The 72,089-nt window shown below is 37.1% G+C and overlaps 4 protein-coding genes and 1 long non-coding RNA gene across 32 annotated transcripts; 1 reads left to right on the top strand and 4 right to left on the bottom strand.

Moving 5' to 3' along the window:
• Positions 1 to 254: 254 nt before the first annotated feature.
• On the bottom strand, positions 255 to 4,394 carry LOC114303391 (uncharacterized). Of its 2 annotated transcripts, XR_014343418.1 has the most exons (4): positions 4,184 to 4,390; positions 4,041 to 4,074; positions 3,137 to 3,218; positions 801 to 1,383 (listed from the first exon to the last, which is right to left on the bottom strand). It is a non-coding gene; the product is annotated as an uncharacterized LOC114303391 (long non-coding RNA). The 2 variants fall into 2 exon arrangements; XR_014343419.1 differs by lacking the exon at positions 4,041 to 4,074 and having other exon boundaries at positions 255 to 1,383; positions 4,184 to 4,394.
• A 22,963-nt stretch (positions 4,395 to 27,357) lies between these two features.
• On the top strand, positions 27,358 to 43,946 carry LOC114258153 (ARM REPEAT PROTEIN INTERACTING WITH ABF2). 27 transcript variants are annotated; one of them, XR_014342809.1, is made up of 10 exons: positions 27,360 to 27,519; positions 28,182 to 28,215; positions 28,680 to 28,792; positions 29,344 to 29,561; positions 30,003 to 30,042; positions 33,260 to 33,293; positions 33,916 to 34,023; positions 34,741 to 34,781; positions 34,889 to 35,012; positions 35,097 to 39,648. XR_014342809.1 is itself a non-coding variant. In XM_082892688.1 (9 exons), exons 4-9 carry the CDS (start codon positions 29,556 to 29,558, stop codon positions 39,293 to 39,295), a joined length of 411 nt encoding a protein of 136 aa, XP_082748814.1. In that variant the 5' UTR covers positions 27,360 to 27,519; positions 28,182 to 28,215; positions 28,680 to 28,792; positions 29,344 to 29,555; the 3' UTR covers positions 39,296 to 40,423. The 27 variants fall into 27 exon arrangements, 22 of the variants coding, with proteins under 22 accessions (XP_082748815.1, XP_082748814.1, XP_082748817.1 ...); XR_014342807.1 differs by lacking the exon at positions 33,260 to 33,293; XM_082892688.1 differs by lacking the exons at positions 30,003 to 30,042; positions 33,260 to 33,293 and having other exon boundaries at positions 33,916 to 34,009; positions 35,103 to 35,236; positions 39,284 to 40,423.
• A 5,533-nt stretch (positions 43,947 to 49,479) lies between these two features.
• Positions 49,480 to 50,838, bottom strand: LOC114258990 (putative F-box protein At1g32420). Its single transcript, XM_028198990.2, has one exon. The coding sequence runs from the start codon at positions 50,728 to 50,730 to the stop codon at positions 49,531 to 49,533; it is 1,200 nt and encodes a 399-aa protein (XP_028054791.2). The 5' UTR covers positions 50,731 to 50,838; the 3' UTR covers positions 49,480 to 49,530.
• Positions 50,839 to 59,591: 8,753 nt separating this feature from the next.
• On the bottom strand, positions 59,592 to 59,993 carry LOC114258956 (serine/arginine-rich splicing factor SC35-like). The gene has a single exon (XM_028198958.2). The coding sequence runs from the start codon at positions 59,991 to 59,993 to the stop codon at positions 59,592 to 59,594; it is 402 nt and encodes a 133-aa protein (XP_028054759.2).
• A 42-nt stretch (positions 59,994 to 60,035) lies between these two features.
• LOC145800810 (uncharacterized) lies at positions 60,036 to 61,208 on the bottom strand. The gene is made up of 2 exons (XM_082890553.1): positions 60,868 to 61,208; positions 60,036 to 60,690 (listed from the first exon to the last, which is right to left on the bottom strand). The coding sequence occupies exons 1-2, from the start codon at positions 61,206 to 61,208 to the stop codon at positions 60,036 to 60,038; spliced, it is 996 nt and encodes a 331-aa protein (XP_082746679.1).
• Positions 61,209 to 72,089: the final 10,881 nt, after the last annotated feature.

The raw sequence follows: 72,089 nt of genomic DNA, 5'->3' as shown, positions 1-72,089 counted from the left end.
AAATTATTGAGTTAAAAGGTAATTTATCCCATTTGTTACTAAAAATTTGAAGTCAAAATATGAATGAAGGTCTGGTTAGTTTTGAAAAGATTTTTTATTAAAAAAGTTTGAAAATATTTTTGATTGTATATTTTGAAAATAAATATTTCCCAATTAACTATTTAGAGTGCGGCAAGTAACACAATCATAAACATTTCATTTTTATTAAAAAAAAATTATGACTCTAAAGTATAAACTTCATATCAATGCTAACATTAAAAATAAAAGCACCCTTGCTATGCAAGTTAATAAAAAATTGTAAAGACAAAACAAAACATACAAACCAAGGTATTGTACATTTGTTAACACTCTATAATTCAAAAAAAATTACACCAAACAATGCACACCAGCCAGTATTTTGCAATTCAAAAAAAAAATAATCCAAGTACCTACTAATCTGTGTATTTTTTCCCAATGCAAGAGTCTAGGCTACTCCTACACTCTTCTAACTCATTAAGAGTATTGTTCAATGGAAACCCAAAAAAGGAATGTGAGACATGTATTTCATAGAAAAGAAAAGTTACATGACTGACCAAATATTTAAAAAAAATGTTATAATTTTACCTTATTTATTTTTATGCCTACACATCATGACTAAACAATGGATAAGAATTTTTTAAGATTGTAAACCGACAAATAATTAAATTCAAATTTATAAAATGAGTATAAAAAAAAATCAAAAAGACGGGAAAAAAAAAACGAAAGACTTATTTTTAATAAACCTTTTAGAAGATTTTTTTCAATTTTTTGTTTTGTTTGTTTTTATTTTTATTTTTTAGATCTAATAGATTGACTTGAAAAGTAAATTTTTTCTACGCATTTTTTTTATTTTAAAAATAATAAAAGGAAAAACTCTATTTTTTTTTTTGCTAGTCCCAAACTCACCAAGAATGGATCTACATTTTGCCTCACACCTTTTGAATAACTACATTTAGAGAGTTCTAAAAGCTAGGCAAACTAATTTCATGAGTAGCAATTGTTGTTGGAGTACACATATTAGGTAAAGTTGTGAGATAAAATTTAAAAGTAAAATTATTTTATATATACTTTTGTTAAGTGAAATGCAGTGTTAGAGTTACTCTAAAAAGTAAAAAACTTTGTTGATTTACAAACCAAATCAGAACTAAACCACATCACATTCAAGCAATTTCTTCCAAAAAGAGAAACAGAGATGTAATGTGAGATGTATATAAAGCAAGTAAAAGGAAGTGAGGCAGTGCTTACCATCAAGATGTGGTTGAAGAGGAGGAAGAGCTGCGGAAGCATAGATGCTGTAGAGAGAGAAGATAAACAAAACAGAGCATAGAGAGAGAAACAGAGCCATTTGCTGATGCTGTAGTGTAGCTGTGTATTGAAATGAGGAAAGAGAAGAGAGTGAGCTATATCTATATATTAGTGGATGTCCATTCCTAATGTTAAGATCAAAACATAATTGTAATTTATACGTATCATGTTAAAATTTGTAAAATTTATGTCATTTTTTGATAAAGATACTAAAAAAAATATATATTGAAATTTTGTATAGTTTGTGTCATTTTTCCCACTTTCTAATTCTAGTGGTAATAGAAGGCTCCTCAAAAGGGCATAAAAATTCTATCAGTTAATTCTTTCACTTGTTAACTAAGACAATTTCTTGCCACGCAAGACAAATTCAAAAACCTTTTTTCCATATTAAGTGCCTATTTAAAAAACTTTGGTCTGAATTGGGCCTAGGCTTTTGTAAGCTATTTAAGTGCCTATTTTTGAATAGCTGAAACAAACATTGAGGGTTTATAGTGAAACCACATTCTTCTTCACTTATAAGGTACCGTTATGCATAATCATCCAATTAAAAGAATAAAGTAGGTTTAAACTGCTTCAAGCATAAAGTAAGTTTATGTCATCACTCATTACTCCAAGATGACTAACTAATAACATAGATAGTCTACTGAATTAATGTAGTTCCAAAACCAAATATTTGAAGAAAAATCAAAACGACCAATTGGCTTAAAACTAACTTTTGTTACTCTAGACCTCTTTACTGTTTTTTTTTTTTTTTTTACAAATTCTTTCTAGACCTCATTGAGCCAATCTCAGTATTGTTTAACTGGCAAAGCTGAAAGCATAATTTGTTTTATTTTTTATCAGAACTTACAATCCTCACTCTGAAAGTAAAATAAAAAATGAAAGGAAAAAAAAAAAGGAAATAATAAGCTTAGCTCCTGTAAAAAATAACAGACGGTTTTCACCCAATGAAACAAAAATATGTTGAGTTAAGAGTCACAGAAGTAAAGGGAAGAAGAAAAAAAAATTGACTCTAACCCATCCAATCAAAAATTTAATTTATTATAACCACATTTTTTTGTCACATCTATTTTAAAATGAATATACAATTGTGCCTATAGTGTCTAAGTTTTAAAATTAAAATTTTAATTGATTATAAGCACTGGTAGAGTTATAGGATGTAAAAAAAGTAATAGGCAAAGTTATTGTATTGAATCAATATAATCTGAATTTCTCTTCCACCCCCAAAATCACCTATCAAGAAGAAAAATTCCAATAAAAAGAAACTCAATAAATAAACTTCTAAAATTGTGAAGAAAAAAAAAGGCTCACTTGTTAAATGGGCCGTTGTGCCATTGCTCTCCATTTCTTGAAACATTCACTAATAGACCCACACAACACTTCCATTCATTATCTAACTTGAAATTTTCAAGCCTAATCAAAACAAACTAAAACATCTTGTTTTTGAAAAACAATAAAATCAAACATAAAGGCATTCTATACAATGCTAATTTTTAAAATTACAATAAAAATTATCACAATGATTATCATCAAAATAGTATGAAATTCAAAAATTAAAATAGAAGACCCATATTATTAGCATAAAAAAATCAAGTATTCGCTTTTCTTGGTTCTTGTTTCTCTACCGTCTCTGAACAAAAAACATAAACTGCATCTAGCTAATAATCCAGAAGATAGCCAACATATAAAATGAAGCCTAGCTAGTAAAAATTTAAGATTCTTAATTTTCACAACATATAAAATGAAGCCAAGTTAAACAATAGAATAGGAACAAATTATTGACAAATCCATCAATGGAAGGCAGACCAATTACCTAATCAACCATTGTAGCAAACAAAGCCATAACAACTTTTTATGAGCTTGTCAAACACACCTTCAAGCCAAGGCATATGTACCTGAAGCAAAAGGAAGAATATATTTTTGAACAAATATAACCCATTTTGGTAAAATCAAAATCAAATGGGTTAATATATTTGAACAAATAAACCCAAATATATTATCTCAAATATATTATCTGGAATTAATATATACAATGGGTTTATCAAATATAGAATGGAATCAAAATGGGTTTATCAAAATGGGTTTGAACAAAATGGAATTAATTCCATTCTATATATAAACCCATTTTGATAATATATAGAATGATAAACCCATTTTGATTTGTTCAAATATATTATCTGGAATTTGGGTTTCACGAATCTGAACTGGGTTAATTTTGAACAAATATAACCCATTTTGGGTTTGAACAAATATAACCCAGTTTGATTTGTTATCGAACATTTTGATTTTGATTTTGGAATTTGATAGTAAATGGGTTATTTGATTTTGGGTTTATTAACCCATTTTAGTGCCTACGAATTTGATATTAAAAATTTTGGAGAACCTCATGAGGAATGAACAAATATAGTCAAGATTTTGAAGAACCTCACCGATTTGCTATGTATGTTGCCGATCTGCTGGTATGTCGCCGATTTGCTGGTTTGTCGCTGATCTGCTAAACATTTGAACTAAACAGACACAAATTTAAAATCTCCATTGCCATGAAAAATTATTTCCATTTTCCCCAAAATATAATTACTTAAAAAATTACAATCCGCCAAACATGTTTTCGTTTCTTTTAGACCGAAATTCAATTAACTAACTGACGCATAGATAATTATACATAAGCAAAAGCATATAAACAAAGTGAGCCGAGAGAGAGAGAGAGAGATTAGAACCTTGAATCATATCCTTTGATTCGTTAATATTATTCTACACAAATAATCACACAAAAAATCAAAATTCAAGAAAAATACAAAAAGAGATGAAGATAAAAAGTAGGTATTCGGGATTAAATATGAATATAAAGAAGAATAAGAACCTCGGCATCGAGGGGGTTTTTGGTGTAGGAGGCTTCGGCGGCCTTGCGAGCGTGTTCGAAGAAGAGGATGCGATCCATTGTTGTCGTCGACGAATACAAAGGTTAGATTTGTCTCTCCCACAGACGCTGCACCGCCAAGGCCTTTCTTTTGTTGAAGAGAATACCAAGAATAGGGCTTTCTGCGAAGGAGAGTGAAATAGCTATCTGCTATTTGAAGAGAGAGAGAGAGAAGAAGAAGAAACCCCATTGTAAACTCACCGTAGGATTGAATCACCATTGTAAATCCACCATTGAAATATAATTTGTTTGTTGGACATTTTTTAGCTGTTGGATTGTTATATAGATATATATATACCCTCTTCAATATTGTTATAAAATTCATCATTAAATCTCATTATTTGAAATCCTCATCAATCCAAACCAACTCTTAGTTCAATTAAAATTTCTTACTTTCTTCAAAAATTTCCTTTCTAATTGAATGAAAATGTTGTTTCTTTTATTCTTGTGTTCTTCAAAAACCAATATTTCCAAAAGTTAACAATCTTTTTTTTTTTCTTCACAAAACCATGATTCATTCCAAACAAAGAGTGAAATTGAACTGTAGTGTATATATACCTCTTTCAAGAATTTAGCATAATTGCTAAGAAGCAGAGCACCTCCAGGGTATGCATCAATCATCTTCTGATAATACTCCTCCGTGACGTTATTCCCATGATTTGAATCCCAATACCCAGAACTCCCATCCCCATCACTACCGCCCGATCCTCCTCCTTCTCCTCCTCCTCCTCCTCCTCTTCCTCCTCTACTACCACCACCATCACCGGTCAAACTTCCACCTCCGCCGTATCCAACACCACCACCCACAACAACACCCCCCAATTTCCAATCCCTTACCCTAACAACATCACACTCATCATCAACCACAATCTCATCCACTCTAGAGCCCAAAAACAACACTCGATCCAACGAATCCGATCTCGAATCAAAACCCACCTCTCTCTCCTCCTCATCTTCCTCCACCGCAATCGCCGGCAATAACGGCCTTCGTTTGGAGACCGAAAGCTCTCTAAGATCGGTCTCCGACATCGTTCTGGTCATCTTCTTTCTCGATTTGTCGATCGGAGAAACTGAGACCATCGAGACAGATCGAGGTTTCGGGATTTGAAGAGAAATGTCCGTCTCTGGCGATGTTGATGACTCTTTCGAATGTGGAAGCCATTCGTTTAGATTCTTCCTTTAGAATAAGCCAATTTTTCTAATAGACTCTTCCTTTAGATTCTTCCTTTTGCAGTGGCTCCTTTCGTTCGTTGTTAATATTGAAGGGGGTTGGGTCTACAGCAAGGGAATGGGTTCTGATGGAGAGAGAGAGAGAGAGAAGGAGGGTTGTGTGTTCAAAATTTGAAAATTGAAACAGAGAGAGATTTTGAGTAGAGAGGAGCTGAGGTGAGAGACATTTTGAACCATTAGATCTTGATTGTAATTTATCTCAGCCCTTGGATTGAGTAAGACATTTTCAGCCCTTGGATTGAAGCAATCTAAAGGTCCAAATTTTGACACATATATATTTTCAGTCTTTGAATTCAAACTAACCCTTCCATTGTTATATAGATATAGAGTAAGGAAGAGAGAGAGAGAGAGAGAGAGAGAGAGAGAGAGCTGACCTCTACAGATAGATCTGTGAAGACGAAGAGAGACTCGTTCGTCGTCGGTCGTCATGTGTGACTCGATCATCGTCAGTCGTCATGAGAAACTGCACTCGTCGAGTCGTCGGGTTATAGAAGCCGCGCTCAACCTCGATCCTCACCAGGGTTGTAGAGCTACGCTCGTCGTCTCGCCGCTGATGGAGAGCTGCGTTCGTCGGGGAGCTTGTCGATAGAGAGGCACAACAGATAAGAGAAAGAAGAAATGAGAGAGGGAGAGTCTTCAAGTTTTTTGTGAAAATGAATTTGAAATTTGAAATGAATAAGAAAGAGAAAGAAAGGGGCGAGTTTGCTTCAGTTTTCCACAATGGCAGCCATGTCATTAGTGCTAATTTAGTGATGAAGTTTTAGAGGTCGGAAGCATTTTTGTTCCACAATCTCTAACAAAAAAATTTCTTCTCTGACACACACACGCCCGCGCGCGGACACACACACACACACACACACACACATATATATATATATATATGTATATACATGTTATAAATATATGTAATTTAACAATCGAGAAGATGAATAGAAACCATATTGTGAATTTTGAGTATCTATACTATTATTTAGTGAAGACCTAAATTAGTTTAGTGAAGCTAAGATTTTAAGTTTCATTAAAAACATACTGTGTGGGTGATTTTTCGACCACACTGCCCGCTTAGTAACCAGCTGGAGAGCACTGGCAGAATAGATGGCACCTGACTGACCTGCAACAGAAATATAAGAATCCCGCGGTGGTTTCGACCACCCGGGGGCACTCCGATGATCAAGTTAGTATATCTCTCAAAGATAAATCAAGTACTAAACTCACAAGCTTGAGTATCAAAAGCATACCTTAGACCCACGGGGGTGCCTCTCTTTTATAGCCAATACAATCCTAGTCCAAATAGGAGCCTGGCCCTAATGGACTTAGGATTATTGCTAATCTGGGACTCCCAGTGGGATTAGGATAAACTCTCTAAGAGTCTTATCTTTACCCAAACTGAAGTCTTCTCCCAATCTAGGACTCTTGTCCATATCCAAGTTGAGTTCCCTCTTTATTTTAGGACTCTTGTCCCTTATCCACTTATCTCGGATTCCGATATCTTCGGAGATAACCTCGGCCTTGCCGAGATCACCTCGGCGTCACGACCAGGACACGTGGCACCCCGGCTGACACGTCGGCGTCACCTTGCCACGTGTTGGTACTCAGAAAATATATCCCCACAACTGCCCCCTAGGTTCTATTACCTCGGCATTCTGAGGTGATGGAACCTACACTGTTTCGTTCATCTGTGCCCCTTTGTCCGAGATCAAACTCGCCGACCTCAAAGTTCCTTGGACTTCGCTGTCACTGATGTCAAGAATCAAGTTTCATGCTTTCCAAGCCGCTTGAAATCGCACCTCCTAGCCGAGGTTCTGGTTCCATTAATTCGAAAATTCCAAGAGTTTTTGCAACTGCTCCACTCACACTCTCTGGTGAGTTCTCAATTTCCAGTCATTTATTTGACTCCGGTGATTTTCATATCGGCGTTCATTTCATTTTGTAGGTTCATAAACTCTTACTTTCTTATTAAGCTCAATCTTTCATAACTCTTCTGATTTACTTTGAATCTGTTTATTTGCCATCAGTTGCCTTCTATTTTCGTCTGTTTTCAAGTTTTGAATTGTTTGAATGTCTGGCACTGTCCTTGTCATATCCGCTTTCTGTGGCTAGCATCATGCCTGGGTCATTACTTTCTTGTTCTTCACATACTTACTTAGTGTCTGTGCACTTGACTTTATTCTTGAACTTTGTCGTCTTCTTGACTATTTTTCTCTTTTTTCATTTAATCCTCTGGCTTCTTCTCTTTCTAGCTCTTTTGCTTAAATCTGTCATTTGTTCCAAGCTTTCAAGCTTCTGCAACTGTCTTCGTTTCTCTCCTCCGGTGAAGCTTTACGTCATTCTGTCATTGTCGTCAGACTTCGGCAATTCTCATTCCGGCTTCCCTCTTTCTGGTAAGCCACTGTTCCTCCTGGTTTTATTTCTTGTTGCTTTCCAAGAAGCTCTGCTTCATTGTTTAATCACCATTGGTTGTTTTACCCGTTATTTCCAAATCATCTTCTTGAATACACACTGTTCACACATCTGTTGATTTCTACCACTGTTCTTGGCTTGACACACTTGTGTAATCTTTTTGTCTTGATTTCTTGATAGCTTCATCACCATTCTTGACTATGAATTACATTCTTGTTTCTGTTTTCTGTGTCTTTTTCCAGATTCTTGCTTTCAAACTTTGCCTTCAAACTCCGAGGTGCCAATTGCCAAGAAGAGCTTTGATCAAACTCTTCAGGAGGTTGATGCTGAGCTCGTGGCTGAGAAGGCTGCTGAGAAGTTCTTTTCAACTGTCTTCTGGGGGTGAGACATAACCTACCGCTGATGCCGAGTAGTTTGCTTCCTTCTTGAAATTGATGCCGAGGTAGCGGTAGAGAAGCTCCTCCAACTGACTGCCGAGGCTGAACCATTGTCGTCCGTTGAAGCAGATTAGTCCGACGTTCTTGCTTTCAGTCCCTAGTTCTTTAAGGTCTTTATTTTTGTACTTTCCAACCTTCTCAGCTCTTAACAAGCTAGTTGGTCATCTCGGTTGATCATATCTTGGAAACGTCTTTCAGTGTTATCTCGGCTATATACCAAACTTGTAAATTGCTACAAATTTCAACAAGTGGTAGACTTCATAATCTTCGGTTAACTTATTTCGTAATTTGCTCAAAAATTTCAACAAGTGTTAACATTCCTTGCTCCTTAATTATCATTCCTTCCCCCTACACCTTCTCCCTGCCCCCTAATGTGAACGCAAGTTGTACTTAGGATCACATTAGGGTGGGCTTCTTGCTGTAGTCACAGACCTGATGTGTTCTTCTTTCGCCGATGTATTAAAACTTCTGGTATTTGATTCACCCCCTTTAGACCCTCTTTCTCTTGGCCTTTGCAAACTATCATCGCTGTTTCTTGATGCATTTATTCCTTTCACAATTCTGGTCACCACTTTTGGCGTGCACTTAGTGGTTCTAATCAAAACGACGTTTGACTCTGACGAATCTTTTGCCGACATTTAACTTTGTGCACTCTTTAGCTTGTAAATTCTCTCAGAATTTCAACAAGTATTAAACATCATTTCGGTTTAACTTCGAACAAGTATCATCTCAGTTTAACTTCAGTTAAACATCACCTCAGTTTAACTTCGGTTAAACATCATCTCGGCTTAACTTCGGTTAAGCATGATCTCAGTTTTTGAAGTTTTTCCTTTTTTTGTCGCTTGTACTCTTATACTTTTTTGTTCTTTAGATAATGTAAGCTCTGTATATGGCCGATGTGCCTCATTGTTCTTGAAATTCAATTTTCCTTCTCTGAATGGAGCGCTCTTCGTCGCCCTCCTGGACGAGGATTTTCTTCAGTGTCTCTTCACTTTTTTTGGCTGGCTCCTTGCCGACATCATCTAGGACCTCCATGTCCTCGTCTTCAATCTCTGCCTTCCCTGGTTCCTGAATGTTTGCAGGTAGTTTTCATTGCTGCCATGGAGCAATTCTTTGCCTGCAGTTGGTCTCCTCTGACTTCTTCAATCCCATGTTCTGTGGGGAACCGCAATAGTTGATGCAACGTTGAGGGAACTGCCCACATTGCATGCAACCATGGCCTTCCAAAGATGATGTTGTAAGGTGAAGGCGTGTCAATCACGATGAATTATGTTTTGATCTTCTTCTAACTGCTCTTGCATGATTCTATACTTAGAATATTGTGCATGCCTTTCATACTTTGCCTCCTTTGTGCAATCTTCTCGGGGTTACATACCTCGGGTATAATAGCTATAAAACTTTTACTTCGGCAAGATACTGACCTGTAAACTTTTCATTCTAATAAGTGTAGAACATATACTACTTAATGTTAACTTTGTAAACTTTTTCTCAAGTTTCAACAAGTGTTTAAACGGTGATCTCGGTCTAGCCTACTTGTAAATTGCTACAAATTTCAATAAGGATTAACATATACTGTAACAGGGATCAACAAGGATTAGCATAACAAGTGTTTAAACAATAATCTATTTGTAAATTGCTACGAATTTCAACAAGTGTTTAAATATACTTAGCTCTTTCCTCAACCTGTAAATTGCTGCAAATTTCAACAGATGATTACATGTCGGCTTAACATTATCTTGTAAATTGCTACAAATTTCAACAAGTGTTAAGCATCTTCTCCGGTTTAACCAACCTGTAGATTGCTACAAGTGTTTAGCAATAACCTCGGCTTTACTTCGACTTGTAAATTGCTACAAATTTCAACAAGTGAAGAGAACCAGTAATCTCCGCTTAACTTCAACTTGTAAATTGCTACAAATTTCAACAAGTGAAGATAAGGAATCAGCTTAATTCCAACTTGTAAATTGCTACAAATTTCAACAAGTGAATTAAGGAATAATCTCGGCTTAACTTCGGTTAAGCATTATCTCGGTTTAACTTCGGTTAAACATCATCTTCGGCTTAACTTCGGTTAAGCATTATCTCGGCTTAACTTCGGTTAAGCATCGTCTCGGTTTAACTTCGGTTAAACATCACCTGGGCTTAACTTCGGTTAAGCATCATCTCGGCTTAACTTCGGTTAAGCATCATCTCGGCTTAACTTCGGTTAAGAATCGTCTTGGTTTAACTTCGGTTAAACATTATCTGGGCTTAACTTCGGTTAAGCATCGTCTCGGCTTAACTTCGGTTAAGCATCATCTTGGTTTAACCAACTTGTAAATTGCTGCAAATTTCAACAAGTGGTAAACACATTCTTCTTCTCTCTGCCCCCCCCAGTGTGAACTTAAAATCCACTTGGGTTCTCATCATACATGTAGCTTCGACCTTGTCGCCGAGGTTTAATTCAAGCCGAGGTTGTCGGCCTTGGTTTCTCTATTGATCTTACTTGGCTCCAACCTGAGTTTGATTTTCGGCCTCGCATCGGCGAGCCGTTTCTCTTTTCTTGTTCCGATGCCTTTGTTCCTGGCATGTCTTCTTCGGCCCTAGCATACTTCTCAATTCTGGCCAACTTTAGTCTGATCTTGTGTGTTTCCTTTTTATCTTCTGGGATCTGAGATCTGCTCATTGTGCTCTTCTCTTCTCGGACTCAGGTCCTGAGATCTTATCTTCTGGAATCTTGGATCTACTCACTCAGGTTGAGCTCTTTTTTTTTCTCGGACCTACTCATCTAGGCCGAGATCATGTCTTCTGGGATCTGGGATCCGGGATTTGCTCACTCAGGTTGAGCTCTTCTATACTTTAATGTTATCTCCTTAGGAGCGTTCATGCCCCCTGTCTTTGCATCCCTTCTGGAAGGGTATTCGTTCCTCCGAAGGTATCTATCCTTCCATACCCGGAGGTCGTCTTCGTTGCTTCGATCTTTCTTCTTCGGTGCGTCACCTTCCTGGCCGGCTTCTTTCACTCCGTGACTCTGGTCACGAGTGTCTGTGTTGCTATTGTCCCCTTCAACGTCGAGATCAATAGGTCTTCCACTCCCAGCAGGAGCGTAGTCTCTGATCTGGTCATTCTGTTCGTCATTGGCCATCTATTCTTCTTTCTTTCCCACAGACGGCGCCAAATTGTGTGGGTGATTTTTCAACCACACTGTCCGCTTAGTAACCAGCTGGAGAGCACTGTCAGAATAGATGGCACCTGACTGACCTGCAACAGAAATATAAGAATCCCGCGGTGGTTTCGACCACCCGGGGGCACTCCGACGATCAAGTCAGTATATCTCTCAAAGATAAATCAAGTACTAAACTCACAAGCTTGAGTATCAAAAGCATACCTTAGACCCACGGGGGTGCCTCTCTTTTATAGCCAATACAATCCTAGTCCTAATAGGAGCTTGGCCCTAATGGACTTAGGATTATTGCTAATCTGGGACTCCCAGTGGGATTAGGATAAACTCTCTAAGAGTCTTATCTTTACCCAAACTGAAGTCTTCTCCCAATCTAGGACTCTTGTCCATATCCAAGTTGAGTTCCCTCTTTATTTTAGGACTCTTGTCCCTTATCCACTTATCTCGGATTCCGATATCTTCGGAGATAACCTCGGCCTTGCCGAGATCACCTCGGCGTCACGACCAGGACACGTGGCACCTCGGCTGACACGTCGGCGTCACCTTGCCACGTGTTGGTACTCAGAAAATATATCCCCACACATACTTATCACTTAAACAACATATATATTATGATGTTAAAATTTTTATTATTTAATTTTATTGTTAATTATTTAAATTACACACGTATCATGTATGTCATCCGCTAGTATAAATTAATTTTCTCATAGCAGTTTCTTCCTACTGATATTATCAAACTGTTGAAAAGGCATTTTCGAAAGGAAAAAAGAAACAAGACAAAAGTAGGGATCTGCAGTGTTTACTTTATATAATATATTAGAAGTGTTGGCTGTAGTGTGTACGAATGAAACAATTAGATTAGCAGTTACAAGTTGAATTGTTCAAATAAATCGGCCTAATTCACTTGAAAATTGTTCAGATTTTTTTTATTTTATCTGATACATGTTTCCTCACAATGGTATACCGCTAATATTCGTCCCAGTAGGCTAAATTTTATCTATTTAGTATGTACTAATTAGTATATTAATTGGTACATCTCGTTTCAATCAACCAAGCATGTTTTGTACATTCCGAATCATTTTCAAAGATTTTTATATAAATTTTACACATTTTAATATATATTTTATATATTTATATCAAGATTAATGACAGTCATATAAAAAGAAACTAGGGTTTTCTTTAGTGCTTGTTTGGGATAATTTATAAAAGACAAAAAGTTAAAAAGTTACAAAAAAAGTTAAAAAGTTATCATTATTCACCAAAAAAATATCCCAAAAAAAAAAAAAATACACAAGCCAAATTATGGAAAGAAGTGATGGTACAAATGTGTGAACATGAACATGCTTCAGAATATATATACAGGATGAGGCTTCCTTCCGGTCCTTCATTGGACTGGAGGGTACTGTTGCGGCCCATCACGGGTCCCGTTTCGATAATCCGAACTGTTAATGTGTACAACTCGTCGAGTACTATATGCTTGTAAAAAATCAAGTTGATTGAATATTGATAGTTATGTGATCAAATCAGATTTTTTTCAGTTTTTTATACAAACCTGATTTGATCACATAGCTATCGCTATCCGATCAATGTGATTTTTTATAGGCATATAGTACTCAACAAGTTCTACACATTGCGGTTCGGATTATCAAAACTAGACCCGTGGTGAGCCCCCACAGGCCCAATAGTATCCTCCAATTCGATAAAGGACTGGAGGGAAGCCTCATTCTATATATATATATATATATATATTTAATCTCAAGCATGTCTGCCCCCACCACACAATTCAAAGCAATCTGTACTGGTTCACTGTCACTACGCATAGGGTATAGGGGTAATATGGTAATTTTGCTATTTTATATAATATTTTAATACACATTTTTTCGTAAAAAGTTATCCTAAACAATCATCTTCTTTTCCTCTACTTTTTTATCCAAAAAGTCAAAAAGTACACCTATATAGTTCATCTCAAACAATCCCTTACAAATATAGAATGCACTATGAGAAATTAAAATTTTAGAGACAAAATATTTTTGTCCCCAAAAATGATATTATTTTATTTTTAGCGAGAAAATTAGACATTTAGTGATGAATTACAAACCTTTTGGATGCTTTTGGAACCAAAAGTTGTCTAAAAAAATAAACCTTTTATGGACCAAGTTATTTTGCGCCTAAAATTGTGTTTATTAGAGACATTTCCAAAATTTTGTCCTTAAAAACTCATTTTTTGACTTTTTCGGGACGATCGTTTAGTAACTGAGATATATAGTCCATGGATTATTTGGTTGAAAATAATGTGTATCCTATGTTTATTTTATCATGAGATTAGATGTCTGAAAATGTTTATTCTATTGAATTTAATGTTTGATTGGAAAATTATGAAAAATGATAAATAAGACTATTTTACCCTTTTCAATCACTACAAGAAAATGCACTTTTGGTGACTAAATTTTTAGTCGCCAAAAGTAAGGTTTTTAGTCGCTGAAATACTTTCCCGACTATTTTGGTCGCTGGCTTTGTCGCGGGTAGATTGTCGGCAAAGGAATTGGCGACTAAAAAAAATTTTAGTCGCCAAAAGTCCTACGAAATGGCGACTAATGTTTTAGTAGGCAAAAATAAAAGGTATTCGCGACCAAATAGGTTTAGTCGCTGATAAGGTAAATTGGCGACTAATATATTCAGCTACTAATATATTAGTCGCCCAAATGATACTATTTTAAGTTGACTCACATCTTCAGCTACTAAATTTTTTGTCGTCAAAACTTCAAATATCTACGGCGACCAAATTGTTAGTCGCCAATAGTGTTGTTTTAGCTACTAAATGTTTAGTCGCGGAAAGTTCAATTCTTGTTTAGCTACCACCAATAGCTTTCCAATCACCAGAAAGGAACCTCTGATCTTCTTATCATTTCTCCAAACTACCCAATTTCTTCTCATTTTTTTGAAAGGCCACAATGCATATATTAGAAAAACTGCAGTTATAAAAAATGAATCAATTTTGTTACAAATGAATCAATTTTCGATTGTCCCTCTTAAGTAATTTAGGAAATAAGAGGAAGGTGTCACTTAAAAGGTGTACTAAATAAATGAATAAACAAAAGAACCAACCCTTCAATACAGATTTTCAAGCATTCCTCTGTTACTTCCATCAAAGATAACCTTGGTTATATAAAATATTATGATCCCACTGAAGAGATAGTGTCACATGCCTGTTAATTACTAAAATATTATATTTTTTCCAACTCACAAGAATCCTAGTTTAGCAATCATCTCCAGAAGCACAGAGAATTATCCTTTTATAATATTGTAGAAAAACCATAAGAAAAATAAATATTTGGACACTTCAAACCATTTGGCATTTTGGACTATTGCAACTTCCCATAGTTGTAACAGAGAAATATACCACCTTGGCATTATTATAAATGGTCAAAAATAAACAGCTTGCAAATGATCCTTTTCACTTTAGAACCATTAATTATAGCATTCGATTTCTAGCTGCCAATTGTCTTTATTATTCAAGATTTGGTCCTCACGTTCCCTACATTGGTGTGTCTACCTTCTTTGATGTTCAAATTTACATTGGTATAAGGATTTTGGATTAAATCTTTGAAGCTTTTAATCCATTAGTTTTTCATTCATCATAATTGATCAAAATGAGTTATGTCAAAAGCCTCTCGCTATACTACTACTACATGGGCAACACTTATGGCTCAATAAATCATTTAGAATCTGATAGATATGGACTCCATAAAGACAAGAAGCTTTGATATTTCACTCTCATGTGTTCTAGGAATGAAAGTTGTAAAGCATGTAGATAACCAAGCAACAACGAATTAACACTATCACTTACTTCATGATCTGGAAAGGCCAAAATAAATATGACAAACAGTTGTGTTCCCATTGTTTATGTCACGACCCAAACTCGCCCCTGTAGGTTTAGCATTGTAACCGGCCAGTAATCCGTGGATTACCGAAGGCCTCTGAACAGATTAGCAAATAAAAAGTGGCTGCGGAAGCAATTATACAAAATAGACAAGGTCCAATGAGTTGTGATAACATACATGGGACAGAACATTTCAAAACTTATATATATACATAAGCATGCCAGTCAAGGACACCAATATTTACAAAATATTTACAGAAGTGAACTTCCCAAGACCTGACTTTACAAAGTAGTCACAGAGACTAACATAAGCACAAAAACAGCCATGGAAATAGACTTCAATCGGGACCTCCTCGGGAGGCACAACGGTTGGTTGACAAAAACAGAAACGAAGGCCGTCAACTCTGGCCCTGGTCACATGCCGACTCACCTACATATATAATATAAACTGTGAGCGAAAGCCCAGTGAACAATAATAGAGTAAAGGGGTTTCAATGAATGAGTCCGAAAAGATTCAGAAATCATAATTCAGTTTCATATCAAAATCATAATTTGTCCAGATCATATACAGATAGAAATCATAAGTCATACGCAAGCATACGTGATACATCCATTAGCATTAACAGAACAGAACAGAAATATGCTGAGCCCCCATGACGGGGCCTCCGGTACAGGTAACAGAGTGCTAACAAATTAAGTTCCATAAAGGAACCTCCGACACCGGGTAACAGCCAAAGATATCACATGATGCTAAGGATGTCACAAATACATATCAGAAATTGGACAATCATTCATTAAACAGAACATATCATTTCAAAAAACAGATCTCATTTTATCACACATAAAATAAATACAGTTGAACATAACTTTACTAAATTATTACTCACAGTTGGCCTTGAGATAGACAGACGGAGCATATTGGTTAACAGTGTATGGCGCGTGACCTACAGAACACATAACAGATACACACTTGAAACATACTTTCGAATTGAACACAACCTGTTTCGTTTGCTCTTAGTGTGTTTCTAACCTTCAATCCTCATTATGGAGTCTTAAACATGGCCTAGGAATGCCTAGGATGGAATGAGGATGCAAGAATGCATTGGAAAACATTTCATAAAATTTGCTGAAATAAGGTCCACGCTCGAGCGTGGCTTTTCCTACTCGAGCGGACATATAGATGTCGAAGCTCCGCTCGAGCGTGGACTTCCCCACTCGAGCGGACTGTAAAATTTGACAAAAGTGTTGGATGCAAGATTTTTACGCTCGACGAGCGCTCGACCTACGCTCGAGCGTGAGACTTAGAGTCTCGCTCGAGTGTGGGTTCCCCAGCTCGAGCGAACTGCAAAATACACAAACTTCTGGGTATACGCATTTCACGCTCGAGCGTAACTCTCGCCGCTTGAGCAGAATGCATGTACTCAGGGTTCACGCTCGAGCGTGAAAGTCCCCGCTCGAGCGTGTGTCAAATTTCTAGAAAATCCAAATTGACCTCCAAACATGAAATTCAACATTCAACCATCCAAAACTCATTTTTCTGGGCCAAAACTTTGGAAAACACTTGGTAACCCATAAAACAACATGTAAAGCATCATTTCAAGAAATCATGGCCCAAGAGCAAACCAATTATGCACAAACTCAACTTAAACTTTATAGATGATCCAAAACATGACATGCATGTGCATTTTTGAGCTAACGCTCTCCAAAACATGATCAAATGCTAACAACCAACATGAAACTCATTGTGTTTCCAAAATGAGAATGAAATCAACACATGTATGAGGAAATTCTTGAAACTCATCCTTCAAAATGCTATGAAACATGCATGCATGCATGAATTAATACTCAATTCAACATTTTAACCCAATTCCTAGCTTTAGACAGTAATTAACCACGAACCTTGAAAGAAACAATTCAAATTCAAGTTCAAGGGGATGAAATCTCTACCTTAGGTCTTGAATTCTAGGTGTAGGAGCTCAAATATGCAATTCTTCTTTAATTTCTTCTAAGTCTCCAAGCTAAATCTCTTGTTGAACTCAAATTCTCCTACTCTCCCTCTCCCTCTCGAATTGGTCTAAGAAAGAATGAAGGAATGATGCAAAAAGATATAAAATCTATTAATGGCCTAAAGTGCCCACTAGTGGCAAAGATGCAATTAATTCAAGTTGATGTAATTTAACTTTATTTAATCATACCAAATCAAATTTAAATTAAATCTACCATAAAATCACATAAATTCTAATTAACATATAACACTAATCAATTTTGGAATCAAGCGCTGATAAGGCTTTCAATTCGCAGTTCAAAGTCAAAACATGAACAGATCGTTCTACACCGAACAGATAGGACACAAAAATCAAACAACACACATGCAAATTAATTCCAAATTCCTCCTAATCTACTGTTAGGCATAATTAAGTGCGAATTAACATTAATCAGAGGTCGGGGTTATTCCAGTTTAGACCTATCATCAATTAGTGTTGGTCCCCACAAATTGGGGTTTAGGGCATGTCAAAAGAAGCACTAAATATGCTAATAGATGTACAATTAAAGACAGACATTGAATCCCTTTTTTCAATATACTCTTTAATGCTTGTCTGAGATTTTCTTTCCTTAGTTGAGAAATCTTGAATCTCTTAAATTCTCTCTATCGCTTTTCTATCGCTGCATGCTAGATGTTATCATAATTAAGAAATCTTGAATCTCTTAAATTCTCTCTTTAAAGTAGAGCAACAAAGCTTTTAGGCCAAGCCACATTACACTATAGAGTCGTGAAACAACAAAAGCAAAATCACAGCAAAATAGGAAACACATATCAAACCAGATTAATATTTGCTTATCCTTTTAAGAGTCAAATTGTTTCCAAATACTGTTCTTGGATAAATTTCTGTTTAGGTTGTTTTGTTTCAACACAATTAATTTCTCAAACCTATAAAATTAATTGGTATTTTGATGGATCAACTGTACGCATGTCAATGAATCAAAATGTTTGAGTTTACGATCAACCTAAAATTTGCCTACATTACTAAAAAATAAAAAAATAAATAGGATAGTAATTTATCTAACTAAGAGGAAAAATCAAAACTTGCATCCAACTTCAAATAGAAACCAAGAAATTTATAGGCACATTCAAACTAAAGTAACAAATTTAGCAATAGAAACACAAAAAGAACTTGCAAACTTATTGAATTTTCCAATTGATCGCCTCAAGAGTAATTGAAAATTCATTGGAAAGAACTTGAATCAAGAGTATGAATTTTTGTCCAATAAGGTGTTAAAATTATAATTATTTTCTATGAAATAGAAATGTTAGATACGAAAAAAATATTTACAAAGAATAATAAAAGCCCCAAATAGCAAACAAAAATATTAGATACAAAAAAAAAAAAAAAAACAGGCTAGGGTTTTTACAATTGAAAAAATTAAGGAGATGGGCAAAGAATGAGAAACAGAGACCGAGAGAAAATCAACACACAATTAAACAATTAGCATATTTAGTGCAAGTGTGAGAAATGGGGAAATAGAGGAAGGAAGAGAGAGACAGAGAGAAAGAGAGAGGGGTCAAGATGGACAGAGAGAGAGCGAGAGTGAGAGCGACCGAGAGGAAGAGAGCCCAAGAGCAACAGAGAGAGAAAAATACCTGTGATTATGTGGCGGTGGTGATTTGCAGGTGGCGGTAAGTGGGGGTGAGGTTTGGTAGTGTTTAAGACAAAAGTGTATATCGTATGTGTGTGTGAGAGACAGAACAGAGTGTAAATATATCGGGCACCAAAAATAATTTGTTTCCCTCTAAAACAAATTTTGAAATTGTCCTTTAGCGACTAAATAAATTTTTGTCTCCAAATAACAATAAATAACGACTAAATATTTTGCAGCCAAAGATTGAGTAATAGCGACTAATGTATTTTTAGTCGCTGAAAGTATTTTATAAATCCCTTGAAAATATTTGAAATGTCTCCCTCCAAAAATTTTAGTTCTTTGGCGACTAAAATTCTTTTTTGTCGCTGAAAATAAACTTTTGGCGACCAAAAGGTAAAAAAAAAAAAATTGTTTTCCATTCAGCGACAAAATGATTTTAGTAGCCAAAACTTAGAATACGACGACTAAATTTTTTTTTTTTTGTAGCCAATTCTAACATTTTTAGCAACTAAATTTTTTTTTAGTTGCCAATTTTAGTCGCCGAATGTGCATTTTGTTGTAGTGATTGTTTACTTAGTGATAGCAATACTAAATTTGTCTTTAAAATTTTAATTATTTTTGGGTAGATTAAATAAAAATTATTTTATTTTATAAAAATTAAATAAATTTATTTTTTAATTAACTAAATTAAATAAATAAAACATCAATAAAAAATTATGTTATTTTTAAAATAAAATTTTAAATAAATTTATTTTAAAAAATATTTAATATTAAATAATAAAATTAGATAAAAAATCTATAAAAATAAATAATGAAATGAAATAAAATATCAACAAAAACTTAAAATAAAACATTAACAAAAAAATCTATAAAAATTTATTTAAAAAATTAAGTAAATAAACATCAATAAAGCTTAAATAAATTTATTTTATATTATTTTTTGATGGAGATTTTTATATTTTATTTTATTTTACTAAATACAATACATAATGAAATCAAATATTTGAAGGGTAAATGTGTCATTTTACAACTTTCTCTCATGGGATTTCAATCCCACCATTTCTATCCCACATCCCCGAGTAATTCTATTTCCACACACTATTTATACTCTGTGAACATGTAAGGTCCTAGTGTCCTACATCGGGAATAGAAAGGGAGTTCCTAAACTATAAAAGTAAAAACCTAGACTCTTATATAGTATCATGGCCTTTTTCCGAGTGGTGAAATCCTTAACAGAACTCCCCAATTAAGTTTACTTAGACTTGAGTAGTTTTGAGATGGGCGACCAACTGGGAAGAACAAATCCATGCGAGTGTGGCCTAAATGGGACAATATCGATGACATGTGAAAGGTTGGGGTGTTACAAATGGCATCAGAGCCGACTCTCCGGAGTACCGAGTGTGGGCCCCTGGCGTCTCTCGGTGCATGTGGGCGAGCTTGTGAGCTGGCAGGCTACTATGCGGGGACGTACAGCCTTAAGGGAGGTGGATTGTAAGGTTCTTGAGTCCCACATCGAGAATGGAGGGGAAGTTCTTGGACTAAAAAAGTAAAAACTTAGACCCTTATATAATATAAAGGCCTTTTCCTGGGTGGTGAAATCCCTAGCAGAACTCCCAAGTTAAGCGTGCTTAGGCTGGAGTAGTTGTAAGATGGGTGACCCACTAGGAATAACAAATTCGTGCGGGCGTGGCCCAAAGCGGGCAATATCGATGACATGTGAAGGGTTGGGGTGTTACAAATGGTATCAGAGTCGACTCTCCGGAGTACCGAGTGTGGGCCCTTGGCATCTCTATATGCATGTGGGCAGGCTTGTGAGTTGGCAGACTATTGCACAGGGACGTGTAACCTTAGGAGGGGTGGATTGTAAGGTCCTGGTGTTCCACATCGAGAATGGATGTGGAATTCCTGGGTTATAAAAGTAAAAACCTAGACCCTTATATAGCATCGAGGCATTTTCTCGAGTAGTGAAATCCCTAGCAGAACTCCCTAGTTAAGTGTGCTTAGGCTGGAGTAGTTCTGGGATGGGTAACCCATTAGGAAGAACAAATTCATAAGGTCCTAGTGTCTCACATCGGGAATGGAGGGGGAGTTCCTGGGCTATAAAAGTAAAAACCTAGACCCTTGTATAGCATTAAAGCCTTTTCCTGGGTGGTGAAATCCCTAGCAGAACTCCTAAGTTAAGCGTGCTTAGGTTGAAGTAGTTTTGGGATGGGTGGTCTACTGGGAAGAACAAATCCGTATGGGCGTGGCCCAAAGCGGACAATATTGATGACATGTGAAGGGTTGGGGTGTTATAGAACATCTTGCTTAGTGCACACACTTAATGAATTTGTTGATCTTTATTTTACTCATTCTACACAAAATGTTCCAACTATGCCCATAACATATAATGTGTACAAAAATTCCAACACATTATGTACACACACCAGATAAAACATAAACTCTCACCACACCCCTAAACCTAAGTCAAAACCTAAACTGTGCCTTACACACATGACATTTTTTCGACACACTCCAACAATTTTTCAACCATATTTAATAAGGTATGCAAAAAAAAATTTAAATCAATAATTTTTGTATTATTTTACTATTATTCTTTAAAAACTAATACTCTGTTTAGTTTTAAGTTTTCAAAAATATTTTTGTTAATTTTAAAATCTTTTATTTTTTAGCGAACTTCTTGCATATTTAATCAACCTTTTTGTTTTTAGAATCACTTAATTTAGATACATTTAAAAAGTAAATTATTTGCCAAAAATCTTCTAAAAAAATAATAAATATTAAAAAAAATATGTACTGAATTTTTATATTTTTGTATGCTTTTTAAGTGTATCTAAATTAAGTGAATCCAAAATAATAATAATAATAATAATAATAATTAGAATATTAAAAATATTCACTAAAACAAAAGAATACGGATTGAAATTTTCAAAAATTATTTTTCAAAACTCAAAACCAAACTGAGTGTAAGTTATTGTTATACTATTTTCATTACTCATTCTATATTAATTGGTAATGAGATGAAAATAATTTGGTACTAGTTATCCAAATACATTAAACAAATTCGACAATTAACAATTGAATCAAACAATAGTTTTTGATTTTGTAATTCTAAACCAAATATAAATTTTTGACATATAACTATTTTTTAAATTGGTTTTCGAATATATGAAACGTTTTCAAAAGTTAATTTTTGAATGTGTGCAACATTTTCAGAATTGATTTTTAGAATGATAATTGTGACAATGAAAAAAAAAATACTCCCGAACCAAAAAACTCACCTATTCGTTGCCTAATTTTTAATTAACAATCATTTTTTTTTCTTCTACATCTAAACATTCATTGTTTTGTAAATCCTCCATCATGCAAATCAATAATAATGGTGGGGTGTAATGGAACAATGTTATAAGCAATGGATAAGGAGTGAAAATTTGAGCAACATCGGTCAAATCTACGAGAAAGAATGAAGAATAGTAAAGTGAACAATGACCAATGGAGGGAGTGAGAAAGAAACAAAAAATTAAAGAGTAAGTCTGATGTACATATTTTTTGAAAAGAAAATGTGTACTAAGAATTTCCATATAAAAGATGTGTACTAAGAAAATTTAGTTTTAAGGATTGATGTGTGTATTGATATACATATTAGTCATTTTGTTTAGTGGTAAAATTAATTCATTAAGTGTGCGCATAGAGAGTAAATGATATATGGAAATATAATTATCCTACATCCCCTTAGGACATAATAGTCCAATATATATGGCATTCATAGTCCAGTGGGACTTCTAATCTGACCTACAAATTCTCAACCAAACAATAGATTATATGGTAGATTGGACATGTAGTCCAATCCCCCCTCCAATCCTTCAAAACAAACGCCTCCTAAATATTTTCTACAATAAAATTTATATTGTGGGTGTTGATTTCTGACCACACAACCAAACAGGGAACTTAGCTGGAGAGCATGCGACAGAATAGATTAAGCTAACCACTTGCCAACATGAAGACAAGAATACCACGGTGGTTCGTCCATCGGGGGCACTCCAACGATCAAGTCAGTCACTTATCTCACAAGATATCATCAACTCAAATCAAGAGCTCACAACATAAATTACATCACAAATAAAAGCATACCTTAGACCATGGGGATGCCTCACTTTTATAGTGGTCAGTGTCTAACTTCTTGTAGAAGTTTTACTTCATGGGACTCTATCCTTTACAAAAATAACATCTATCACAACTCACACTATTCAGATTAAAATGAACTTCCTCAAGAGTCCATCTTTATCCAAATAGGTAGTTTGATATCATTTAGGACTTTAGTCCTCTATCCAAATATCTCAGATTCCGGTATTACCGCACCATATCTCTGCATCATGGTCAGCCCACGTGGCACCTCAGCTAACAACCTCGGCCATGTGAATTACCCAAAATATGTCCCCACAACTATCCCCTAGGCTCTATTACCTCGACAACTTGAGGTGATGGAACCTACATTGTTGAATCTTCCAACATGTTGGCTAAACAACATACTAGATATACTTTTTCGACCAAAATCATGACTCGCCGACGTAAAGAAACAAGGACTCAAATGTCCACTCATCAAAAAATCAAGAATTAGGAACCAAGAACCATCATGTTTTATCTCATTCAAGTCCAACATCTGGACAGAGATCGCACTACTAGTAGAGATCATGACTTGCTAGTTCAAGAACATCAAAATCCCAGTATCAACTCATCAGGAACCAAGAACAAATAAGTTCTGTCTCATCCAAATTCAACATCTCAACCACGATCAACATCTCCACTAAAATCAGAGAAAAAAATACCGTTCAAAACAGAGAATAAAATACAACTCAATTGTGGGGACATATTTTTGGGTAATCCACGTGACCGAGGTTGTTAGCCGAGGTACCACGTGGGCGAACCATGGAACCGAGATATGGTGCGGTAATACCAGAATCCGAGATATATGGATAGAGGACTAGAGTTTTAGATGACATCAAACTACCTATTTGGATAGAGATGAGACTCTTGAGGAAGTTCATCTTAATCTGAATAGTGTAAGTTGTGATAGATGTTATCATTGTAAAAGATAGAGTACCATGAAGTAAGACTTCTAGGGGAAGTTGGACACTGAACATTATAAAAGTGAGGCACCCCCGTGTGTCTAAGGTATGCTTTTATTTGTGATATGATTTATGTTGTAAGCTCTTGATTTGAGATGATGATATATTGTTAGATAAGTGACTGACTTGATCGTCGGAGTGTCTCCGGGTGGACGAACTCCCGTTGTATTCTCATCTTCTTGTTGGCAAGTAGTTGTCTTAATCTATTCTTCCGCGTGCTCTCCAACTCAGTTCCTTGTTTGGTTGCGTGGTTGGAAATCAACATCCACATGTACTTTTAGAAATAAAAAAATATTTAATTTTTAAAACTCTTGTATGTTATAATGATGAATTGGGTTTGAATTTCTAATTATTCTTGGGTAGAAGAAAATCATTTGATTCTTCTACTAAAAAATTGTCTGAGATGATGGCTTAAAGACCGCCCTCAGATAGCATATTTGTTGGGTTGGCTTTTTGGTTAAAATAGTCACAAAAAGATAAAATAGATTAAAAAATAATAAGATAAAATGTCACATTCAAATTATAATCATTTGATTTTTTCTCTCACAAAAGTCAAAAGAGTAAAAAAAAATTCATTCCAAACAAGACTTTTTAATTCCAAGTTTAAAAAGCCAAAAATTAAAAAGTCAACTCACACCCCAAACGAAGCCAATTGAAGGACACAATTTTCTTTGATATTTTATAATCGAAAAAATAATGATAAATTTGTGATGCATTGGAGTTGACACATTACAGCTACTCTCGGATTTCTTAGGCAACATAAGGATTAAATTTCTGCTAATTTCAAATCTAAACTTGATCTTGTTGTCCGGCTTCTTGAAATTCACCATAAGTTTTGTTTCAATGAGTAGAACCATTTATTTTGTAAAATTTTTCATATATCATCTATTGAAAAAATTAAACCAATCTAATAATTAATAGACTTTTTCTATTTTTTTTATGACAAATAGTATACACGAAAGTCTTACCAAACCTGCTTATTGAAAGAAGAACCAAATGTTCCCCCCCTCCTTTTTTTTTTATTACAGGAAAATCCCCCCCTTCTACCGCAGGTCCAGGGCAGCATTCCTTGCAGAGATCACCAAGGTGTCCTGTTGAACTTGCCCTGACCACTCAAGACAAGCTCCGCTTAAGTCAGGACTCTTACAGAGATCACCAAGGTGTCCTGTTGAACTTGCCCCGACCACTCAAGACAAGCTCCGCTTAAGTCAGGACTCGAGCAGCGGGGGAGCATTGGGCCCACACCAAGTGCTGTGATAGCAACAACTTGAGGCTAACTTCCTAACCAACTGCTCTACGCCCAGGAGATTGGCCCAAGAAATTTTGAATTTGGGACCTAAGGTCTTAACCCCCGAGCCTTTACCAAATTACCAAACACCGTTGGGTTAATGTTCCCCTTTTTGTTCCTGCTTATAAACAGAATTGTGAGCTTGAGAGGGTTTTGATTTTTACCTACCCAATATTTTATTATTATTATTTTTTTTGGGGACTGTTTTTGAAAATTAGTTAGGGTACGACATTGGATCCTTGTCCTAGATTTTAAGCTCCGTTTGGGATCTTTAAAAGTCACATTTAAGCCTCGTTTGACAAGTGATGATTTTAATTAAAAAGTTATTAAAAAAATTAAAAATCAATAATTTATACCAAAAAATCAAAAATTCTGTTTTCTCTTTACTTTTTATATATCTTTTAATAAAAAATCAAAAAATCACTACAAACATACTAATTTTTTTATATTATATTTTAACTAAAAAAATTAAAAAATTACCAAAAAAATATATTCCTAAACAGGCCTTATTGGCCTTTTTAATGTAACTTCCCGTAGTAGAAAAAAGTCCTTTATGAAAAAAGACTTTTCAGATATGACTTTTAAGAGGAGAACTTTAATAAAAATGGATATGTGGTGGTTATTTATTTAAAAGTCCTACAAAATTAAGAACTATTTTTAATGGGTTTTTTAATTGATAAATTTTATTTAGAGGTGTTCTAATCTAATCTAATAAAAATTATAACATAATAAGTCTTATATATTTATACTTTTATTTCATAAGGTTCTTTTTTCCTAATTTATATTGTTTGTTAAACTATTATACCCTTATATCTATTATTGATATGTATTATATAGAAAAAGGATATACATATTTCTTTTTTGCCACTACCTCTATTTTGGTAGTTATTATTATTCACGTTTTTTGTTTTGATCAGTTTCATTCATATTTGTAATATTGTTTCATTGTGTTAGGATTTGAAACCCTCTATTTGGTAGGGTTTAAAAACTTTAGTTTACACATGACAGTGAAATAATATTATATTCCTCTATTGTTACGGTGAAGCTTTGTGTTCCTCGTCACTTTGTGTTTAAAGTTTTGTGTTGGTCCATTACTATGTTTCTCTGTTGTTGTAAGTTGAAACTTTGTTTATGTTCAGTGAATTTTGTTATAAACATATTTTTCAAAGGTGAGTTTTGTTCGATTTGGATTGGTGGAATGGTAAAATTGCATATATTGTTAATGATAGTGATAATGATAAAGATGAAGATGAAGATGAAGATGATGATGTGGGTGATATATATATATATATATATATATATATTTTTATAGTGATAGAGTTTTTTTTTTTTGGATTTCTAATTCTATTGCTGTCGTTGTTTTTATTTTTTTGTCAATTAGTGTGAATGTTCACATTTCACATTACACATTATTTGAAAGTCTAAGAAATATGTATTAGAATATAGATATAGATATAATTATATATTTTGCAATATGTGAATGTTCACATATCATTGGTTATTTGTTAATATACTTGTTCTTTGAACAATCATTTTTTGTTATCATTAAATAATTGAAATAGTCATTTTTTTTCCTTCAAATTTCACTACAACAAAAAGAGTCTATGGAGACGAAAATTTATGACGAAAATAAATTTTGTCAACAAAAGACTTACCTTTTAGTGAAGAAAATAATATTTCTTCTCCAAATGTGTCATTTTTAGAGAGAAAAATAAAATTTTATCACCAATCTACATACAGAATAAAAAATTAGATTTTTCGCCATTATTTTTATTTTTTTTATCACCAAAATTTTTTCCCCCTATTAAAAAATTTGAAAGAAATTAAACCGCCAAGTTAGTGACAAAAAAAAATCCGTCCCCATTAAAAATATTGAAAGAAATTAAACCGCCAAGTTAGTGACAAAAAAAATTCCGTCACCAAATATTTCAATTTATAAAACTACCTAGTTTTGTGTTTTGGAGACAAATTCTATTTACTCACCAAATCCATTCTCTTGACCCAAATAATCCATTGCTCTCATTTCACACGCAGAGGCAGACTGTATACCTTCGTCAAAGCTCTTCGTTTCTCTCTCTCGCACCATTGTCCAACTCGCAGCACGGTCCACGAATTCCAGGTTAGTTGTAGTCTCTGTTCTCTTTCTCTACCCCTCTCTCTATTCGGGTCTCTCGTTTCTCATTCTCTACCCTTACTCTGTCTTCAGACGTGTTTGGGTCAAGATGAGATTAAAGCCATTCCATTCATTACTTCTAACATTTCTATAACTCTCTACTTTGAAGGGTTCCATGAACAATTTGAATGATTTTAATTTGGGAAAAAAAATATGGAAACTATAATGACTAACATGTTCTATATTTTGATTATGATATTCATATTATAACCAATATAATCATTGAATTGAATGGATTGTTGTTGATTCTACACATTGTAAAGTCTCATGATATTCTAATTGTGTTTGCTAGGTGTTTGATAAAATGCCACAATGGCTAGTTTTTTTTCTTTATTGTTTTGTTTTGTTTTTTCGTTCCTTTTTTTTTGTTGTTGTTGGAGAAACTGGTTCAATCTTAGATCTCTCCCATGGAGTTTGTGGCTTGTGGTAGTAAATTACTTCAACCCAAATTTTGGTATGTCAGTGTTGTGTTAATTAAATCCTTTTAATGAATATGACTTTCCATATAGGTTGTATATGTTACTGAATTTATTTTAATTTTCTTAATAATGAATCTTTTTCAACTACTATATAGTTATAAATAATGATTAATTTATTGTTGCTGACAGCCTTCAAGACAATGTTTTCAACTCTGGGGAAATGGTATGTATTAACTGTAGTTTTTTCAACATTTTATTTGTTCATATCCATATTAGTAACTTGGGATTGGTGTTTGGCTTTTTATGTGGTCCTTATGTCAATTAGAATTTTGGATTGACCTGTTCTATGTTAAAGGTCATGCCTCTACAGAAGTGTATTGTCAATCTGTCATAATATTCTGTAAATGTGAGTGTGAGTGTGTGTGTATTTTTTTTTCTTTTTCAGGAGCAGGGGAGCCGAACTTTCTTATTCTGGGGTGCAGACAGTCTCTTCATTTTTTTGCTTCTTTTTCCCTAGCATGACAACGAGTAATGATATCATAAGATTTAGTGTAATTTTGATGAATACATTGATTGCTTTTGTATAATAGATTTAGAGTTCAGAAACCAAAAAAATTTATTAGATCTTAATGATTGTCACGTTATTAGTCAATTCATGCTGATATGTGGTTAGGTTTTGTTACACAGTTCTGTTGGAATTTTATGCACCCTGGTGCTGTCATTGCAAAAACTTGGCTCCAATCTTGGATGAAGTTGTTGTTTCGCTTGAAAGTGATGCTGATGTTGTCATTGCAAAGATTGTAAGACCTATAACCCAAACTAGCTAAAGACTACTTGAAGAGATTTGTTGCTTTGTCAGTATAGACGGTTATTTTCTGCAAATATTGTGCACGTGAATTATGTTTTAATATTACTCTTAAAGTACCTTTCCTTTAATGTTATTTTTGCCTTGCAAATTGAAATCGTTTTCTTCCGTCATTTCTAGGTTGCTGGTTCATGTACTGTTCATCTATGGCTACTAAAACTGAAGAGTAAAATTGTTTTCCTTTAGGCTTTTACAACAATATATAGTAAAAATTATTTTTTATTAATCTTAGCTTGATATTTTGGCTCATCTATGTTGGTTTATTTCTCATCCATTAATCTACATTTTGCTTTCTGATTATTGATATGATTTTCTTATTTGTATCTTCGGTTATGATTTTTTCTGCACCAATACCATGAGATTTCTTTACCGCATTGAAATCATTGGTTTGATTACAACTTACTGGTTTCATCTGCGTTGATGTTGATCCTTTTATTTGTTACAAATTTTATTCCTAAATTGCTCCCACCATTTTGTACTTTGTAGGATGCCACTGCAAATGATGTACCAATTGATATTTTCGACGTGAAAGGTTATCCAACATTGTACTTCAAGTCAGCAGGTGGAAATCTGTTGCAGTACAATGGGGAACGTACCAAAGAAGATACAATTGACTTTATTTAGAAGAATCGGGATAAACTTGCCCAGCAGGAAGCTGGAAAAGATGAGCAGCAGGAACCTGGAAAAGATGAGCTGTAATGAAGGTATTTTTGTAAACATTACAATTTTGTTTATCATTTAAGGCAGTAGTGTCAGATTGTAATCAACAAAATGTAACATGCACTGGCCTGGTGTGAATTGGGGCAGCTGTGTGGACTGGTTATTTGGGCAAATTTCTGGCCACTCCTTGGCCACTATTGTGAAGAAATTGATGTTTACTTGTGCTATCTACTGTATCTGGCAGGAGAGAAACTATAGGATTTTCTCATTTTCCCCATTTTCCTTTTGTCTGCAGCGCTATGCTGGTACTTACTTAGGGATGTTATAGGTTGAGTGATTGTGAGCCACCTCAGTTAGGAGTATTGATTGAGATTCTTGAGAGTTGAGAGTGTTCTGTTTATGAGGGAATTTGAGCCCATATATGAGTGTTGAGAGATGTGAGACCTCCATATTCATGTATTCTTGCTTATTATCTTGCTTTGCAGGTTGTCAAGCTGGTCTCATGTAGGGAGGAGGGTTGAAATGGTGAGTCCCTATAACTAGGCTCAGTTCTGTGGGTTGAGTGATGGTGAGCCACATAGTTTATCTAACTCTTCTTCTGCAGGTTGTCAAGCTGGTCCTAATTGTAAGGGAGTTTTTTTGTTGAGGGTTAAGTGTTTGGATAGCTCTCATAAATTGTTTAGAGTGTTTTGTGTTGCCTATTGAGGGTTGAGTGAATGAGGACTAATTTTGTGGGCAGTTTTTACCCAACTTTGTTTTATAAAATGTAAATTTGTCATTGGGGTTTGCTGGAACTTGAACGAACAGTATATTGAATCTGTTGAACCTCCCCATAAGTCGAATATGTGATGGTTGAACAGATTTCTTTTAGGCCTGTGAACATCTGTTTCTGGTTGTTTGCAGCTGATTTTGTTGTTTCGAATATGCTGTGATGGATTTCCTTCTGTTATGCTGACTGTGTCCGCAGTTGTTGTTCTGCTGGTATGCTGGCTGGTTTATTTCTCTGCTGGCTGCAGCCCATGCTGTGTCACACCCCAAACCCGCCTCTAAGAGTTTGGGCATGGCCAACCTGATAACAGATTCAAAATTCAACAATCGATAGTATAATTATCTTATGCAATACGGGACCTGAACGGAAGCAATTATCAGTTTAAAATAACATTCATTGAGCTAGTGTTTACATGCCAAGATCACAAAACATTTCATTGCATAAACCTATACATAATGAAGCATATACATAAGTTACATAATGAAGCATATACATAAGTAACAACTATATATATATATACAGTCTCAACCCCGCATCTGGGGTATAACTAAAACATCGATAATGAAGGTTATACATGACTAACAACATTTGACAAAAGGCTAGTGGCCAATGTTATGAGCTATGAAAAGAACTCCACAAAAATGAATAAGCTTCATCTAACTGCTTGGACACAGCGGGGTTGACAAAAGAAAAACTGCTAGGCTGGACTAGGATTGACCTCTGAGTTGATTACCTACAGAGATATACATAACACGGAGTGAGCAAGGCTCAATGAATAATAGTATGCAGGGGATTCAAATGAATGAACATGAATCACGCCGCATATAAGCGCATAGATCAGATGTTTGGTCTTATTTTGTAAATATTTCCAAAACGGCCTTGGGCCCAATATTTACACAACATGGTCTCAGGCCTAATATCATGCAGAATGGCCTCCGGCCCAACATATTGTACAGAACCGCCTCAGGCCCACATCTCAACAGCTTTTCACATATTGGAGGGTAGGTAGAGCATCGACATGTACACTATCTCCCTTGGCCTTAGGCCATGAATCATAGTCACTTCAAATCATATTTGGGTCGGCGAGACATCGGCATGTCATCGTCTCCCTCAGCCTTAGAGTTGTCCACATTCAGTGGCTTATAACTGAACGGCCTCAGGCCCATCACTAGCAAAGCAGAACGACCTCAGGTCCATAAGGATATTGTTGCTCAACAACACATAGGTTTCCCAGTTGTTCACTATAAGGAGACATAGCTTACTTATGCATAACAAAACGCTAATGATAACTATTAGCAGTAAACGAAACGCATCACTACACTACTATTACTCACAGTACTGTGGCGGAGCGATAGTCCTTTCCTGTATGTGATCTACACACATGCAATTTATAAATTAGTCCATTTTCCTTTTTAATCAATATACGATTCGTTCGACATTCATTTAATTATAAGCATTTTAAAAGCTTCAGATACACATTTTAGCAATCCCAAAGGGTCAAACAGGAGAAAAGAAGCACACAGTATTTTTCTACATGGGCCGCACGTGCGGAAGCCCCTTGTTGCACGTGCAGGAAGATGGGCCGCACGTGCGTCCCACACGTGCATATATTTCAGAATTCCAACTTTGCACTCCCCTATTTTCTGCACGTGCGGTTGTGAGCCCTGTACGTGCGGTGGTGCTTCCCGTACGTGCGATGATGACCCCCGCACGTGCGGTCGCAGCCCCTGTTTTGGGCAGTCCGAATCAAGGCACAAATTCAACAAGGCAAACATATCACAAAGGAGAAAAATGGGGAAATCACCTCAATACTATAACATAATATTACCATAACATGAATCATAAATGATAATACCATAATGAACATGAATTACAAGTTTATTTAGATCATAATCTTTTCTAGATTCACATACACAATTCAATTCCCCCATGGTTGTGGTTAGATTTGATATATGAACAATACATGTGTATAATCATACGAGTTCCAATATGAAAAATCAAAGAATAGGATATATTCCCCCATATAGCTCAAATTAATTTCAAAACAACCAAATGATAAGCACATCTTTCCAATTAGTCAAATTTCACACACAAGACCTCAATTACAAACCCTAACTTGCATGAATATCAAGGAAATTCTTACTCAAGTCCAAGAGAGAGGTTATTCAAGGTGGGTTATACATACCTTGAGCTCAAATCTCAACAATCCTTCACAATTTCCCAATTTTCTTCCTTGTTGAAGCTTCCTCCCTCTTGCTCTCCCTCTCTGACCCTCTCCTTCTCTCAGGAGATATTTTTGTTTTGTGATATAGCAAGTGACCAACATAAGAGTTTTAAACGTATATTTAAGGGTTAGTCATAAATTAATCAATTTAATCATTCCGACTCAAATTTTTACGAAAACTCATATTATGATTTAAAAATCATGCTTATTACAATTATAAAGTCAATTTCGAGTTATCAAGCTTTTAAGGCTTCCAATTACTAATTCAAACATCGCAATTGTAACAGATTTTTCTCCTAATTAATAGATATAAATCCATAATCATATAATTCAGGCAATTAAACTTAATTTCGCATGGAATTTTACATTAAACATATAAGTGCACCTAATAAGAGACCGAAAGCATACCAGAAAGCATATAAAAGGGTCGGGTTATTACATGTTGATTGCAGTGTTCTTTCACCTCTGTAGCAGCTTTGCTGCTGTGATTCCTTTTTGCAACACTTTATTAGTTTTTCTGCAACATCTGCAGGAGTCATATGGATATCCTCCAACAACACATTAATTCTGACAAACAAATTATGTGATTTGATATTAAAATAGTTTTTCTTCTACCCGCTTGCTTATGATTTGTTACAGCTATAACTTTTGTGTAATCTTCATGTTAAATATAATTAAGTTTAGGTGAATGTTTTTCTTTGAACACTTATTAGTTATGCTGCGTTTTTCTTTGAATGTTTTGGCCTCAGGTTTTGTGGATCTTGTAACGAGTTTGATCTTAAGGTGACTCTTCTCATAGGCCTTAGACAAGAATTGATACACATTGATATATATATATACACACACACGCATGTACACAATCACACACGTGGATGAGGTTAAGGGTGAACGAAAACCCATAATGGTCTTAAGAGGTTGAGAGTGAACCTACTGAAAACCCGGATATGTTATATTTGTTGTATGGGTGAATTTCGATAGTTTTTGTTTTCAAATGGCAGTTATGATGGTAAATTGACAAAAGGAAAATGGTAAATTGATTGCAGTTATGATGAACATCTATAACTATGTTTGTGTTTATGAGCTATTCTCATGAAGTCTGAAGTAGTTAGTCTCAATTGTTCTCATTGATATGTGTTATAATATATGTCTTTGTTGTGGGATTCACACTTGCAATTAATCTCAACCATAACATTGCTCTTTTACAGGAAAAGTTTTTTGGTTGTGTAATATTTGCTCTCTCTCTCTCTCTTTGGTCCTGAAAGTTGTGGATAGAATTGTACTCATAATTTGCCTTCTCAAAATTTTACTCATAATTTTGTGCCGCTCTTTTAACTAAGATTTAATTGTCTGTTTTCCTTTTATCTTTATATTGTTTCCGTTTTTAAGAAAGTAAGATTATTTGCAGGTGCATATTGTGCAGAGAGGAGCTGTCCAGCCTTTGATTGAGATGCTTCAATCCCCAAATGTACAGCTTAGAGAAATGTCGGCCTTTGCACTGGGTAGGTTGGCACAGGTTAGTGCTTATTTTTTTCTTTCTCTTATTACTAAAAAATTACAATTAGTTGATACGGTTGACCTGTAAATTTGCTGCCATTGTACCCACAGATGTTGTCTTCCAGCTAACTAATGATTGTTAGGTGTGTATGATGAGTCAAAGTTAATGCATCCATTGAATTTCTAAACTTTTCAAAACTTTGGTTGTGTAGGTCATAACTAAGGAGATGGAAGTTATTTTTCAATGATAGGGAATACTGAACAAAAAAAAAAGATGGGGAATATTTTTTGTTATAATTGCTTTGAATTCTTTTTGTGAAAAGAACAAAAGCAAAAACAAACTTTGTATTTCTGGTTAGTAGATTCTTGTGAAATTAAAATGACACCATATTTTGGTTCAAATGATGTTGAGTGGTTCCATGCTATGGATACCTCCTTGCGGTGGCATGGTGACAAGAAGAGAGAAAAAAGCAGGCATCTATGTAGGTGCATGGTTTTAAAATTTGATGTCTAGTCATGTTAAGTGGGCCAAAGTTGTTCTCAGATAGGTGCCTATATTGAACAACAAGATGGCCAAACTACTGAAGGTTCCTAGAGTGTGGTTTATATATGTGCCTTCCCATTATTATCATATTCCAAAATTTCCTTCTTGTTTTTGTCAGTTCCTCTTACATGATACGCTGTCTTCATATTTGTAATTTCTATAATTATAAACTTTATTGAGTACATTGTGTAGCCAAGACACTGAAAAGATTAGAGGAGAAGATTCAGGGACGGGTGAGCATTTTTTTGTACGTAGATGTTAAATTATATGATTATGGTTTAGTTCTAGTGCTTTTTTATGCACATTCTTGAATCTAAATCCCTTAATTTCTCCCTTGTAGGTTTTAAGCCATTTGTTATATCTGATGCGTATAGCAAAGAAGACTATTCAAAGACGAATTGCTTTGGCTCTTGCCAACCTTTGTTCTGCAGAGGATCAGAGAACAATATTCATTGATAACAATGGTATGCCATTTTCTAGGCTGACATTTGACATAATTGAAATTGTTGTCCCTATTGATTTCAATTGCTTATATCACTTGTGTGGAGGATTAGAGTTACTACTTGGTTTTCTTGGTTCCACGAACCTAAAGCAGCAACTTGATGGTTCTATAGCCTTGTACAAGTTGGCTAACAAAGCCACAACTCTTTCTCCCATTGATATGGCTCCTCCATCTCTGACACCACAGGTGTGTGTCCTTTTTATTGTTAGTTTATTTGGCCCATGTGTTCTGTTAGATTTGGAATTATTTCAAACAATTAGCAGGACTAGTATTTGGTAGATTTCATGAAAATATCAGTTGGCTTTTAATTTAAGAAATTTTGAATCTATTGTTTATTTTAATTGTGTACGTGCATCTTGCAAGAGTTAGGATCCTAGAGTAGAGTAGTGAGGCTATTAGCTTTTTACTAGACAATTGTTGAAATATTAATTGTGCTGTACTCAAGACCTCTGTCTTAAAGGGGTTTGGGCTTGTTGATTTGACCAAATTTCCAGCTTCTACAGTAATTACTGCTAATCGGGATTTAACTTTTATCATATTTCCCTCAATGTGTACCTTTTAGAGTTATATGCCAGTTATATTCTATTAAGGTTAATGCTAATATCTAACTTTTTATCGTAAATTAAACAATAGATGACTATTCTATGTCTATGCAGCATTTGGTTAATACAAGTCAAAACAAGTTTTTTTTTGTTGTTTTTGTTTCATTTTTGAGTTCTGATGACCATGATCTGAATCAAGATATACCGAACTTGCATGCCGTGGTTCAAAGCCTCCATCCAAATATAACTCTATGAAAATTTGTAATTTACTAATATATTTATAACAGTGAGATGGGGAAGTATCCTAACTTGAAATTAATGATGTTGTAAACATCTAAAATAAACTATCTATCTACGTCTTTGTTGTTATTGATATTTTTGCACTTCCTTGAGAAATTGACTTCACACTCGGCAATGAGAAATTATCGTGATAACAACACGAGAGAAACCAATGTAAGTTTTAAAAATTTACAGAACTAGTACGGAACTCTTGGTTTGCAAACTAAGTAGAAAAATGCACTTTTCCAACACTTACGCTTGAAAATATGCCATCGGGCTCCAAAATTGTGGAACAACCATGAGTAGGCCCGGGAACACCTTGAACAGCTCGGGAGGGACCAATGTAAGTTGTGGAAACTTGTGGAACTAGCACAGGACTCCTTGTTTGAAAACTAAGGCCTTGTTTGGGAACAGGCTAATTTAGTAACTTTTTGGCTATTTGGATAAAAAGGTAGGTAAAAAAACTTGTATGTTTGGGATGACTTTTTGGCTAATTACGAAAAGATGTGCAAAAAGTAAAGAGAAAAGAGAATCTTTGACTTTTTAGTATGGGTTGTTGGCTTTTTGGCTAATTTAGTAACTTTTTGGCTAATTGGCTAAAATAGCCTCTTGCCAAACGAGGCCTAAGTAGAAAAATGTACTTTTCCAATACTTAGGCTTGCAAATAGGCCATCGGGAGCTAAAATCGTGTAACAGCCACAAGAAGGCCCGGGGAACACCTTGAACACTTCGGGGGGAACCAATGTAAGTTGTGAAAACTTACAAAACTAGCACCGGACTCTCGATTTGAAAACTAAGTCGAAAAATGCATTTTTCAAACACTTAAGCTTGAAAATAGGCCATCGGGTGGCCAAAATCGTGTAACAGCCACGAGAAGACCCAGGGAACACCTCAAACACCTCAGGAAGGACCAATGTAAGTTGGGGAAACTTATGGAACTAGCATGAGACTCCCGGTTTGAAAACTAAGTAAAAAAATGAACTTTTCCAACACTTAAGATTGAATATAGGCTATCGGGGGGTCAAAATCATGTAACAACCACGAGAAAGCCTGGAGAACACCTAAAACACCTTGGGAGAGACCAATGTAAGTTGTGGAAACTTACGGAACTAGCACAAGACTCTCGGTTTGAAAACTAAGTCAAAAAATGCACTTTTCTCACACTTAAGCTTGAAAATAGGCCATATGGGGCGAAAATCGTGAAACAGTCACGAGAAGGCCCGTGAAACACCTCAAACACCTCGAGAGGAACCAATGTAAGTTGTGAAAACTTACGGAACTAGCATGAGACTCCCAAATTGAAACTAAGTCAGAAAATGCATTTTTCTCACATTTAAGCTTGAAAATAAGCCATCGGGGGCCAAAATCGTGTAACAGTTATGAGAAGGCCTGGGGAACACCTTAAACACCTCAGGAGGGACCAATGTAAGTTATGGAAACTTACGAAACTAGCGCGAGACTGCCGGTTTGAAAACTAAGTGGAAAAATGCACTTTTCTGACACTTAAACTTGAAAATACGCTATCGGGGGGCCAAAATCGTTAAACAACCACAAGAAGGCCCAGGGAACACCTCAAACACCTCAGAAGCAACCATTATAACTTGGTAAACTTACGGAATTGGCACGGAACTCTCGGTTTGAAAACTAAGTCCAAAAATGCACTTTTCTCACATATAAGCTTGAAAATAGGCTATCGAGGGCTAAAATCGTGTAACAGGCACAAGAATTCCCAAGGAACACCTCAAACACCTCAGGAGGGACCAATGTAAGTTGTGAAAACTTACGAAACTAGTATGGGATTGTCGGTTTGAAAACTAAGTCGAAAAATGTACTTTTCTTACACTTACGCTTGAAAATAGGCCATATGGGGCCAAAATCGTGTAACAGTCATGAGAAGACTTAGGGAACATCTCAAACACCTTGGGAGGGACCAATATAAGTTGTGAAAACTTACAGAACTAGCACAGGACTCCCAATTTAAAAACTAAGTCGAAAAATGCATTTTTCGCACATTTAGGCTTAAAAATAGGCTATCAGGGGTCAAAATTGTGTAAAAGTCACGAAAATGCCTGGGGAACACCTCAAACACCTCGGGAGGGACCAATGTAAGTTGTGAAAACTTATGGAATTAGTACAGGACTCCCGATTTGAAAACTAAGTCGAAAAATGCATTTTTCTCACACTTAAGTTTGAAAATAGGCCATCGATGGCCAAAATCGTTAAACAACCACGAGAAGGCCTGGGGAGCATCTCAAACACCTCGGAAGCGACCATTGTAACTTGTGTAAACTTATGGAACCATAGTTGTTAAATCGGGATTCGTATCGTGAATCGAAATGACCTCGTACCGAATCGCGAATCGAATCGAATCGTGAATCGTAAAGATTCGGTTATTTTTTTTAAATTACTTAAAACATATATCTACACATTTAGATGTTAAATATATCTTATGAATATAAAATATTTAGACTTAAATTTATGAAAATATTATTTTGAATGATAATCACGTAGTTTAATAGGTAAGAAGGTAACAAAGGTTCCTATGTAAGATCACCATCTTACATTTTTTTCTTTTTTAGATATGTCTTATCAACCATTCTTAATAAAAAAATAATAACTAAATAGACAAATTATCAATTTCTAAAGTAATAATAATTAACGATATTGATATTTAGACAATAAGTATACATACTTTTCTAAGTAACAGTGAGCAAATAATAAGAAAGAATTATTTAGAATCTTTTATTTTAAAACCTAAAACATTTTAAAAGATATAACTGATCTCAGCAATAGATAATTCATAGTTTAACTTTAATTTTAAACATCATTAGAAGATATATTATGATTTTTTAAAGGAAAAAAAATGAGAAGAAAGGTTAAAAATATGTTGGGTCTGATTAAATCCAATTGGATCCTATTAAAAACTCCATAATTACTAAAATAACAACAAATCATGTATATACGTTAGTTATTTTGGTATTAAACACTACTAGAAGTTGTATTATGTAATTTTCACCAAAAAGATGGACAAAAAAAGAGACGAAATATGTCGGACACAATAATTTCAAAAATTGCATGAATCGTAAAAAGTGAATCGAATCGTGAATCGATTGTGAATCGTACGATTCACTAGAGATTCACTTCCAAAATAGATTCACCCATAGATTCGTATCGATTTTACAAAAATTGTGAATCGAATCGTGAATCGAATCGCGAATCGTGAATCGAATCGCGAATCGTAAGATTCTGATAATAGAGTAAGGAACTAGCACGAGACTCCCGATTTGAAAACTAAGTCAAAAAATGCATGTTAAATTGTATATTTAATTGATAAGATAATAATTGCCTAACTTTCATTCTCTCTCTCTTTTGTGTGTGTGTATGTGTGTGTGTGTGTTTTGTTTTGTTGCAGATTCGAAATTAGATATGGACATGTTTGGTAATCTGGAGAGCAAAAACTAGCTCATTTTGTGTTTTTGTTCATTTTATCTTACATGTATTTTGGTTGTATTGTAAATTTTACATTTTTGTGGATATTAAAGGACATGTTTGGTCATCCGCACTTGATATTATATTTTGTGGATATTAGTAGACATGTTTTTTGTGGATATTAGGAAACGCGTTTGGTAATTCGCATGCGTTTGATATTGTATTTTTGTGGATATTAGTAGACATGTTTGGTAATCCGCATGCAGTTGATATTGTATTTTTGTGGATAGTGTTGAAATTCGACTGTGGTGTTTATGAAAATGAACAGATTTTTGTATTGATTTATAATGGATATTTTATTGAACAAGTTATTAAAATGTGCAGGGAATTTTTAGTGAAAAGAAAAATTTTAAATTGGAAATATTTTCCCCATTTAAATTTTTTTTAATTATTATTAGTGACAAAAAAAAATGTCGCTATTAGTTTTCAAACAACATGACGAATAATTTTGTCACTAATGATATAGTACCAAACAAATAATTTCATAACATTTGCTAAATATTTTGTCGCTAAATTGAAATATTTGATGACAAAATGTTTTTTGTCATTGAAGAGTTTTCTTTTGTACTCATTTTAGTGACGAATTTTTTTGTCACTTTAATCTATATCATTGGTGAGGAAAAATTTCGTCACTAAAACCTATTTGGTGACGAAATATTTCGTCACCAAAACAGTCAAAATAAAATATTATCTAATTCTAGTGACGAAATTGATGTTATAGATGACGAAAAATACAACATTTGGAGATGAAAAATTTCATCGCCAAAAATAAAAAATAAGCGACGAAACTATTTTCGTCACCAGGTACTTTCAACGACAACATATAGGTGACAGAAATGGTGACAAAAATTTTTCGTCACAAATCACTTTGGTGATGGTGATGAAAATTTGATGTTTGGAGACAAAATCAGTCTGTCACCAAAGGCCTTTTTTGTTGTATTGTTTGTTTTATGTTACAGTGTGAATGTTCACATTGGTATGAATTTAGTTTTTCTAAGATTAGTTGTATATTAATTGTAAATTGTGGTTTATTTTCAATATAGGTTTTTGTTTTGCTGATAAATTTTTTTTTTTTTTTTTTAAATTGTGAACATTCATATTGTATTTTGCTATGAGTTTTTTTATTTTTGAAGTTTTTTCGAAAGTTAGTTGTATTTTGTTGTTTTTTTTTATTATACTTGTTGGCTGAACAATCATTTTTGTTACCATTGAACAATCGAAATAGTCGATTTTTATTTTTTTTTCAATTTTATTTTATGTTTTCACATTGTAGTGTGAATGTTCACATTAGTATGAGTTTATTTTTTTTTAAAAAAACTAGTTGTATATTAATTGTAAATTATAAACATTCACATTGTAATTTGGTATAAGTTTTATTTTTCTGAAAGTTAATTGTATGTTTATTATTTTTGTTACTATACTTGTTGAATAATCAATTTTGTTACCATCGAACAATTAAAATAGTCGATTTTTACTTTTTTCACTTTTATTTTTTGTTTTCACGTTGCAGTGTAAATGTTTGTACTGACATGCGTTATTTTTTTTTAAGGTTAGTTATATGTTAATTATAAATTGTGAATATTCTCATTGAATTGTGGTATGAATTTTATTTTTTCGAAAGTTAGTTATATGTTTTTTGTTTATTGTGAACATTCATATTGTACATTATTATGTGTTTTGTTTTTTCAAAAGTTAATTGTATGTTTGTTGTTTAATGTGAACATTCATATTGTATTTTAATTTTCATTCAGATTTTTTGTTACATTATTTTTAAAATTTTCAAATTATAAAAATGTTCAAAGTTCATAATTTGAGATTTTTTTTCCATGGAATGCGGGAGAAATTTTCTCCTTAGAATAAGGGAGAAATTTTCTCCATAGAATAAGGGAAATATTTTCTTTTTATAATGAGGGAGAGATTTTCTCCATAAAATTAGGGACTGTTGTTACGTATTAGTTTCAAAATAGAAACATGTGCAAAAAATTAGAAAGGATGATTTGGTCATATTACATTAAATAGGACTTAATGGAATTGTAAAAAAGAATATGGGTTAGATGGAATAAAATATCTAGAAAGAGGATTTATCCAAAAATAGTCCATTTTTAATATATAAAATTATGTTTGGGTGAAGAAAATCCAGAAATTATATTAGAGAGTATTTGATCCCAAATTTTCAACCATATATATAGATATATATACTTGTTTTAAACCCTATTTTAGATACCTTTTTAATTCGTTAGATGAAGTTACAAGGGATTAAAAAATGTAATGGTATATCTGAGTGGAAATAACATTAAAATGTGTTAATTAAATTAACTATTTGTTGTGACTTCGTATTACATAGGTTTGATATTAACCTGATAGGTTTGATATTCATGTTATCCTATCATGTCAGGTTCGAGCTTGTGTAGGTGGGGGTTGAGATCTTTGTAGGAAACTAGGGGCTGTCCTGTTCTGTTTGCACTGGGTTGGGTTGATCTGTGGGTTTTTGCAGACCAGGAGCTCTGCTTTGGTTCAGTTCTTGCTTCCTATTGTTGTGTTGCTGCAGTGAAGCTGGGGGATGCTGGGTTGCTGTTTGGTTGCTGGTATTGATGTTGTTGCTCTGAGGTAAGGTGTTGTTGGAGAGCTGGTCAGACTTTTATTGGCTGATCACTTTACCAAGACCTTATCTGGATGGGCTGCTATAGGGATGCTACTGTGTGACAAGGTGTGAAAGAGGAAGCTGCTGCTGAGAATGCAGTATTGGTATTAAGGGTGCTCTTCTTGTTCTGGCTGTCTTGGTGTTGTTGTTACTGGTTTTGTTTGGTGTGGTGTACTGGTTTGGTTTGGTGTAATTTAGGAGATTGAGGATTGAGTGTGTGTTTAATGGGAAGTAATTTAGGATGGTGGAGTTGACTGTATTGATAAAGTTAAGGATTGCAGTCTGGTGTAAAACTGATTCCATAGATGGTTTTACTCAGTATAGCGATCCTGGGTTTACTCTTGTTGTACAGTGATCCGGACATGTGTCCGTGGATGTTGGTAGTTGTTTATTATCTTGTTTGCATCCTCTTTACTTTGTATATTGAGTTATAGGATGTGTTGGGCAGGTTTGTTTCAGGTTGGTTGTGTTTGGGAGCCTAGTGCTGCTGCCCAGCTTTTTGGACCTTCGCTCGAGCGAGGAGTTGGTCGCTCGAGCGAGAGTTGAGTTTGTGTCTGGTGGATCGAGCCAGAGTGGCTTCGCTCGAGCGAGCGATTGCGTCTGGTTCTGGACCTGAGAGTTGCATTTCTTGGCTCGAGCGAGCTTTCTTCGCTCGAGCGGTCTGGTTGTTCTTCGCTCGAGCGAGAAGTCTGTCGCTCGAGCGTGCTGGTGGCAGACCTGAGGGTTTGAGTTGTTGGCTCGAGCGAGCATTCTTTCGCTCGAGCGCACTTCTGAGTTTTTGGCTCGAGCGAGAACTTCTTGGCTCGAGCGAGAGTTTTCTGTGTCTGGTCGCTCGAGCGAGCGTGTTTTATATCAGCGGACAGTAGCGATTTTGAACTTCAGTTTTTCACTTTCTTTTTTGATCAAACCCTAGATCCGAGACTCTCTCTCTCTAAACTTACACTCTCTCTAAGATTTGATCTCCCTAGAGTGTGAATCTAGCCTAGAGCCTTTGTTAAAAAGATAGAGGGCGTTGAGAGCTTCGACTTAATCTGAAAAAGTTTGGATTTGGAACACGTTGATCTTCGAGTCTTCATCTCCTTTTTGGCTCAAACTTCGAGATAGGGATATCCTACTCCTCTCTATGGATTTTTTCTTTAAATTTTAGTATTTTGAGATGTTGGGGTTGGTTTGGTAATTTGGTGAAAGTTTGGGGCTTTTGTGTTATTTTACAAATGTTGGGGTTTTATTCATAATAAACCTAGATGCATGTTTGGCATAGAGAAATGGAATAAATGTTGAATCATTGATGAAAATGGGACCTAAGGGTTGAAATGGTAATTATGGATAACGACCTAATTACATTGTTTGATTAATTGGGATAATTAATTGTGAGAAATGAGGAAATGAAATGTTGATTGAATATCCATTGTGCATTTATTTTCTGTTTAGAAATAACTGCTTTGGGCTATCGGTGGAGGATAGTCGTGATTGTTGTAGACAATGCATGATGATTAGGCAAACGGAAACTAATCAATGGAATGTGTCATGGAACTTGACGGTTGATAGAATACATTAACTGTATGTATTGAGTGATTGTATATAGAACCATTGTGTTTGTATACGTTATGTGTATAGGAGGAGATGGGGGATGTACTCCGCGGTTTAGGGGAAGATGAGGGATGTACCTCTAAACCGGATAGTATTGGGAGAAGATAGGGGATGAACTCCGTAGATACAGCTCATATGCTTGTCTAGAGAAGTGAAGATAGAGCTTATATGCTTATCTTTGTGAAGTGTGGATATAGCTCATATGCTTATCTGTGAATATGGGATATTGTTGTTATACATATCTGTTGAGAATGTGGATATAGCTTATATGCTTATCTGTGAATGTGGGATATAGTTTTTATACATATCTGTTGAGAATGTGGATAGAGCATATATGCCTATCTGTTGAAAAAGGGGAAAATGAAAAGTAACTTGGACTCATAAGTCGTATGACATAAATATGTGATTTATGTGAATGTATCAGTGTTGGCCATCTATCAATTGCTAATCTTTTAGTCATTGTTCATGGTTGGTTTAGTGTATTTCTACTGGGCTGTGGCTCACCCTATATGAGAATATCATTTTCAGGTACATGTAGCATACCACCTCCAAGGACATAGCTTGGGAGGCTAGAGGCGGACATACTTTTGTCGTTTACTTTTTGATGTATTACATGTAATTCAAGCCAAGGGCTTAATGTGTAATGAGTTAGTACTCTTTTGTTGTAACCAAGTGTTAACTTGGAAAGCTGTAAGCCCATAGGGCATTTGCTTTTGTTGTTAACATGTAATACTTATGTAATGAAATTCTGATATATGGAAGAATGTGGAACTTTTACATATCAATGCATGTCTTATTTGATGGGTTTAATGTTATTATTTTGAGGGCGTTACACTCAGTGCATGAGTTGGTGTCTAATTTGCAGCAAATATAAAGGTGCTTGGGATAATTGGATGTTCGGACCTCAGTTTGATTTTGGTGGATTTCTTGCTGTGTCACAGGGAAGATTGCTTCAGTTTGCAGTGTCCTGATGTTATGCTGCCACTGGTTTGCTATGCTGTTTGAGCCTGCTGGTGTATGCTACTGGTTGGCTGCTAGTCTGTTGAATGGCATTGGTGGTTTGTTCATGTATGAGGATGAGTGGAGGTTGCAAATAGATAGGCTGTATGCTGTAGTTCTGAGGTCAGCTGATGTATGCAGTTGGTAGGCATGCTGTTGTAGGAAGCTGGTCTGCTCTGTGCAGATGTTAGGAAGCTGGTCTGCTCTGTGCAGATGTTAGGAGAGTAGTGGTATTGCTAATGCTGCTGGAAGCTGGTCTGCTCTGTGCAGCTGGATGCTAATGTTAATGCTAATGCTGCTGGATGCTGGTGGTATGTTACTCATACAAGGCCTCAGTAAGCAAGTCTGCTTTTGGCTTGTTGCTGTAATGTTGCTGGTTAGGGACTGTTAAGGTTGCTAAGTGTGTTGCTCTAATTGTTGCTGGTTATCTGTTGTTTTTTCCTCTCTCTTTTTGGTTCTTTTGATTGGTTTCTCACCAATCATGGGTTAAGTGCTAGCAAAGGATTGCGCTACCTTATCTGTGCCAACTTAGTTGGGATTGGTAAGGTTAGTTTTGATGCTTTTGTACTTCCTTTCTTAATTGATGTAAGTTTTCGCATGTATCTTGCTTTCTTCATCCATAAAGTTTTCTTTTTGCCGATAAAAAAAAAAAATGTCATATCATGTCATATTCATGTTCATGTCAAAAAATGATTAACTCTGAGGATTAGAGAGGTGGGCTGGGAATGAGGAGGATTAGAGAGGTTAAAGACTGTCTTCTTTTTAAGTGGTAGTGGAGGTATGCCAATGAAGATCATGCTCTATGGAAGAGAATTATTTGTTCAAAGTATGCTGTGGTAGGAGGCAGATGGTTACCATTTCTGGGAATTGGTAACAGAAGCTCTAGGGTCTGGATAGACATTCTAAGCAATGCAAATAGTAATCCCCAGTTAAAGGATTTTTATCTATCAAATACTGAGATTGCTATTGGGAATGGGACCAGGATTAGCTGCTGGGAGGACAGTTGGGTTGGTCAGCAGAGTTTAAAAGGGGAATTTCCAAGACTGTTTGAGTTGTCTACAGCCTGTAGACTGCAAACGAGCCGAGATTGCTTAAGATTGCTTAACATGGAAGGCCTCTTGACCAGGTCAGTTCAGTGTGAGTTCAGTACACAATAGATATGTCTCTGGGTCTAGTTCTGTTGTCCTTTCTATCATTTGGAAGAATTACTCTCCTCTTAAAACCTAGTTTTTTGGGTGATGGGCTTGGAATGCCAGGATCAATCAGCAGCCCACTTGCAAAGGATTTTTGTGCTTAGTATGGATGCTAATATTGCTTGCAGATTTTGTGATTCTGAGGTTGAAACATCAGAACATGTGCTGTTATTTTGCCCAGTTGTGTGGAAGGTGTGGTCCAATCTGCTGAAGTGGTGGGGGATACAATGGGTTATACCAAGATGTAATGGTAGTGTCGAAGGGTTGCTTAACTGGTGGGATGGATTCAAGTTTAAGAAATTCTTCTGGCTGATGTGGAAGTCTATTCCTCTGGCCCTTATGTGGACCATCTGGAAATCCAGGAATGAGTGTGTCTTTAAAGGAGTACAACCTCAACTAAAAGAGCTGTGTAAAGTTTCATTGTGGGCCAAGTACCATTCTCCTAAGTGTGTATACTCAGTTCATGACTTGGTATCCAACTTGCAGCAAATTAGAGATAAATTGATAGAGAAAGAATAAATTGTATGTATTATTATGATTGATTTATTGAATGGTATTGATATTGTATGTTACAATGTTCAGAGAAGACTCTCCTTTATAGGGGAGAGTGTGTACAAGGGGGCCAAAAGTAGCCGAAAGAGGCAATGCACTAAGGAACAACATCATGAAAGTTGGTTGGTAGACAGCTCATATACAACTAGCTAATATACTACTAATATATTCTAACATATTCTAACAGCCCCCCTCAAACTCAAGGAGGATGGGTACTAGCCAACTTGAGTTTGGATAGAGTAACAAAATAGGAAAATAGGATAAAAGACACTGTATGGTTGTGTCAAATTGTTGCTGAAGATACGGTATGGTCGTGTCAAACCGTTGTAGGGGCTAACCGGAATCAATATCGGGACAGTTTACGGGGTCATGCCGGACCGATGTAGAAGCTGACCGGAATCAATGTCGGGACAGTTTATGGGGTCATGTCGGACCGTTGTAGAAGCTTGTGGTGGTGCACCAAGGAGGCGACTTAGGGAGTGCGCTATGGGGTGGCTTGAGTGGTTCCCATGGTGTATAACCATGCTCACCAGCTTGGGTGGTTCGCATGGTGTGTAACCATGCTCACCATGATATAGGTATAACCCCCCCTCAAACTCAAATAGGTGTGAAGATAAAAACCTATTTGAGGTTGAAACAAAGGGATTAATAAAGTGGAGTAAAACAGCGCAACACAGAGTGAAGATGTTAAAAAAAAAGTTTTGTTTTGTTTTGTTTTTTTGTTTTTTTTGTTTTTTTTTGTGTGGTGTAGACCCTGATGGGAATAAAACAAGGGTGTTGTGCAAGTTGGATGGCAAGAATGGTACAAGGGTGTTGGAGCAGAAAAAGCAAGGGGGGGTGGTGTTGAGTGTTTTTTTTTTTTTTTCTTCTTTTTTTTTTTGTTTTTGTTTTTGTTTTTTTTTTGTTTTTGTTTTTTTTTTTTTGGTGGTGGAAAAATAATAATAATAAGAAAATAATGGAAAAAGGGATGATGCTCACCAACTGAGATGTATAATAATGAAGTATTGATGAAAAAAAGAAAGATAGAAAAAATAAAATAAAATAAAAAGAAGGTAGTGGGAATAGGAATCTGGAAAAGCTCACCAACGGAGTGGTAAAATAAGGAAATCTCGAGAGAGAAAAGGGATGTTTTTTTTTTTTTAATGAAAAAAGGAAGATAAAATAAAATAAAAGAAAGTGATAATGGGGCCCACGGTTTTGTTCAAACCAACCCATGATGGTGCCAGCCAGTAGATTAATAAAATATGAAAGAGTCATTGATTTGGGTGTAAGGTGGCCCATTGATTTGGGTAAAACCAGCACATGGTTTGTTGGTGTGTTTGGTCAAAAATATTGTTTAAAAAAAAAAGAAAGGGACGTGGTGGAGGATATGGGGATGAATAAAAAATAAAAGAAAGGAGGAAGTCCGAGAGAGAGAGGTGCCGAGAGAGTGAGAGAGCTCTGTTAGAGAGAGAGAGCTGGGTTTGGTCTTCTGTGTGTGTCGTTTTTTTTTATCATCAGTTTACAACTTTACATTCAACCAACCCCGAGAGAGAGAGATGATATCAGTTTGGAGTGTTGGATTAGTCGAAGGTTCGGCCTGAGAAGAACATGAATGGCTCGGTTGTGGAGTTGCAGCGGTGGTGGCTCGGCAGTGGAGTAGTTGGTGGTGCTGCTGGTGGTGGCTCGGCAATGCTTAGTCACGGCTGGAAGCTGTATGGTAGCTCAGTCGTGGAGTTGCAGCAGCGGTGTCTGCCGGTTGTGGAGTTGCAGCTGTGGTGTCTGCCGATTGTGGAGTTGCAGCAGTGGGTATAATTTGCGACGTGGATTGGGTAATGCCGTCTTCTGTGGGTGAACAACTTTTTGGTTGGAGTTTTGGGTACTCAAAGAAGGAGAGAAAAGGGTTGGGGGAGTCAAAGCAATGTGAAAAGGACAGGGCACTTGTTCTTGTCCACTGCATGTTTGGAAAAAGCAGGTCACCAGCAATTGTGATAGCTTACTTGATGAAGAGCAAAGGATGGAGACTTGCACAAGGTTACCAATGGGTGAAAGAGCGGAGGTGAAGAGTGAGGCAATTGGTGAGTGGGTCTGTCTGTTGTATTGAGAAGACTATCTTTGTTGAAGTGCTGTATTCGAGCTATGAAGTGTTGTTGCCATGAAAGAAGAAATGAAGGAAATCTGGGTTTGTCCGGCGGGCGGCCAAGGCGAGATTGCCGCCCGCCGGTGAAACGAAATTACTAGGTTCTTAACCTAGCTCTGATACCATGTAAGATAAATTGATAGAGAAAGAATAAATTGTATGTATTATTATGATTGATTTATTGAATGTTATTGATATTGTATGTTACAATGTTCAGAGAAGACTCTCCTTTATAGGGGAGAGTGTGTACAGGGGGGCCAAAAGTGGCCGAAAGAGGCAATGCACTAAGGAACAACATCATTAAAGTTGGTTGGTAGACAGCTCATATACAACTAGCTAATATACTACTAATATATTCTAACATATTCTAACAAGAATGTGTCTCAGGCCCTGGGACAGAGGAGAAACAAAATTGCTGGGTGATTTGCTGCAACTTGCTGATGCTTTGTTGTTGGTCTTGCTGTCATTGTAATGTTGGGGACTTTTTTCTGGTTGTTATCTGTAGTTTGCTTGTTCCCCCTTTTGTTGGTTTCTCTTGGCTTGAGTTCACAGATGATTGTGTATTAATTTATACCAAGATGTAATGGTTGTTTTGTTATCATCAATAAATATGTTTCTTGCTGATAAATAAATTTAAAAAAAAAAAAAGTTTGTGTACAATTCAAGAGTATCCAAAATTTCCTCCCTTCAATATAGAGTTGCCTTACAAATAATCTACATATTTATATGTTAGGATTTGTAAATATAATAAGCAATTCATGTGGTTTTCTTGCAATTGACTTTCTACCACCGTGCTTCGGATGGAATGACTTCTAAATACTTTCATCAAAGGGAACAACAAAAATTCAGAAAGACTTTAATAGATTGGAAGAATTTTCAAAAATTACGCCAAATTGTACCTTACAACCAAACCATATTACTAACATAAAACTACTACACATGGCTTAAAAATAAAATTAAACGTCTAGAAATCACAAAAGATTGAAATACTGCATCCATGTACTCATTCGCTTTTTTGCATCACCTATAGAAAAAATTGGAAACATTTCTTTTGTAATTTTTTTTTCCCGTTCTAATTAGTTACATCCCTTCAAGCGGAACAAGCATTCCACATATTTAGTGAAAGAGACTTCAGATACCCCAAACCGGTTGGGTAAGGATTGAAAAACTTTTGAATCAGTACAACAAATCCTCCTCAATTGTTTACTTTCAAGCTCGTAGTAATACAATTCTAAGGATGTGTACCCTCTCCACCCATACAGTAAAATACTATTGCTACTACTAATGGTACCAATCGGAATTAAAATTTCCCAATGTTCAGTCCACTCACCATCCGGATATCTTTCCCAATATTGAGTTCGCTTGAAAAAATCTGGAATCATTAGACTTAGACTCTCCCTCTTCCAGTGCATCGAGCTTTCATTTAATATCCAAAGATTCTCAAACAAGTCATCCATCACAGCCAGGCACTCTCCGACTTGTATGGGATATAGTGAACGCCTTCCATCATATAGAGCCGGGTGAGTTAAGAATCTAAACTTCTCGTGTCTAACGTCAAAGGCCATAATATCATTCTTTCTACCCAAACAATATATAGTTCCATTAAAACAACATGCTCTTCCCATACAAAAATTGCTTAATTGGGTTGGGAGAGAATCAATTTCAATCTCTCTCCAGAGGCTGCTGCTGGTGGTGCTTCCAAGAGTCAAAATCTTGCACTGCGTTCGCCTTTCGATTTGTTTTTCATAATCTGGGCCAAAGTCTTTGGTAACTGAGATTTGAAATATGGTAACTACTTTGTATTCATTAATGGAAGGAGCAAAACCTAACAAACAATATTTACAGGGAACCCAAGTGGTGTAATCAGTTATTGGTGGAAGGGTTATGATCTCTCTTGTGCTAGGGTTCCACACAGTGTTGCCGAAATATACTAAGCCATTAACGGACTGTATGAAACCTGTTACGCGCAGTGTTTGAAGGGGAAGAGGCGGTCCTATAAATTCTGGGTTTATTGAAAAGAAGTGATCATGATTCTGATTTAATGAGTTTGAACCAATGAGGATGTTGATACCACCAGGTCGAGTATGGGATCGAGCACGGTGAGAGGTGATGAACAGTGGGTCGTCTATTGTGGAGCACCAAAGCTTGGAAACGCACCTGAATCTGAGTAATGATTTTGCAGGAAGCTCTTTCAGGATTTCAAAGATAATCTCTTGAGGGATTGAAATCTTTGTTTCTTCTTGCCTCTTCTCCATCATCATCATCAACATCAACATCTTCTTCGTATTCTGTGAATCTTTTTGCAGTTTTTAGGGTTTTTCCTTTGGGCAATAGTAGTAGTAATATATACTGCTAGGTTTGCATGAGAAGTCTAGCGGCAGTGTTTCACTACTTTTATTTATTATTATTATCATATATATATATATATATATATAGAAATAAAAATAGTATTTATTCTCAATTTTTGCTAAAATCTAATATGTAAAAGAATTTTACTTCATCTGAACTACATGTAGAATTTATATTTTACAAATTAATTTTTTTCTATTAAATATTAATACTTTTTTTTATTTTTTTATTTTTTCATCTACCTTATTAAAAGTTTTCTATTTAACATGAATTTTTTTATTACGAAATATTTATATTTAATTTAAATTTTATATGCTTATATACAATACATTTATACTATATATTAGGAAAAATGAGATTTCTAATTAGAAGAGATGTGAGAGCTTTAGGTGCTGAATTTAAATTTCCCAATTTTTCAATTTAAAAAAGTAATAAATATTTATGTGTCTCACATAATTTCCGAATTAAACAAACAAATAAATAAAAAAATCTCTTCAAACCCATCTCCTAAGATCATTGCCTAAAATTTGCCATTTCCTGAAATCAAATATTGAAACACAGTTTTGACCTTTCAATTTAAAGAAATGAATTAAAAAGTTATTTGTTCATCTTTTAAAATCTTTATCTAAAATCATTCATTCCCTAAAATAAAACAAAAAAAAAAAGATCAATTCAAATCAGTTAACATAATTTTTGAATTACAAAAAAAAATAAAAAAAAAATTACATCTTTACCTAAAATAAAATAAAATAAAATAAAGATCAGTTCAAATTGATCCTAGAGTTTTAATGTGGTGCACGTTTGATGCATCTTTGAGCTGAGTTGTCAGAGTCTAAGTGGTCGTCCGGAAAGTATGTTTGCCGCTAAGCCGGATAGAATTTAATCCCGAAATTGAAAACTCATTTATTTATAATTTTTTCAAAATTTTTTCAAAATTTTCAAAACTATTTCAAATCAATTTTAAAATTTTAATATTCCCAAAACTATTTCCACTATAACAAATTAAATTTTTAGCGACTAAATTTTTAATTGTCAGAAGTCGTACTTTAGTCGCCAAAAACTTTTACCAACTAAAATGTTTGGTCACCAAATTGGTCGATGAATAATTATCAGGAAAGGTCATTGGCGATTAAATTTATTTTAGTAGGGAAAAACAGGTATATTGTGACTAAAACAAACTTTGGTAGCCTAAAACATGGACTAATGCCGACTAAAACAATTTTTGGTCGCCTATTGTGGCGTATTTAGCGACTAATTTTTTTTTAGACACCAACAATTAATATATAGCTACCAAAAAAAAATTTAGAAGCTAAAACTGTTTTCAACACCGACTACTGTAATTTTTAGTTGCATATTCTACAACTTTTGGCGACTAAATTTCTTTTAGTTGCAAAATTTGGTCGCTAAAAGTGTAAATTGTTGTAGTGTTCAAATCTACTATAAATTTATCTCTATTTCCAAAACTATTTCAAATCAAATTTATCGAGTAATGATACATAGTTCTAATTTAAGAGCTCTAAATGAAGCACTAGTGAAGTGAAAGAAAGAAAGTAAAGAGAGATAGAGATAGGAGTGTGGGCCCCACCTTGACATGGGTACTCTCCACATCATTAGAGTTGCATTAGAGCTCTCAAACATTATTGCACATTTATCTCTATTACCAAAACTACATTATTTAAACTAAAACTATTTCAAATCAAATTTATCTCTATTATCAAAACTACATTAATTGAACTCAAACTATTTTGAAATCAAATTTATCTATATTACCAAAGTTACATTAATTGAACTACTCCATTCTTCTTAAAATATTAGCCCCTTATTTCGTTTTTTATTGTCTTAAGATATTAGCTCCTTTTCAAAAATTAATGGCTAAAAAAACATGAATTTCCTATTTTGGCCTTTTAAATTCATTAACATTATTTTTTAAGTATAATAATTGTACTACTAAAGGGTAGTTTTGAAAGGTTAATATTTTTGAAGTGTAATAATTGTACTATCAAAAAAATTAAATTCTCCAAAGAGACTAATATTTTGAGATGGAGGGATTAACATTTATGTTGAAGTATGTGTTACATCATATTTTTATTTCAAATTAATAAAAAATATTTTTAAAAATAGTGAAAAAATGTTTTAAATTTAAATTTGAACGTCCAATTTGAAATGAAGTAAATAATTTTTAAAACTTTGTTTGGTTTAAAATATCAAAAAAATTTGAACATGTATTAAAGTTTTGTATTTTTTTGTGTATTTGTTAATATTTTGTAATTTTTTAAATGATTTTTTCATAAATTGTATACGTTTTAAGTGTATTTAAAATTGAGTGAATCTAAAAATTGAAAAATATTAATTAAAATACTTTAAAAGTTCATTACAAATAAAGTACACTTAGATTAGATGTATTTAATAAGTAGTGCATCTAAAAAGTTTTAAAAAAAATTGATTAAAATACAAAAAAAAAAAAGTTATTTAATGACAACAAAACACAAAATAAAAAACTCAAAAATTAATTTTGAAAATTCAAACCAAACAAATTGAATTTTTAACTTTTTAAAAAGTTATTTTCAAAATATACAACTAAATAAAATTTTAAAATTTGTAACTCTTTTCAAAAAGTTAAATTTCAAAATTGATTCTGACAAAATTAAACCAAACCAATACATAGTACTTCTAAATGAATCGAGAAAAGACAGGCACATGATTACTTATCGTTCTAAGGTCCCGTTTGGGGATTTATTTTTTTTAGTTAATTAGTTAAAAAGTTATTAAATTAGTCAAAAAGTCAACAATTCATACCAAAAAGTCAAAGATTCTCTTTTCTCTCTACTTTTTGCACATCTTTTTGTAATTAACCAAAAAGTCATCTCAAACATACAAATTTTTTTTACCTACCTTTTTAGCCAAATAATCAAAAAATTATTAAATTAGTCTGTTCCCAAACAAGGCCTAAATATACATGCAGACTCTTAATGAGTATGCGTTTGGAATGTAAATGGATAATTGTAACAAAATCAGACTAAATTATCTAATATTTCACTAACTATATAATGTTGTAGTTGATAAATTTAGTATGAATATGTAGCAAAATTGAAAAAAAATTAAATTGGTTAGGACAATTTCTTTAAATTTAATTTTAATGATTTGAACTATTCAATTTTTAATGCCCTTTGAATATTTCTGAAAATGTTCAGATATCAATAGTTAAAAACAGAGCCATGTTTTTACTTGAAGGGGGTACAAAATTTTAAACAAATAAAGTAGATTATATCGACAATTTTTTAACTGTAATTTGCAAAGCATTAAAATGTATTAGACCAAAAAATTCAATAAAAGAAATACACTAATGAACAAAAAGAAACAACTTTCTTAAATAAAGGTGAGTTTGGTATTGCTTATTTGTATTGCGGCGGATCAGTTTTCAAAAGCCAACCTGCCTACAATCAACTTAATGAATCTCCAAACAGAGAAAACTCGTTGCAACCCAAAAATATCAGCTAATTTTTAGAGAAAAAGTACAAAACCAGAAGCAAGCTGAATTACAAGTAAAATCTGTTGAATTCACCCCATGTGAAAGGAGTGATCATCCAAGTCAAGTTTGATTGGCAACAATGGGAAGGCAACCAACCAAAGTCCACCTTGGTGGCCACCAACCATCTTGAAGAGTCAAGGATGGAGGCTGCCCAAAGGCTCTCCCACCTACTCCCTCACCTATAAATGGAGGTTGAGAGGAGAGAGCAAAATGTGAGCAAACCGTGAGACAACAAAGAGAGTGAGAGATGTGAGGCGGAGAGACCGTCTCCCTCGGTGTGAGCGAGGGAGACGAGTGAGTGGCTGAGTGAGGAGAGTGTGAGCTCCTCCTCTATTGTAATCTTTCTGTAATCTCCTCATTGGTATAGTGATAACCGGTTACTCTCCCGTGGACGTAGGCATTGGGCCGAACCACGTAAAATATTGTGTCTCCTTGTGTGTGGGTGTGTTTTTCTGCTTGTTTTGATTTCTATAAGGTCTTGGGCGGGATCCCAGATCCCAACAAGTGGTATCAGAGCTTCGTCGGTGGCGTTTCGGAACAAAAACAGCGTGGTGTCCGAAACTGCCCAGAAATCAAGTTAATCGAAATCCGATTTTGAGCATACCAGGAGCAAGGGCTCGAGAAGAGGAGTCCAACCATATAAAGCAGACACCCAGAGGAGCTTCCACGCGCCCTCACGCGCCACCTGAAGAAGGCGCGTGAGGCCCAGTCTCGGCACGCGCCGCCACGCGCCGTGGAGACAGACGGCGCGTCGGCCCAGTCGCAGGCACGCGCCCCACGCGCGGATGAAGGAAGAAGACGAGTGGGGGGAGGCGCGTGTATGGCACGCGCGTGCCACGTCAGCAGCCACGTCAGCTGCACGTCATCCGCAGGAGGAAGAATCCTGTGTTTCGCGGCGAAGGTGCAGCCGCAGATCTGAGGCGTACAAAATGTTTTGGCTAGATCGAAGCCATTTGGAGTCCGTTTTTGGTGATCCAATAGTGGTTTCCGACTATTTGGAGTATTCCGGACACATCCGTACGGTCAGATTTTGGAGAGGGAGTTTGTGTAAAAAGAAGGCAGATTAGAGTGGCAGACGGGGTTAGGGACAGTGGACGGAATATTCTGTTGGAACACGGAATATTCCCTGAACTTCTGAAAATTGCAATTTGGCCCAACATTTTCAGAAAATTGTGGTGTGGCCCAACTTTCGGGGATATTTTTCAGTGAGGTCCCTGGAAGTGCAGCGAAGGTTGGTCCTAGCTAAACGGACCGCTCCGGACGCAACCGCGAGGTCAGAATAGTGAAATTCTGAACGGTTTGGAAAGATTGTCAAAACATGGATGTTTGCCATCTTCAATACTCGAAGGAAGGTTGCCGGATATTGTGGAACGCTGCGGATTCACTGAAGAGGTTAGAATGGGCAGATTCTGACCAGATTGGACAACCAGATACAGATTGAGATAGATCATTGAAGACCAGAGGAGATCAGGCTTGATCAAATGGCAGATCGAGGGAGATCAGGATTGGTCAGGGGCGATCAGAGGATTGCAGACATGATTATCTCAAGATCAAAGGTCTAGGAAAGTTCTGTCAAAAAGACACTGTCTAAGGAGACTGGTTCTTAAGTGGGACCGGTTGTGACCCCACCAGTCTTTCCTGGGAACTTTCCTGGTTGTTGAGGTGATCGGAGGATCTGGTTCAATCAAAAGAGAAGACCATTCATCGACGGATAGATGATTTGGCAACCAGTACAGGCTCAGGGAAATACTGTGGCTGTTGGAGCTACTGTATACGAGAAGGTACTAATGGTATGTGGACATGTAGAACAATAGTTGCAGAGGAGCATACTAAGCGCAGAAGTACAATTGCAGACGTGCAACAGTGCAAGGGTACGCTAGAGTGTCGTACAGAGGCGCGAGAAGAGTGTGCAGCAGCGGGTTGTTGACAGTTCACAGGAACTTCCAGACAGAGAAATTGAGACAGGTAAAACGCAAGAGTGCGTGCCAAAGAGTGGCAAGTCTTATTTCTCTATGGTGGTTTCTTTAGTTCCATGGCAGCAGATGATAGAGTTGATGCAGATCTCTCAAGCAAGCTTGACGCAGGGAGACCAGAAGCCATGGGTGCGAGCACTATGCACGGAGTTGCATAGTGGTAACTTGTACAGACCGGTGGAAGTTGTCTTGACAGAAGGGCTAACTGTCAAACATCAGTACGGACAAGTGAGACAGAACCGAACATCAGGGATTGCAGCACAGACAACAAGCGTATGTGGAAACGCTAGGAGGTTGTTCAGAAGTGCAGAAGGGCAAAGGCTGGTTGTTCAGAAATAAGCTCCGAGCAAGGAAACTTGAGGATGTTGATGTGTCAAACTCTGAAGTTTTCTAGTTGCTCCAGTGTTCATCATGCAAGGAGTTGCATGATAGTCAAGGGCATCCAAGCAGGGGGTGCAGGACATCCAATCAGGGGGTGTCGGATATCTTGGTTGCGCAAGTTCAAGCATAGCAGGTATAGACATTCGAGACAGGAAGCATGGAAGAGATCTGTGGGAGATAGGAGCAGTGGCTCTCTCCAAATCAGAGAGTGGTGTGAGTTGAGTTGAGGATGTCGGATTCCCTCCTCCTCTTGTATCTCTGGTGTTTTATCTCTAGCTTCAGGGGATGCAGCGTCTCAGTGAAGAGATGCAGACTTTGTTGAATTTGGGCGTGACAAGATTAGCAGCAGTATGTGCAGTGGATCACCTCACATGGGTTGAGGGGGTGATTTGTTGAATTCACCCCATGTGAAAGGAGTGATCATCCAAGTCAAGTTTGGTTGGCAACAATGGGAAGGCAACCAACCAAAGTCCACCTTGGTGGCCACCAACCATCTTGAAGAGTCAAGGATGGAGGCTGCCCAAAGGCTCTCCCACCTACTCCCTCACCTATAAATGGAGGTTGAGAGGAGAGAGCAAAATGTGAGCAAACCGTGAGACAACAAAGAGAGTGAGAGATGTGAGGCGGAGAGACCGTCTCCCTCGGTGTGAGTGAGGGAGACGGGTGAGTGGCTGAGTGAGGAGAGTGTGAGCTCCTCCTCTATTGTAATCTTTCTGTAATCTCCTCATTGGTATAGTGATAACCGGTTACTCTCCCGTGGACGTAGGCATTGGGCCGAACCACGTAAAATATTGTGTCTCCTTGTGTGTGGGTGTGTTTTTCTGCTTGTTTTGATTTCTATAAGGTCTTGGGCTGGATCCCAGATCCCAACAAAATCCACAGCTAACAAGATCAGCGTTTACTACTACTTTCTTTGTTTCTTGAAGTAGAACAATGTCCACTTTCCTGATAGCAAGACTTTTCTTAATCTTCCTCCTTTTCTCTAGTCTACCAATCCCCCTTACGTTCCATGACTGTATCTTCATGAAGATAATGGCCCGTTTGATAGAGTTGTGGAAAAGTGATTATAGCTTATACCTTAACAGCTTATAACTTATAACTGTGAATATAATCTGATTTTTGACTCATAAATTAAGCTTCTCCTGCCCCACTCAAAGAATAAGTTGATTTTTGATTTACAAAAAGCTATAAGCTGTTTTGTTAAGCTGAACCAAACACATCAAAATAGCTTAAATTAAGCTAAAAGCTGAAATAAGTTGAAAATAAACCCTACTAAACATGGCGAATATTGAGCACTCAACCTCCTTGATTTTGCTAACTTAATTAGCATCCCCGTCCATTTGCCTTACTCTCTCCAAATCTTTGGCTTCAAGATCTTCCAATTTGCTAATCACCACCTCCTCTTTCCCTTCACAATCAATGCCAAGAGCTTTGCCCATTTCCAGTATTGCTTCTGCCTCTGACATCACTAACCGAGCTTTGCTGGATTCACTCGCCATTGAGAGGGAAATGGCAACCACAGCCAATCGAAAAATTGCTCCTTTCCTCAGCTTTAAAGATGGCTCACCCAATTTTGTAACACCCAGTTGCTTCCCTTTCTTTTGCCATTTCTTTCTGCTCTTTGCTTTACCCTTCTCTTTCCCAGTAGGCCTTCTGCTTGGAATTGGATTCACTGGGATCCTCACTCTGTTTACCTCAACTGAGGGCTGACCCACCTCCTCTTCATTATGGGATATAGACACAGACGGATAATGAGAGTTATAAAAAATCTCAGGGCCTAACCCCACACTAGCATGGGTTGATTCAACAGGCCCATCAAGTAATTGGGCCTTCATCAAGTCCACTAACTGAATCCCAGGCCTCAAGACTTCAACTTCGATGAGACTTCTGATACACCCAGAGTTGGGAATGTCACCAACAACCCTTCCTACTTCTTGGAACTCACCACCTCTCCTCTTGGAACTTGACACCATTTCTGCGCTTTCCTCTTACATGCCATTAAACATGTCTGTTTCACCCACCACAGAGACATCACTAAGCCGATCCTCACTAGCCATATCAGTATTACTGAGATGAGAAACCCCTATTCCGACTTCATCCACATCAATCCTTTTTGTCAACTCATTATTTACATAGACCTCCACGTCTCCATCTTCTTCTTCAAGCCTACTCTCTTTTCCTGGACTCTAATGATTATCCTGATCGAGATTATACGCAAGATTGTAGTTCTCATCATACTTCCAGCTGTGTGATTTGCAGAAACATTGCACCTTCACATCTTTAGATACAATAATTTGTTCCTCACAGACCCTAACTGGGTATAATTTGCCTTTACAACCCAAAAGAATGAGTTGGTTAATGGACTCCATAAGTCTCGTAACAATCTTCACTTTCCCACAATGTAGAGAATTCCGAGTATCATCATCCAATCCAATCACTTCACCCCACATCTTTCCAATGTGAAGGAATGTGTTGCAGTTCCACAGATTCAAGGGAACACCATAACAACTGAGCCATACATACCTTTCTTGGTGAATGACCATCCCTTGTTTCCATTCTAAGACTGACTCACACCATTCCTTAAGCCACTCCTTCATTCTTATGAGTCTTTCCCCCATGATCTCTTTTGATTGGAATGACAGAACCATATTTCTTTTACCTTCCATTCTAACTGCGACATCCTCAAAGCCCCTCTTACTAGTTCCTCCTTAAACTCCTCCACTGAAGAGGATGATTTGAGCCTTGCTACTGCACTTTCATACAACCAGCCATTGCTTTCCTCATATGCTTTAATGGTTGGAATCACATTTGATGGCACACCCCTACCTCCCACTACCTCTGCACATGACATCTGTCTTTGATAGCCAGTGTCAGTAATTGGAATAGCCTCCATAGTCTTCCTAATCTATGCTGGTTTTGTAGGTTTATTCTTTGTGACATATTCCTTCCCAAAATCTGCCATTTTGACTTTTAGGGCTCTATCATCACACCACAGCCCATTAGCTTTCTGTACTACTACGGCTGCTGCAACAGAGCAATTGTATCTTACAAAACCAAATCGAGATCGTGTCAATTTCCTTCTCTTATTGGGAATAAAAACATCCATGACTACACCATAGTTAACAAAGATGGAATATAGCCCTTTTGCCCCCATTACTTCATGTATATTGTCCACAAAAACAAAGTGGATATCTGCTACCTCCCTTCTATTCCACACTCCCCGTCTTCCATACCTTCTAACCACTGGCTGCCAACCACCGTCGCCATGATGTGTGGTTTCTCTCCATCGTATCTGTCTACTCTCCATCTTTTTTTCCATTTAGAGAATTCTCAATATATATGCAGCCATTTACCAGTAAGTATTCCTACAATACCACCATATAGGTGCAATAATCCAAATGGCTGCCCAATTGTTAGGCCTCCCACAGTTGGAAAAAGTGTGACTCTGAAAACTAAAAACTCCCCAATCATCAACATCATGATTTCTGAAGTACTCAGATGCATGATCCCACTCAATGTACGGAACATTAGGAGCATTGTTCTTAAAATAGATGCAATCGGCCATTCCATCTCCAAGTTCCTTGGCAATAAAGGATCTAGAATAGTATTTACCTACAAATAAAACCCGATCCTCCAGGCTCTCTAACTTTACCCACGTCATTCGACAAAGATCCAGCTTGTATGTTGCAAAGCCACAAGTTTGAAGAAATTTTGATCCGATACTGAAAAGCTGGCAAACAAGTAGTATCTCTCCTCCTGATTCAACTAAATATCTTTTAACAAACGTAGGCATTGCTCTATTTGGTTTTTTGACTGGAAGCAATTGAGTCCTGATCCCAGCAATTTTACTTATTACACTGAGAACATTTTCTATGTCAATAATTACAATATTGTAATCTTCTTTCAAAAGGTAGAAACATCCTTTATAGAAGAGAGCATCAAACGCACAACCATCTAGTAGTAATCCATGCCATCCTGGAGCTTCTGGAGTCCAAAAGGCAAACCTTGCACAATTTATGCTTACTAGCATACAAACACAATTTTCATTAGTTGGGACTGTTAACAAAACCATCATACAATACCAGTTAACCATTGTAGGCAAAAGTATCTCGGCTCTTGAAAATGGATTTAGTAGACAAATCTCGATAAAGGAAATGCCAAATCATTTTACCACCACTAACCAATCCTGGAAAGATCCTCCAAACATATTTTCCACAGGCTCTGGTACCTCTATCTCATAGACTAAATCTTTAACAATGCTGAAGAAGCTCCTAGTTATATTGTCTTTCTGACCGGGCTTCACAAGCCATGGAATTCCACATGTCCGTCCACGAAAAAATTGTGTGGCAACAATTCTCCAGGGCTTACAAACATTACCAAAGGACAAACAATCCACTAGGGGAAGCCTCTTTGAAACCACCTCAAGGAGGCCCTCAGGCAATCCTGCCCAATCTCGAGTGTTTTGTCTATTATCCACTTCCTCTGGCTTTCCACCCAACCTTCTCTCCCTTCGGACAACCATTTTCAGCACTTAACTATAAGTAATTTGAATATAATCTGAGGCCAAGTCCCTGGATAAACAACATAAGCCAACAAAAGAAAAAGATTATTATAACAAGTTATCTACCACACAACAAGTGCACTATTAATAAAGAATAAGATTTTTAATTGTAAATGCCAAAATCAAATAATGGGTATAGAAGTCATTCAAACAAAAAGCTTCAGTCTCTCATATAGTTGTGTGCCTCTGCTACTTCTCCACTTTACAATAGAAAGACTTGGGCACCCAAAAGCTATGGAGTTTATGTCAACTAAGCTTATGTAAATTTGAGCAGATTTAAGATTGGGTTAATTACGCTTTACTCCTGTGGTTTAGTAAGACACATAACCCCTTTATTCCCTTTTTTCTTTAATCTTTTTCTTCCTCCTCAACCCAAATCACATGTGAATCCCATGTGATTATTGAAGTTGCCTTACCTGGAGCATTGTAAGGCGCAAGTGGTATGCTTGGATGAGACTTGCGCCTAGGTGCGCTTTAATAACACTGCATGAGATTACACATAGATTTATAAATTTGAAGGGGCTGTGTGTTTTGGGGTTAAACCACAAGAGATAAAAGTGTAGCTAGCTAGCTAACACTATAGAATTTTAGTAGTCCTCCCTATGAAATGGAGTCTTATAAACACTAAAGTAGTATTTGGTTCATTGAAATGATATCAAATGGAATGGAATAGTCGTTCTTTAACCTCCATGTGGAATAATTATGCCCTCCAACAATATAATTTTAATCAATAATATGAGTAACAGATAAATAACATTTTTTTTTTGGATTAACCAAAGAAAAATCCATTGATGAAAAGAAATGTACAACCATAAGGATTACATCAATAGATAGGAGGAAGTGCAAAGAGCATCACAATAGGCCACCACCATCCCAACTAAGTTGGCACCGTGAGGACTATTCGATCATCTGCTAGCACAGCCTCAAGTTGGTGAGAGACCAACAAACAAACAGAATACCACCACCAAAGCAGAACACCAACAGAGAGGAGTTACACCACCAAAGCAGAACACCAACAGATAGGAGCTACACAGCCAAACTATAAGCAAGCTTCACCTAACTCAAAACACTAAAGCTCCACCGAGGCATAACCTAATCTGACTCAGATTAAATAAAAAAAATCATTAATTGAAAATTGAAAGCTCTTCAGGTGTGGACTCAACCATAGGGCTAACTTGATTTTGATCAACTCACATAACTCACCCCTGTTTAGAATAGTTGAGTTGAAGATACAGTCATTTCTAAGTTTCCAAATTGACCAAAATACCGCCAGTGGAATAGCACTCTAAAGGGTTGTTTGGGGTGTCCTAAATAAGTGCACTTTTTATCTTTTTGGACTAAAAAATTGAGGAAAAAAATATGGATGTTTGGATTAACTTTTTGACTTTTTATGGAAAAATGTGTATTAAAAAATTGTATAAATTAGTGTGTAGGGAAAAATTAGGATTGAGAATTGTGCAGCCGTAATTTTTGAATTTTGGTGAATAGTGATAACTTTTTAACTTTTTGAGTAACTTTTTGGCAACTTGCCAAACTTGGCCTAAATTTTCCTTTCCAACTTCGTCATCTTCCCTCCAGCCCACCATAATAGCAACTGGTCCGCGAAGCCTGGTAGTGCCCTTTGCATCCCCCACCAATTCAGCATATCAGCCCACACACTCCACACAAAGGGACAACAGACTAAGACATGATTTGCAGATTCAATATTAGTCCTACAAAAGACACAGAGATTGAAACCATTCACATTTAGCACACCCACTCTTTGTAGGAACTCCATTGTCTTAATTCTCTTTTTCCAAGCTAATCATCCAAAAACTTGTACCATAGGAGTAATATACTTTATCCAGACCAATTTACTAATTCTGAGGGATGGACCAAGATTGTCAATAACAAACTTGTACATTGCTGCTATAGAATACTTACTTGAATTAGATGCTAACCAAACAGGCCTGTCTACCTATTCTGGTCTTAACACAAGGCCTGCTGCTAGATGGTTGAGTAGGGTCTGTAGTTCCAACACCTCCCACTCATACAAATCTCTTCTGAATGATAGGTTCCATACACCAGTTGCATCTTTCTTGCCACAGATATCTCTCAATGTATCACTTTTCTCTATAGATAATCTGTAAACGCATGGAAACTCATACTTCAGGGAAAGTTGCTGACACCAGCTATCATTCCAGAAGGTAATTATGCTTCCATCTCCCACCTTCAATTGATAATTGTTTAAATAGAACTGATGGAAATTATTACTTTGCTCATCAGTGTAGACACCCCATTTTTGACCGTCCTCAAGACATGGACGTCATCGGTTGAACACTCGATGATCATCCATGCTCTTGTTCGTTTTGAGTTCTTGAAGGTCTCGGCTGTGCGACTTGCCTTGGAGCCTCTCAACTTGTCTGTTTTATGCTTGGTTGTAGACCAAGAGCTTGGAGAGGGAAGGGGGTGGCCTGCTGGCCAGCCCTACAACCCGTCGGCCAGGCCCAGTGCCCATCGGCCGTGCCCTCTTTCCATCGACCATAAGTGGTGGCCGGTCGGCCTCACTGATGACTGGTCGACCCCTTTAATGGCTGGTCGGCCATTTTTTTTGGCTGAGGCCCTTTTCTTTGCTTTTGCAGATATTTTTATTGCCAGTTGTGCCAGCTGGTGAGCACATAATGCATCCTCCATACACGTGTATGGAGGGATTACACCAAGTTTCTAACTTGTCCAACAAGCTTGAGACTTGGATTCCTATAAGAGGGGAGGCTCCTCTCCCCTTTAAGAGGTTCAAATTTTGATTAGGGCAAAACATATCCCTCTCGCTCTATATTTCTCTCTCTCTCTATCTCTCTCTCTCTCTCTCTCTCTCTCTCTCTCTCTTTCTCTTTCTTTCTCTTTATATTTGTACTAGTTTGTGCCTTAAAGTGAGTTTTCTTCACACTTTTGCACTAAAGCACCTAGTGAAACACCATTACCTTGTTGCTGAGATACTTGAGGGTGTTGTTTGGACTTAAAAAGCTAGTTTTAACTCAGAGAACTTGCTGTCTTAAAGTTGTGCTTCAAGGGTGAGTGTTTTCCCTCTTTAAGCTTTATTTTGATCAAGTGTTTGGCCCCATTTGCATACTGTTTTAGGCCTTGCTTTCAACTACAAAAAGTTCTATTTTTAAGTGCTAAAGATGGCTGTTTGAGGCCCTGTGGGAGTTGGGGGTGTTTTACCCCCTTGTTTTCCTTATTTGTTAGGCTTTTGAGCCATCCTTTGAGGCTCTTGTTTTAGCCTTTGCATGGCCTTTCTATCACTGAAACGCAGAGGAATTTCAATGGTGGAAAGGTGTTTTTAAGGTCCAAAATGAGAAGGGGTGGTCCCCTCTCCTCTTGCCTTGCTTCCATGCCTTGTTGGTCTTGTACTTGAGCATGCTTTTCTACTTCTTTTAAGCTGAGTCCAAGCATGTTTTTGTGACTTTTTGAACTTGCGATAACTCTGTTTTGGGTTGGTTTGGTCATTAGTTGCTTGCTTTTGGTACTTGTAGTGCAATCATGCTTGTTGGCCTAACATGCTTCATGCTTTAGTTCATCATTCTAGCATGTGTTAGCTTTGATCCAGCACATTTTTGCCACCGATTTAACATGCTTAAGGTCTATTTTAAGTGGTCTTGGTCATATATGGCTTGCTTTGTATAGCTATGGCATAGTTGACTTCACAAGCTTTGTGTTTGTGGTCCCTAGCATGCTTGGAATGTGATGTTTGCATGGTATAGCCTCATTTCTCACATGATTTTAGAGCATATTTCATTGCTACACTCTCACATTTTCCACTCCTTCAATGTGTTTGAGAGTTGTGTCTTCATGCCTTGTTTGTGAGCCAATGTGTATGCATGCTTGTCTAAGCTTTTGGGCTACCATCTCAGCATATTTTTGGTCTTATTTTTCCATATTATAACTCTGATTTTGGTTGGTGGAGTCACCTTCTGCTTGGTTTTGGTACTTGTAGTGTAATCCCGCTCATTGGCCTTGCATGCTTAGTGCTTTAGCTTACCATGCTAGCTTGTTTTGGCTACACTCCATCATGTTTCTAGCATTGTTTTGACCTGCCTTGGGACAGTTTTGAGTCATCTTGGTCCTTTGGGACTAGCTTGACATGGCTATGGTGCCAGTGTCTTAGCTAGTCTTGAGTTTTGAGCACCATAGTATGCTATACTTGTGATGGTTGCATGTCTTGGTGTCATTTAACATGTTATTTCAGAGCATATACATGTGTCATGTTCTTGCTTCTTTCAATCCTTGAGAGCTTTTGAGAGTTGTGCTTTTGTGCCTTATTTGTGAGCTACCAAAGGAGCATGATTTTCTACTCTTTTGAGCCTTAGTTCGAGCATGTTTTTGCTACTGATTTGCCATGTTGTAGCTCTGTTCTGGGCTGGTTTGGTTGTTTACGCTCGATATGGCATGCCTATTGTGTTATACTCTTTACTTGCTTTGATGCTTTAGCCTCCAAACATGCCATGCATGCATTGCTTATATGATGGAACTTCATGAGTGCCACTCTAGCATTGGTAGATGAGCACGTTGTTTGCATGTGTGTTGCATTGCATTGTGTTTGGATCGGACGTTAATCCAAACACGAGAAACGAGGGGTGTTCATACTTGAAGTGATGAAACGCGCCTCATTTCTTTGTTGTCGTCCCCCTTGATTGTACATGATAGGGTAGAGGCCTCTCGAGTTTTGTGTGTTACTTACGCATTCATCAACATTGTGCAAGCTTGACTCTTTGGCCATCATGCATTGAGATGTGTGATTGGTGGCTCGAGAGCTGAGCACTACACTCCTTTGAGCTTGAGACATGATAAGGAGTGTAGTTGCACACACATTTCCTTGCAAATACACTGCCATGCCTCTGTTTGTGCTCTGTTGCAGCAAAAGGAGAAATTACAGGAAGCAGTGGCCGACCGGCCATCAAAGCCAGCCGACCGGCCACCAGTACTGGCTGATGGCCATCCCTTAGCATGTTCCTAAGGTGGGTTAGAAACATTCTGGAAGTTGGCATAATTTTCAGAAGTGCAGAAGTGTGCAAACAGAGGCATTTAGAGGCAATGTGGTGGATTTCTGGGAGCACGCGACCGAGCATGCATGCCTCTCTCACCCGTGAGGCCATTTTACCGCTTTACTAGCTAGTTGTAATTAATTACATGTTTTTTAATTAATTAGTTTAAGCTGTGTTGTAATATTTAATTACCTTAGATTAGCTGGTTATTTAATTCATTTTGGTTTGTAAAAATTAGTTAGCTAAATTTAGCTTAATTAGCATAGCTAGTTAGCTTTCGTTTCATTCGGACCCTCTGTCGAGAGGGAAAATGTTTTAGTAAGCGTGCGTGTGTGTGATGCATGTCTTCCAACCCCATTTCTTTCTCCCTTTTACTTATCAGCTTTCGATGGTTAGTTTAGGGCATGTTTCAATTAGCATACCTATGCTTTGCATGCGTGCATCATTCATTCGTCTTACATGCACCGGGCTCGGCGTATCATTCAAACCGCATTGTATTTCAATACACTTTCTTGAATACATGTTTCAAAGCATGTTATCAAGTGTTGCATTCATATGCTATTCTAGATAGCTGAGCCTATTTTAGTTGCATTTTTACATGTGTTGCATTAGGCATCTTAACATAGCTAGGATCATGCATGATTTCTAACTAGCTTCTGTTTTGGCTCGGAGTACACTGTGAGTGTTTACGCTTTAGCATCCTTGCATATGTGTAAGTGACTGCCATGATAGCATGCTTGCCATGAGGCTATGTGCTTAAGTGTTTAACTGCATAAATGCCTGTGGATGAAGGTTTGATTGCCTGAATTGGAACAACTCGATGATTGTGAGTTTTAAGCCCACTTGAAGTGACAAAATCATGTTTTTCTAAGCCCACTTGAGGGTGGCAAATCAGCGCTTTAGCCAACTTGCGAGTAGCACTTTCAAACCACTTTAAAAAATAAACATGAGCTGTTTTGTTCCAATCCGCGTGATTGAGTCTATACTTGTATGTTGTGCGCATCACATAGTAAGGTTAGCTAATAAATCAGAATAAGAACACATGTGTTTATAAAAATAACATATCATATTAGTAGAGGCCGATCTTTGATCGGGCGAGCGGGGGTGCTCATTTCATGGCCTTCCCTCCTCGTACCCAAGTTCCTGAGCCGAGGCAACTTTGGTGATGACGGACACGTGGCCTTTGGCACGAGTCAGGGTTTCCTAAATTCTCAAAAACAAAATATTTAGGTGGGAACTCTGTAATCTGGCAAAGCAGTCCATGTTTGTCACTTCTTGATTAAAATCGATTTTCCAAAATGATTTGTCGGATTTGGACTCTTTGGTGATTTATCAGTCTTACATTGCACTTTGTGAGACTAGATACAGAACCGTGACAGGAGTCTGAACTGTAGTAGTTAGAACCTAAATCGCGCCTTCTCCGAAAGGGGGGGTACGCAGAGCGAGTTCGGGCGGTCTACAGTTTCTGGCGACTCTGCTGTGGATTTAGAGAACTTGACTCGAACTCATGATATGTTGTTTTATCTATATTTATGTGATTCTTTGCATTGCATTTTACATTGGTGCGCCTAAGTCACAGTGTTTGTCATCTGTTATTCCTGAACGGTTTGTCGGAGGCTTGTATGGAAAAGCGTGCCATAAGGCTGACCGGTTACGGGCTCTGCCACGATGGGAACACAAACCTCAGTTTTCATCAAGGCACCCTTTTTGACCATTCGACCTAGTGCATATCGAAATCCGTAAAGACCATTCCAAACTAGGACAGGTTGCTTACCTGATTGTAGGTTGTTTGAAAACCGCTGCGTGCGTAGTGAAACCCTAGCTCCTGACAAGATAGGACAGGGAAACCCTACCCCTCCATAGGGGTGTTTTGGCTCTCACTTGCTTGCTATGTGCTTTTAGAGTGTGTCTCTACAGGAATGCATGCATCAGTTTACAAGTCTGAGTATTAGTCTGAGGACATCAGTATTTTGGGGTATCAAATTTGAGGCAGTGATTTGGGGGTAGTGATCAGTGTTTGAGAACAATTCTTTCAGCTTGTGATTATCAACTGTGTGTTGTGTTCATTTAAGCCGAAATGCTGTCCGTTTTTTTGCTTGTTGTTTCCTTATTTTGCTTTATTTATCTTTTTGCAAGGTAGTATAGCATCATTGCTTCCAAAGAGGCAGTTTCTCCCATAGCACTCTGGGTTAGAGGTAGAAGGCTTCATCGATCTGAGGATCTAATTGACGGACAAGCAGTGTTCTTTTCATTACCCCCAGTTACAAGACGGAGGGCAGTTAGACAGAGAGTATCAGCACAGCAGTCATTGGTTCAGTGATCATTGTCTACCCCACCAGTGAGTAGTCGGGCTGAGGTTTCCGTTTCTACCACAGAGAGAGATACACCTGTTCAGTTAGATCAGCACTTTATGGCAAGTATGGAGGACATGATGCGTCAGCTCCAAGAGACCATGCAAGCCATGCAGCGGGATGCTGCCCGCCAGGCAGAGGTTGCTGCACGTCAGGCAGAGGTTGTGGCTCAACAGGCAAAACTGATTGCCAGGCTCCAGCAACAGTAGCAACAGTAGCAACCGTAACAAGCCGGAGCATCTGCATCGCATCCACCCCCGCCCCCACCTAGAGTTTCAACACTCGGGGATACTACAAACGTCCAGGAAGATACGGACTCTCCAACAGGGCCAGTCCCGCCACCAGTGCTACCGCAAATTTCAAAGACACCAGCCTTCTCAACAGATACACCATTTGAATCTGAGATGGACCCAACCGCTCTAAAGATGAGTAAGCTTGAAAAGCTATTTAAACGGGCCCAGGGGGTCAATTCCATTCCAGACATAGAGGATGGTTACATTAATTCAGCAGTAACATTGCTAGACAGATTCAAGATGCCCCACATAGACCGTTTTGATGGCTCGGGTGACCCTATGGTTCATCTGAGGCTGTTCTCGAATATTTTGCGCCCAATGGGCTTAATAAGACTCCAGAAACTATCACTCTTCGGTCGGACCCTGTCGGGTATTGCAGCTATTTGGTACGCCAAGCTGGAGGACTCAGTGAAAAGGAGGCCTTTGTCGCACAATATTCATACAACACCCAGATTGAGGTCACGACCCATGATCTTGAAGCGACCAGGCAAGAGCTGAAAGAAGGCTTTTCTAAATTTGTCACTTGATAGAGGGCCAAGGCCTCCATGATGACAACTTGACCATTGGAGACGGATCAGATAAGGATGGTTGCACGCAACCTCCAACCCAAGCTGATACAGAAAATGATCGTCTTACCCCTCCCCACCTTTGCGAACTTACACGAGATTGGGGTACAGATTGAGGACGCTATGAAGCAGGGTCTGATCAACTAAGACAGGGAACAACACAAGAGGGCATTTACACGTAGTTCGAATGCAGGCACGAGTAATGCTACAACTGCCAGAACCTCTGATGTGGGCATGGTCACCACCACCACTCCAAAAACACCTACAGTTATCCCCTTCACCGGTGCGTCTGGAACCAGCTCACAAATAGCCAGATATCCACCCCGCGGCTAGAGAACCTTTACTCCACTGTACATGTCTCTGTCCAAAGCTTTGGGGGTTCTAATCAGGAAAGGGCATTTGAAGCCCCTGGAGCCACGACCATTACCCGACAAACTTTCTTCCTCCCATAACCTGGCCAAATACTGTGCCTTCACCAACAACACGGTCAGGACACTGACTCGTGCTACATACTTCGTCATGAGATTCAAGATCTCATTGACAATAAGGTGATTGCACCTCCAGAAAAACCAAATGTCACCATCAACCCACTCCCACCACATAACCTAGCTCCACCACCCAAACACATCAACCTGATCCAAACCATGACCATTCCATATGACCCAAGCATATATATCACACCCTCTCACCTACCCAAGCCTAAGGTGTTTATCCCAGACAGCACGAACTTGTGCATGTTGAGCACCTCCCAAACCTAACCTGAACTGGTGGTGGTGACCGTCGAAGACATAACTGGAATGACTTTGGAGGCAGGTGGGAATGTTGATTCGGAGCTCGAGGGGTCTGGGAGCTTTTCGTACAACCCGAGTGGTTATATCACATCAACAGACCAGGCTAAGCCAAGGGTAGAGTTGCCAGTTGGGGCAAAAATCAGCGTGGCCCGGGAGGATGGACCTAGTCAGGGGCTAGACGACCTAGCAGAGTTGGAAGAGGACATTGCAAATTTGCAGTTCTTTGAAGAGCAGGACTCAGGGGATGTGAACATCAACTGGTTCGACTTGGATGGATCGGTAGAGAATACGGGATGGCTTAGTGACCAGCCAGATATTGTTAAAGAATCTCAGCCAGAACTGGGATCGTCAGGAACGAGAACATCAGTAGTGGCCGGAATGGCCGAGAATCAGGAAGAATCGCCAGAGAACACCGGTGCTAAGAATTTTGCTTGGGATCCAGGCAGTTTGAGTACAGTAGATACTGAATAGGAGGCTGCATTGAAGCGGCTTGAGCAAGAAAAGATCGAGGATCTTGAGAGGGCTAGGAAGGCCAAAGCCCTTGTAGGGACGAAATGTGCTGTGAGCACAGAAACAATTGCAACGGGACTGGACAGCTGTCTGTCGATTGCCGACGGGATATGGTGGGAAGACGATGACTTACGTCTTGCCCACACCGACAAGGACTGGGGGTAGAACCGAATAGACGACACCTGGTATGTTGAGGAGGTTGACCATATGACCAGGAGTGGGCGGTATTTTAAGCCCCCACACTTGGACCAGCCGATGGCGTCCGGGAAGGACAAAGAAGCGGAGAGGCAGAAGGAAAAACTGTTGGAGGAGGAGGCTATACTGAAGTAGCTTAAGAAAATCCAAGTAGACATCTCCATTTGGGGACTGCTTATGGCCTCGAGGGTTCACAAACAAGCTGTCCTTTCTGCCATGGACAAGGCGAAACTTTCAATTGATACCACACCCGAACAATTGGTAGGGTTGGTTTTCCCGGGAGGAGCTTCCCTGACCTTGACCTTCATCGACAAAGAACTACCAGTCGAGGGCTCAGGTCATAACAAACCACTCTACATCCCTGTGGAGTGTAGAGAGAAGTGGATATCGGTGGTCTTGGTCGACGCGGGGTCTGCAATCAATGTATGTCTGTCGAGAACGGCATATGCTATTGGGTTGAAGCCCGCAGATTTCGTGCCTACAGCCCAGGTGATACGGGCCTATGATAATGCCAGCCGGGAGGTGATGGGGACCGTATGGATTAAGACTCAGGTTGGTCCGGGGCAACAGGACATTGAGTTTCATGTCTTGGATGTTCCCGCAACCTTCAATCTACTCCTTGGGCGGCCATGGTTGCACCAGGTAAAAGCCGTCTCTTCCACCTTACACCAAATGCTGAAGTACCCCCACAGGAAGGGGGTGGCAATCGTTTTTGAGAATTCTTCGATACATCCGCCGCCAGAGGTTTTTACACCAGTTCTGGAGATTGAGCATGGTGCGAAAGATGTATTTTTTTCAGGATTCACCCTAGCTGAGGCCCGGGTTATACAAGATATGCTAGCTGTTGATGAGGGACTATATGTTAGTGCACAGTCTGTCTACCTTATGAACAAGCTTTAGCACATGCCCGGGATGGGATTGGGGCGAAGTGGTCAGAAGGCCGTTGTAGCATCGGCCGAAGTGCCGCACAACCCATATACCTTTGGATTAGGTTATCTGCCTACCAAAGAAGATTGGGCGAGGAAAGGAAGAGAGATGGCCGGAAGAGCCAAGGGAAAGTAAGCCGGGAAGCACTACGAGTTGGTGCACAGATCTATCCAGGGGACCCTGGACAG

Source organism: Camellia sinensis, chromosome 10, assembly GCF_055761805.1.
Source record: "Camellia sinensis isolate YWXY chromosome 10, ASM5576180v1, whole genome shotgun sequence".
Taxonomy (NCBI): Eukaryota; Viridiplantae; Streptophyta; class Magnoliopsida; order Ericales; family Theaceae; genus Camellia; species Camellia sinensis.
The sequence above is the reverse complement of the archived record's forward strand: the minus strand, read 5'-3'. Positions and strand labels throughout refer to the sequence as shown.

Coding starts and splice junctions, on each gene's coding strand:
- LOC114258153 (XM_082892676.1), top strand. Junction 34,010..34,740: donor AATGTCGGCCTTTGCACTGG/GTAGGTTGGCAC, acceptor TACATTGTGTAG/CCAAGACACTGAAAAGATTA. Junction 34,782..34,888: donor AGGAGAAGATTCAGGGACGG/GTGAGCATTTTT, acceptor TCTCCCTTGTAG/GTTTTAAGCCATTTGTTATA.
- LOC114258990 (XM_028198990.2), bottom strand. CDS start 50,730: ATGTTGATGTTGATGATGATGATGGAGAAGAGGCAAGAAGAAACAAAG.
- LOC114258956 (XM_028198958.2), bottom strand. CDS start 59,993: ATGGAGAGTAGACAGATACGATGGAGAGAAACCACACATCATGGCGAC.
- LOC145800810 (XM_082890553.1), bottom strand. CDS start 61,208: ATGGTTGTCCGAAGGGAGAGAAGGTTGGGTGGAAAGCCAGAGGAAGTG. Junction 60,691..60,867: donor GGAGGATCTTTCCAGGATTG/GTTAGTGGTGGT, acceptor AAATTGTGCAAG/GTTTGCCTTTTGGACTCCAG.